We start from the raw sequence: 60,948 nt of genomic DNA, 5'->3' as shown, positions 1-60,948 counted from the left end.
TTGTAAGAAAGTCTAAACCAGAACAATAGAACAATAGGTGGGTACAAAATACAGTAAATGATGCGTTATGTACAGTATATTGTGGGCAAAGACAAAATTCTAGCTGAAGTTTACATAATATTGTAATACTACAAAGGCATTTTCACTGCAATATTCAATGCTGAGATCTCAGAGGAAAACAAGAACACGTTTTCCCGTCTGTTTTTACTGTTTCAGTAGCATACAACCGTTTTACGCTGAAAGGCGTCCGATAAGCAACTGAATGCGTCGCGCTGTGCTTGATCGGTTTTCCCCAAAGGGGTTTCCGATGTCTGTGTGTCTGGACTAGGGCGTTCAGACTGCAGCGTTCTGCTGAACTGCTAGCCGCATTGTGAGATCAGTTTCACTCTTTTGTCAAATCTTCTCTCTGTGGGGGCGGAGGAAACAAGCCCATTAGGAGCCTATAAAAAGAAAGTCTCTGAGATCATAAAATACTGTACTAGTCTGCCTCACTTGACACTCAAACACTGCTGGGGACAATCTGCCTGGCATCGGGCACAAGTTGCTTTGCAGACTGTCTATTCAACGCATCAAGACCAACAGAAACGATTCTCTGTTATGCATATTATGATTTTTCAGTTCTTATTATTTGTTGTTGCTGATTTTAAAAGGTTGTGATCCATTGTGTGTTGTGCTAGTTACCACTGGACAAGATTTAGATAAAACTTTAGAAGGTTATCGCATTCGTCTTTTTTCAGTTCTTCTGAGATCGTGAGCTACACTCATTTACCTTTGTCCGCAGCACATAGTTTTCAATTTCATTTGTATACACTTACATTTGAGGTATAATTTTCAATTGGACATTTTTAAAGAATACACTGGTGTTCAAAAATGGGGCTGCTTGCGTGGACTAGGTGTTGGTGTGGTATCATTCTGCTGGCTGCAGTTTTCATATTGGGAAGTTCGCACAGGGCAGAAGGCTCCGGATCCAAGGTGAACTCCATCAAATCGTCTCTGCTGGGAGAGAGCCCAACTCCATCCACCAACCACTCCGCCAGTCTCAAGCCAGCCGTGGTCAGCAAGAAGAGCAATAACCCGGGACAGGTAGGCTTGGTCTCTTAATTCACCTGCAAGCTCGATATAACCAAGTATTGGAACTAGTACTGTAAGTGAAGTAAAGCCGTTCAAGTGTGATTTTATTAAGCGCTGAATGTGTCAGATTTTGTAGTTAAGCTTTGTATTTAAAATAACACTAGACTGCTTGTGTGGTTGCTCTTGCAAAGTAAACGTTTTAGCAGAACCCTTCACAACCGACAGAAATTATATAACTTTTTTCGATAACGCTAATTAGGTGACGTAGCACGCTAAGCATTATATTATGAAGACATTCGTGGTTTAGATCACCTAAGGCTGTGGTGCCTTGTTCAGGTCAGATTTTTCCAATATGTTGTTTTAGACGTTTTTAGATAACAGAGTAGCTTTTAACTATCTTAAACAGGTTGACCTATTCCACATCCCTTGAGAATCGTTTGCTGTATTTTCTTTAAATTTATGCTGTGTGAAAAAAGGCTGTCAGGAGGACGATATATTCCCATTAAAGTCCCGATTATTTTGAAGTTTGATTTCCAAATGAAATCTATGAAGTTAACCCAATAAGCTAAATGTTTCTTTGTAAAACATTCAGACAGCGGCAATTAAAATAATTTATATCTCCAGAAAATATTCATTTCGTAAACCGTAAACGTGTTTGCCGAAGCAGTCCATAGGCGGATTAAATGTAATTAGAAAATACGTTTTATATGTGGTACAGAGGAGTTTATAACTTACTTCCAAAATTAAATTTAATTACTACGCTTTTCTTTGAAAATAACCACATGTAGTTGAGAGAGGGGATGAATGAATTTCCGGGTAGTTACTAAAATAGTCTTCTTATCTCCATGTATTATACACAATTATACTGAGATGTGACTGTATTTTAGACATAATTATTGCCCCTTTTCTAAAAATGATTATTTTGGTGCGAAAACACCCTTTTCACCGTTATGAACGATCAACAAAAGTACTATTTTGTTACACCTTACAGATTCGAACCACTGTGAACCGATAACTCCGTGTTAAGCTAAATAACGGCGGTTGTACCTGGTGGCGCCAGAGGACAAAACCTGATACTTTTTCAGTTTTATGTCCTAAGTGGTGTCAACCACATAGTATCAAGAAAGAAAACGTTCCAACGCAACTTTATTTTCAAATGTTACCTCTTAAATGTAACAGCAGAGACAGTAGTTCGTGTATCAGATTCTTTAGCCTTTGATTATGGAGTGATTTTCTTTTTGGGGGGCTATACAGTATCTGAACATCGTTGAATCTCTTGACACTGTTTCCTGATAGCAGCTACAAGTGCAGGAGCGAGAGTGTTGGCTCTTACGTATTAACTACATAAGAATTAAAACACAGTAAAAAAAATAAACTAGCAACAGAACAACAGCTGTTCCAGGTCTTCCACAACTAAATCGCCTAATTAAACGCTCCTTGCGAAACCTTGGATAAAAAACAGAAGTACGAGCTCGGAATATTTCAGTGAGTTAATAATTAGAGTTTTAAATTTAAAACGGTTACAACTTCACTTTCCTGTTTACAACCTTGGGCTCTCTTTAAATCAACCTGTCATCAGGTGAGCCCAGTAGGGCGAGTGCTGGAGTGATGAGATTTAAATAGTGGTAATTAGAAGGCGCACCTATAATTTTTTTGTGTTTAATTGTGATCGAAGCGTTACCTCCTGCTGTTTTAGCTCTGCATAGATTTAAGAAAGCTCGGAAAAATTCGTTACCACATCTTCAGCTGAATGTTTTCTGTTAATGTCTTCTGTTTTGTAATAACCTATAGTATAAGCCGTACCAGTGTGTTTTTCCTCTAGAGTCGTAAAATGTATGTTTTATACCATATTCATGGCATTACAGTCTTGGTGTGAAGGGCTAGAGAATACACAATCATACCTCAAGCTCTACAGTGGGCATATTATTTTACGAAATACAAACTGTAATCAATCTATAATCACAACTTTAGGGCAGCAAAGTAGACAAACCTTTTTTTTCCAAATTCGCATTTGGATGTATTATCATCCCTTCCTCCAGCATTCGTTGTAAAGGTGCTTGTACAGTAGCTTTATTTGTTAAGTCTAGTATTTGCAATTTGAAAACGAAATAAAGGATATGTAATGCAGTTCTTGAGGTAAAAAAAAAGGTGGATTTTACACTCTGTACAAAACAGTAAACATCATTAGGAAAAGAAGCCAATGTGTAAGATATGTCTTCATTAATGAGTATTGATGGGTACTTTCTGGGGAACCAATGTTTAACAATTTGAAAGATTACAAAAAGGAAGCAAGGCAAGAACAAAACAATATAACATTTCCTCCCAATCCACCAGCCCTATCCTCCCTCACCATACCCCCGTTTCCGACCACTGCCATCAGTGGTTAAAAAAACACACGTTTTCTAAGTTTCTTCCAAATGAGCCCCAAATTAAAGTCAGACACCTACTGTACACTGTACCGTGCAATAAGGGTTTCACCACATCAGCAGTAGCACTGAAAAGCCTCCACTGCCCAAAAATCATCCACCCATCTGTTCGTCTTCCAACAATTTTTATCCGGTTCAGTGTCATGAGGGGGCCAGAGCCTATCCCTGACAAGCATGTAGCATAAGGCAGGATACACCCTGGATGGGATACCAGTCCATTGCAGGGCACACACAGACACAAACACGCCCACACTCACACCAGGGCCAATTTCCCCAAGAGGCCAATTAACCTACTAGTATGTCATTGGACTGTGGGATGAAACCCCTGCAAACATAAGCAGAACATGTTACCTCCAGACAGGTAGTACTCCAGGAATTGATCTCAGTGTTGCACGGCAACAACGCTAACCACTGCACCACTGTGCCCCCCCCCAAATTATTTTTGTTAAATTAATGTTTTATTCAGGCACTCACCAAGGAAGAAACTGACAACATGTCACAGGATGAGCAAATACTAAGTTCTGTTTTAAATATTATGAGTGTAGAAAAAGCAGATATATTACTGGAAGTAGAAAAACAGATCTGAAGGTCTCAGAAGTCTTGTACCAATTGTGCTTCACAGAATGTTCACAAAACTTTTCCAGCACTCTCTTAAGATGGGTGTAGTATCCATGGAGTGGTTAAATTACTGATGGAGAAGAGAGTACAGATAATGTTTCAAAGTACCAATTGGGGTGATGTATAGTGGAGTACCACAGGGCCATGTATTAGTTCCACTCTTCTTTTTAATTTATGCCACTTTGCTAACAATGCTAGGATGATTAGGAAACACTGCAGAAGCAGCAAATTTTGATTGAGGTCAAGATGTTACAAATGAGTAGGAAAAACAAATGATAGATGCCATGTGGGAAATGCAGAGCTTGAACATGCTACTTACAGAAATGCCTTATGTATTTACAGTACATTGACATATTATTGACATCTAGAGAATGTGCAGATGCCAAAAAAGGGCAAACAATGTACATATTTACAGTTAAAAAATGTAGCATTTATGGCAAGAGACGCTATATTTTATCTGTATAAGACTTCATAAGTTTGTATTGTGAAATAGTCAAATTCGTAACTAATACTGTACTTCAATCTTTGGAAGTGGGATTAGGAAAACATGATAGAAGCTGGAAAGAGAATTCGAAATGACAGTGTAGCAAGTAACATGCATGAACATGAAATACAAACTTTAAGGTGAGAAACACTGAGCCTGAGAAGCTAAGAAAAGCTGTCTATGTTAACATATTATTTTCATCTTGCAGACAATGAGTGGAAACAATAAAACAGATTGTTGGAATATACAGTACTTAAAAGTTTAGACTTTAAATCGATAGATTTCATGTAAAAGCTCTACAATACAATGGCGAATCCTCATTTGGGTTATTATGCACAATTTTGGTAACCACATAACTGCACAAGCCCATTTTTTTTAGACAACGTTGTGGGGAATCTGAAACAAGTTACCCATCGTTGTTGATGCGACTCTGGCTTCTTTTAAGAAACATCTGTATGAGATCCTCCGATAAATTAGCTACTACCAACACAAAATAAGCTATTGGATCGAGTGTAGTAATAAATACAGTAAGTGAAACAAATGTCTTTCTTTAATTGCCACATCTTGGAAAGTAAGTACCACTGTTGCAAAATTTCTTAGCCTACAGTATATGTTTCCACTTACCACTTACTGTATGCTTTCACTTATGACTTCGCCTGCAATTTGCTTACAGCAGCAGTGTAGCTTGTAGCTTCAGATCTCAGAACATAAACAAGAGTAGGGAGATAGGAGACCTCCAAGGTCAACCAGGTTATTGCTTTAAGTGGTCTCAGTGGACCAGTAGGTGTCACTCTTCCCTTCTGTACCAGAACTTGCAAAGCAACGCCTCTGGGACTATGCTGTAGGACATGCTGTCATTGGTATTAGTAGTTAAACCTATATTTTGACTACTCGACTTTAAAATATCCTGTTAAGCCTGTTGTCCTTTTTAAATTCCACTCTGACTTGTACAATCTGACTTTGATTCAGTTGCTGAAGCAATGTCTCATGGCTTTACTTACAGTAAGTACATAAAACAACATAACAAGCGCTTTGAAGTCATCATTCTGGCTACACTAGTATAACATTGCTTGCAAGAAGTACGCATTTAAAATTGTTAAACCGTCTCGGTGTCAATAAAAAAGATTTGTTTCGAACAATTTTTGTTTCTAAATGATTATTCTAACAAATGTGGTCTGTAACAAGATTTATTTGATTTCTTATTCCTGAACACTAAGAAAGCAGTTTACATGTATAAACGTTTTGTAGGCCTGTTTTTGACTGTGCCCTGTTAGTTAACTAAGATCAGCAGCAACATACTGTAGGAAGCCATAAAAATTCTGCTTCTTTGATGTCTGGCAGCATGGGTGCGCTATAATACTTCACCAATGACCAAGACAAGATAATGAAATCTGATCACTCAAAGTGGGTTTAATATGGCTTAACTGATCCACTAAAGGGAGGGGTCTCATCTGGCTTTGGGTGACTCGCAGTCGGGAGAATTCCATGCCGAAAAGTGAATCAGACAAGGAAAATACGCAGCGTCTCGGTAGTGGAGCCCTCCTCAGGTGCAGAGCACAATAAGGGCACGCAAAAGAAAAAACGCAAGAAGCAAATGATGAGAATGGCAGAAAGGTCCTGTGAATGGTGAAATGACATCCAAGGCGAAGCGTCAAAAGTGTCAGTGTGCAATATAAAAGGATTTAATAAAGATGAGCGATCGTTGTGTGCTAGAGGGATATGTGAGCGCATGGCCTGGTGAACTAATGTAGCTCAGATAGGGGGAACTGCAAAAGGTATAAAACAGAGAAAAAAAGTTACTGTATATATTAAAAATGTTAGTCTGTTATGGCGGTAATATGTTGTGAAAATGTTCTTTTAGGGACTCAACAAAAGAGTGTAGCTCCCGTCCATACAGTGGCATCAGGTAGCTGGTCAATTTTGTGATACAGAGAGTTACCACAATGTTGTGGAAAAACGTGGTGCACTCCACTTGATTTTGTTGAGGCATAAATATAACGCACCCCCTCCTTTATTAAAAACAATTGTGTTTGGTAGGAAGATCATTCTAGTAGTTATCATTTAGCTACGGTACGTGTTCTAGTTTATAAATATATTACACGGTACTGCGTGCAGTATGTGTAATTGTGGTCCACCTTTCACCTACTCTCCAGTCCATCTGGGCATTTTAATATGTGGCGACTGTGGGTTTCCTCATTAGCCCAAAGGTAAGAACTGACATTCCAGTACAATACAGAGATGTCTGTTGACTTTTCAGCAGTGACACAACAAATAACATGGCAGAACTATTTGTACTGTTTGTCTCTCTTGTGTTGACAAAAACTAAAATAATAGAATAATGATGTAGAGTCACTCAACCTTTCTTTCTGAAGCCATTCAGACACAACATATTGTGTTCAGCGCTTAGCTTTACCCACACCAATGAACTGTGCCCGGACGTAATACACAAGTGTCGGAAGAGTTTCCCTCCTTATGTCATGCCAGACCTCTCTTAAGTGAGGGCAAGCAGCTCGGCCACACTAATAAAGCCTGTGGGCTTGATAAATGGACCACAAGGGACTGGGATGTAGGCCAATACATTGTTATGGGGTTGAAATGCCAAGTCCTATTCATCCAAAAGTCCAGATGATGGGTTGCACTATTAATTACCATGGGCAAGTGATGTGCTAGTATTGTGCTCATACTATGAGAATGGTTTCAATGGCTGGGTTGATGTTATTTTAGAGAAATTCTAAAATAAGCAAAGATTTCTTCTTCCAAAGAGCATCTTCCCTAAATGCTCCTTGTATGTATGTACTTTTCATTACATTTATTTTGTTTTTCATAAAATAACACATTTCCGTAACATTAAATCACAGGGCAGCTGTCCTGTCTATGGCCAAATGGAAAAGGCTCTTTTATTGTTATGGATTTTCCTAGAAACTGCAGCTCATGAAATGCAGGGGTTTTGCTTCATTCACTTCACAACATCAACAGGAAAGAAAAAAGCCAGCCACAGAAGGACCAGAAAAATCTCTCAATGTTGTGGACCCCAGATGCATTCACCAAAACAGCTTTAAAAGTCTAATTAATCTCCAGATTTTACAAAAATGTTATATATATATATAGGGTCAAATTTGATTTCTTGCCTGATCTCCACTAATTGATGTACATCAGACAGCTTGTAAACAGGGACAAACTGTCAGGGAATGATGAATGTTTATAGTAAGAGAGCTGGAGTTATTAGTTCAGCTTCAATAATTCAGAAACAGACTATTATATTCAATTTTCCCTACCAAATGTATTTTACAAATTCTATTTACATGCCTAGGGATCTTTAAAAAGTGGTATGAAGACAGAAAAATCTGTCTGAATCAACATTTACTGTAACAAATCACATAAATGTTGAAACCTGCATAATAAACTGTTTAAATGCATTTTCCTGTGTAAATATAGCACATTTTGCAAGTATGGACTAGCAAAGCAAACATTTAGATGAAAAAACAGGCTGCTCTGTACATCTCTGAAAACAAAGTGAATCTGAATTCTAGATTGTTTGCATCTTTTCCAAAAATTATATAGTTGCAATTTATATTTACTCACAAGCATGTAGCAGCACTTAAAGCCTCCTTTTTTAATACTCAGTATTTAGGAAATGCCCAAAGCCTATTGATATAAAGATCCATCCATTTTCTAACTGCTTCATCCAATTCAGGGAGCCTATATGAGCAAGCTCTGGGAGCAAGGAATCCCAGGGCACACACAAATACACACACTCACACCACGGCCAGTTTTCCCAGAAGCCAATTAACCTACCAGTATGGCTTGGGACTGGGAGGAAGCGAGAACACCTGGAGGAAATCCATGCAAACTTCGGAAGAACATACAAACTCCACACAGATAGCTCCCTAGGTCCATAATTGAACCCATAATTGAAATGCTAACAACCGTGCCACCATGCACCCATTGATGTAACGGTTGTTCAGAACATTACAAAGTAATTGTACACAGCTACACTCAAAACAGAACTCATTTATTCTTATTACTGGTCATATGGATAGTATGTGTATTATTGCTCTTTGGCACTTCAGGATAAAAGCAAGATTCCCACAGATTTACCACTTAATTCATTTCTTTTTATTTTCATTCATTTTTTATGGTTTCTAACCAGCCTTTACAAGAATGTAACCCATTTTTCATGTTTTATTAGACAACTGCTGAAATGTGTCTCCAGAGGCGTTTGCTCTTCTCTAACATTAAAGCAGCAGATTACAGCAGTGTATGTGTAGTAGACATACATTATAAGTTGCAACAACTGGCCTGGTTTCAAGTGTGCCACATTGAAAAGGCAAAACAAAAAGAATGGCTAGGCCACCCAGTGAAATGCTAGCTCATACTGAAGGAGCATGCTGTTTTCAGAATAAACTGTACCCTTGCCAACCGTGAAGAACGCCCAGTTGCAGCCACGCAGTTGTCAAATGACAAATTATGGGACTTTGCCAGAGTTTGATGAGCTTTCAATGTGGTTAAGCTCTGCCATAAAAGCATAAAATTGCTGTTCTCTTTTAAAACTACGTAGATTTGAAATTTATTGCAAGAGCTGACAAAATAAAAGGCTTCATTTTTCCAGAGTACTTCTGTATGAAAATAACTTGATTCATTTTGAATGCCAATGTATTGGCTTTAACGCAATTGGTACTCTCTATTGCGTGACTGTGGTTCCCCGTTACATGCGGGATATTCGAACTATTTGAACTTCTTCAGGCTTAGTGCAAGAGGCATGTTAAACATGATTACATTTGATTTGAAACCTGCAGGGTGATCAGATTTTAAACCAGAAGGGATTTTAAACCAACAGTTTCACTTCATGATCAGAAGTGTTGAAATGGTTTTTAGATTTTAACATGATATATCTTAACATGAGTTAGTTTGAAGAATTATGAGTTACGCATGTAATTGCAATTGTATATGTAATAAGTTATCTGCATTATACAGTATATGGAACTTGTAATAAGTTAATATGAGTTATGCATGCAAGACATACATGTAGAGAAACCTTACCATATCAGGAAACGGAGTGTCCACCAGGGGCCTTTGCAATACTTTATAGTTTAGTTTGAGTAGACAGTAAATTCTTAAGATAAGATCACTTTATCGGCCATATACAATTTCTTGTATTAGGAATTTTTTTTTCCACATACCCCAACTTGCTCTCCATGAGACACACAGACAGGGAGAGAAGCTTGGGGTCAGAGCGCAGGGTCAGCCATTTATACAGCACCCCTGGAGCAGTTGGGGTGAAGGGCCTTGTTCTGGGCCCAACAGAGTAGGATTCCTCTGCCGGCTGCAGGATACAAACCAGCAACCTTCCAGCCAAAGGCGCAGAACCTTAGCCACAGAACCACTGCACCACCTGCACAGAGATTATAGAAGAATAATCATAGAAGAAAGAATTAATCATAGAAGAAAGTTAGTAATGGAACAATACACAGAGCTTAAAAGCTGTCTCTAGTTCTGTATTAGAGCAACTGTTTTTATCTTATCTTAAACAAATAATATTTTTTATTGTTTTACAAATTTTTGCTGTTTACTGTATGTACCTTTCTATTGTTGTCTACTAAAAGTAGAAATCTAATATTTTCCCTCTCATTTGGTGTATTATGGACAGCTCAGAAACATTCTTAGTGTCCTCGTACCCATAAGGAAAGTGGCTTGCGATGGGGTTAGTACTGTGGCTGTTTTGTATCAGTCATGGTCAGATATTTTAACAAGTGGGTTTGTTTAGTTTGATGGAGAATGCATTAAACATGCAGGACTCAATTGCTTTCATTTCCTCATAAAGTCAGGATTATTATTTTTTTATTTTTAGGTTCCATAACATAACTGTTTTAGTGTGACTAATGCACGCTGAGGTGTGACTCCTCATTATCACTCTAGCCTTCCTGTCCTCACTGGAGCACTCCAAGTAAATTAACCTGGGAGAGTAGTAGATCATTTGGAGGTTAGACACAATCAAATCAGGGAGCTATTTAACTGATCTGGCTGTAGACCAACAGTACAGTGCATCCTGGAGTTGTTAACATTTACAGTACATACATCGTTAATTGAATGTTATTAGAGGATGGCCAAGAAGTTCAGGCTTTATTATATTTAAATATACTGTATAGAATAAATATTTAAAGAGTAATTAATTGTACCAAGCCAGTGTGCAAAGCTGATAGAGCCTAACCCAAAAAGACTTGTGGATAGAATTGCTTCATAAGGTGCTTCCACTAAAGTTGAGTTCATTGGTCTGAATACGTATGCAACCAATATGTTTTCTTATCTTTATTTTTTTTTACAAATGTGTACTGTAATTTCTTATCCCTAGAACTTTTGAACATTTAGTATGAGAATTTAAATAACAATGCCTGTGCATTTTAACTTCACAAAAAGGTCTGCTTACAGTGCACTGTACCGTATATATGCAAAAAATCCCACCTTGATCTTAACTACTAGAAAACATTTTGCCTTTAATAGATTGTGTATTATAATTTCGGTTTAAACAACAAAACATTGAAAAGGCAAAATATTTTTAAGGCTGTTTTAGCTGTTTTCTCATTCCACTGGGTATCACTGACATGTAATGTATACAGTATAATGGCTTTACTATTACAGTACTGTATATGATTTAGAATGTAGAAGACGATACAAAAGTCTAACAATTGTTTATCAATATATATCTCAAAATATATGCCTTTTTGCAAAATTAGGTTACAGTTCTTGTTGACTATTATCAAAGCTCTGTTCCTACTTTAGTTTTACAAGAAAGAAGCTCTAGTCTAAGACATCTGAGACGGTGAGCATGAAATCCTTTTTGCAAAAAAGGAAGAGCCTGAACTCTTTTATTGTAGTCGTGGAGATCGGTAAGGCTCATCCAAACAAAACATCAAACATGACAAGATAAAACCTTCTTATCGCTCAAGATTTGGTTTTGTATCGTTGGTTTTCAAAGGGAAGCTTGTGAAACACTAGAGCCTCAGTTGTGGTTCGAATGTACCTGTACTTGTCAGTGATGTAATCATTCCTAGACTTGAGTCAGCAACCCCTGATAGGAATCACATTGACTATACTATCTGTACAGTGGCTTTTCTCTGTCTTTTTGAGATAACAGGGTTTTTGTTCCCTTTTGATGCAAAGCAGCCATCAATGGTGTTAAAGCGATGTGGAGTGATACAGCTAAAATTACTAAGACATGACTACAGACTTCCATAGAACATTATTATTTTCATAATTAATTACATTCTTATTAATATTATTTATTACAACTTTTTAGGTTTGTAGCCTATTGTACACGACAAATGTACGTGCATTACTGATGTTTTAAATCTAAAACATTTTACAAAAAATGTAGCTGCATGAAGTAGACCAAAATCTCAATACTTATAATTCAACTTTAATATAAACTTACGTAATTTTACGTTAAGGTGTGAAATAACATTAAGTTTTTTTTCTTATCAGGATAGTAAGAATAGTTTCCTTTTAACAAAATTTTAGTGCTTTGGACCTTTCTGCCTTTTTCCTGAAATTATTTAAACGTGTGGTAAAGGTAAAGCACAGGTCTTTTATTTAGTGCATCCATGTAAAGCAGAAATCATCGCAGTAATTATCTCTGGATAAGCTTTTCTTTTTCCAGCATTTCTAGAAACTGGCTATAATGATCCTCTGGGTCCCAAATGCTGTCTTTTAGGAGTCTGGAGTTTATAGGATCTGGTCCACCTTCTTGTTCTTTTAGGTGGAGCTGTTAAGGGAGTGTGGTTTTTGATCTTCGCAGTTTGATTGTGGGTTGAAAGTGTACCTTGATTGCCGGATAAGGTCGTTAGAGCCTGATTTGAGGGTGTCATCACTCTTCAAAGCTGCAGACGGGGTGAATTGCCATGCCAGAAAGTGTGGGAAGTCAAGTGAAGTGTGTGAGACTTTGAATTGATGTTGTCTGCAGGATCCTGCCCTTTGTATTGCTGTATTGCAGAGTTTGGGATGCAAAGTTTTTGTTCATGCAATCGCAATATATTTTTAGCTTTGTCCTGACTTTGGTATCCCATTATGCTTTGTTTAAAGGTTCTGCAGGTTTTCTCTATGTTTATACTATAATCTCTTAAACCTGCTGTTTTCATTCTGTTCTTCATTTGGATTTGTAGCATATAGGTTGAATTTTGTTGTGTTTGAGGTCATTTTCATGTTTGAAACATGATCCTTTCATGTAAATGTTATGTTCCTGAAGAGACTGCCAGACACTGAAGTATGGATTTATATTTTTTCTGTGCTGATATACCATACATTATGTTTAATTTCTTGCTGTGTGTCTGTGCAACAGCTCATAATCTGCTAATCACATCTTCTATTACAGTACATCATCTCAGACTTGTTAGCATATTTGTGTTTAACTCTGGGACTACTGCATTTTGTCTCTCTCCTCATTGTTTTCAAATGTACTTCTGTTTCTAAAGGAAAATTAATGTTTTAAAAGTTTCCTTTCCCAGAACTCCGTGGCTGGGTTTCCATTGCAATTGTACTGAAAGTTTCTTTATTGAGCAAAACATTTTCAACACACAACCTTGTACATCACACTAGCTTTTAAAAGATATCTCCACTTTTTTTTCTTTTATATTGAAGTGAGCTGATATAAATTTGAAATCAAGCTTTGTGCTGATTGAAAAGAAATAACTCCCTTTTTGCCCAAACGATCTTTCTACATGTATTTTTCTTCTGCTTTGGACATTCTTTTTGGAGTAAGCACAAGCCTTTTAATTCTGATTATTTCAGTCTGCATTCATTTCTAGAAATCTTTGACTGTATTTCCTTATGAAGCATAATTAAAGAGTAGATGCAGTACATAGTCATAACACTTGGACTCTTTTACGGTACACTCCTTTTCAGTGTCATGAGAAAATAACGTCAAAAATCTATTGACTAATATATTTTCTTTTCAAATGATTATGATTTTTGTGTGATGCAACTGTTCAGATGTATAATTTTCGTTTTTAGGTAGTATTTCAGTAAGATTTTCCAATATATCTGTGAATACAGTAGACATTTCCTGGATAGTTCCTGAATACACTGTAGCTGTAAAGTATATTATACATTCTTTAAAGAACTTTTCTGGCAAACGTTTTTACTGATCTTCTTATTCTGTTGTTTTTAATACATTACACGAGGAAAATAAAATATTCATGTATCTCAAGGATTGCATAAAAATAATGGTGGCTAGGTTAGACAAATAGTGCATTTTCTTTACAGATATTATCATAAAAAAGAATTCCATATACAGTGCACACTTATACTGGTAGTGTAGTCAAAATCTTACTGAAATACTGCTACAGTGCTTCCCTGGAATTTGACCTCAGATGGTTTCATGACTGTTGTTTTTTGAAATATGTATGTTTCCCACACAGTCACAACAAGGCTGAAAAGATCTATCAGCATATAGTGAGACAGGAGCCTTGAGGATATGAAACAAGTGAATAGCTTTTGGAGAAAGATATTAGAAAGAAGTTTACAATTAATGAAGAAGTAAAGTACTCACCATGTACTTGAGTAATTGCAACATGATCTGCCTATACTGAAAATTATATTTATTATATTTTCAAATGTATTTTTCTTGTTGATTTTTAAAACTAAATCCAAAATATGTTTTGTAGAAATGCCTATTTGTGTGCATTTGGAGTTTTGGAAAGTATTTCTAAATCCATGATAAGAAATGCTACATCACAATATTTAATAATTGTCCATTTTGTGTTACTGTATGCAATGTACTGTAGTAAATAGTAGTTTAATCATGGGAGATCTTTCCTTTTATCAAGTAAATATTGTTGTTGATATTTCTGTAGCATGGTTATTGAAAATAGAAAAATATACATATTTCGGTAGTCATTGTCCTGAGCAGTGCTTACTGATACTATACTCATTAAAGTACCCATGTCCTGTGACATTTCTCAGAATATTTTTTTTGAATTATTGGATCAGGAAGTTATCTAGGAATGGCTCTGTTTTTTCTGCCTTTTTTCCATAGAGACAAGTTGCCATCATGTCTTTGTTAGAGCAAGCTCTTTGCCTTGAGCACTGTTTTATTTTTAATGAAAATGACAGAGCTTTTGTGTTAAAACCAGATCATCCCATTTAATTAACAAGTTACTGTTCTCAATCTGCCAATTTATCTTCAAGGTACATTATGGTTTGGCAAAATTCCTGTGTTATCTTGCTTTGTAACTTTGGCTTTTTTACTTTTTCATTCTTGAGATGTAGCTCAAGTTAATAACCGGTGCCTACAGTATCAGCCTGTCAGCTTGTAATTGAAATAAACTGTAAATAAAAAGAAAAAAATGTAATTTAGTGTTTCATTATATTTTGTTATATGACCGTATACTGTACATATACAATAGACTTTTAGGAGATGTAATCATATCTTTATTTTGCACCTTGAGATGTTTCCTGAGTTGTAGATAATGAGTTTTGAATTGTTGTACTGTATTTACATTTAACATTTAAGTTGTCAAGGTTCAGAATGATCAGTTACTGGATATCCTTTGGAAGCAAAGGCATGCTAATCTGGAATTTGGTACAGTATCTGTAGATTAAGTTGTTCATTTTGTGAAAATTGTCAACACCTTAATAGCAGAATGCCACAGTTTAAACCATGATATACTGTAGTATGAAGACAACTGACAACTAAAACTGCTATTTGAATTATTTATGTAGCGTGTTATTTTTGTTATTTTATGTTGGTGCCTTTTTGGAGGGGGCAGGGGAATTGACAAGTGAAGGGACTGAATCAAAAAGTGGAGGCTAAGGGCCGGGACGCATGGTGGCTCAGGGGTTAGCATTGCTGCTTCACACCGCAGGAGACCTGGGCTCAATTCTGGACCTGCGGTGCTATTTGTGTGAAGTTTCTATGTTCTCCATGTGTTCCTGTGGGTTTCCTCCCACAGTGCAAAGACACACTGGCAGGTTAATTGGCTTCTTGGAAAATGGAGCCTGGAATGGGTGTGTGTAACATATATGTGTTTGTGTCTGTGTGACTGCCCTGCACTTATCTGCTGTCCTGTCCAGCTGCCTTGCACCTGTTGCTTGCTGGGATAGCACCAACTCCCCTGTGATCCTGAATTGGAAGAAGCTGTTAGAAAATGGATGGATTATTAGTATTTCTGCCTTTTCTCACGCTTGGACTGAGCTACATAGTGCTTAACAGCGTTATTTTGAATTGTTTTGAAACAATACAAAAGAGGCAAATAGATGCAACATGTAAAAATGCCATTTCTAGCTGAGATAACTATTTCTGTAACTCCACTGGCTACGCAAGCATGATTTTGGGGAAAATCAGTTCAGTTGTCATCACTTTTTCTTCAACGCTGTTGATTTTAGTTGCTATGTGTGCAGAGTTTGTATCTGTCAGCCTAATGAATAAGCTCTGGAGCCTAATAACTAAAACATCCAACTGGAATCTTACTCATTTTGTCTGTTTACTAGTGTGCATGGGGAATAGTTTTGTAGCTGAGTAGTGCCAAACCTGCTTTGAATCTCTTATATTTAGCTGTTACCGTAAACTGTGGCAACTGGAAGAAGACATAAATTAAAAATTGAAGCAAAACCCTCACATTGTTGAAGCAAAATAAGAAGAAAGGGTCTCCTTCTACCTTGACTTAATTGCTTCCATAACAGAACTAATCTCATAAAAAAAGCCACAGGCGCCCCAAATAAAACAGTGGGTAACATAACCAGCATTAAAAGCAATTACCTCTTAATTCAGTAACTGTGCTTATAAAGGAAGGCTTGCTCATAAGTAACTTTGACCCTAAACCATACTTTTCTGCTGGGAAATGGAAAGCGCTCTATTGTTCATATCTTTAAAATCAGCTTGGCAGGCAGCTCAGAACTACGGTACAAAGTGCTCCGCAATGCAATGTTTGTTTATAATGAGCTTCAAACAGAAAGACGGATACAACAGATGTGCTACCTTTTAAAATGAATATTTATAGTGTTCCCAAATTTCCATAATTCTAAACTAATTTGAGGGGATTTATTATAATTATCACTATAATGAGTTTTACTGGCGTCTTTATGCGACTTTCACAACATTAAATAAATGAAATATGTAATCATTGGTAACTGCAATTAAGTTGCTAAACTAAGCTGAATCATTTATCAGACTCCAGGATAGCATATGTCAAATAACAACTTCAGTTATTCACTACAGTGAAGCAAAAGTTGTAGTACAAGTAGTAAACACAAGAAGAGTAACCAGACCAATTAAGGTGCATAATAACAATAACTACATTGTAAGAATTAATTATACTGCAATACTTCTTGCTATAACAAACTTTAACAGCGCTCATGCAACAGACCAGACAGATAGATAAATAGGTGGCTTTTACTAGTCTGTTTAGCTTGGTACAGAGATTACTTGGGGACTTCAGTCAGATGTTCAGAATTGGGCACTGACTAAATCAAACCTTTTAACACTGTCAAGATCAGCAATAATATAAAGATCTGGAAGACATGTGGAATTCAACTTCAGGGATCTAAGGGACAGAGATGTGCCGTTCAGTGGGTACCACTAGGCAATATCATAAGGATGTACAATATAAACTGACTTTTTGTTTCTGTGTCATTGACAATGAACTACAGTAGGTGTTATTTCCAGGCCAAACTGACATGACAGTTTCTATCCTCACAGACTGTTTAACTGTCTGTTATTAGTAACCAAAAATGACTACCAGCAGACTGGCCCTAAACTCAGTTTATTAAAATTATTTTTTTTTTCTAGGGTAATTTTGACAACAGTTTTTCTGTCTTCAAGGTTCAAGAACAGACAATTTTCTGGATCCTGAGATTTCTTGTGACTGATGTGTTAGATTTTTTAATTATTTTTTTAGCATTTGAGAAATTGTGCTAATGTAAAATTGTGCCAGATAAGAAGGATTTGGAGATGCTGGTTTATGCCTTCATAGGTTCACGACTTGACGTCTGCTGTAACTCTTTATTTGTTGATGAGCCAGACTGCAAAGCCAGCGGGCTCCTGCTTGCTCACATTGCTGCTGCTAGGCTGCTGACGGGCACTGGCTTTTCTCATCAAGTCACTGCAGTGCTGGAGTTTTGCATTGGTTACCTGTACGTTTTCAAGTAGATGTAATGGAGTTAATTAAAATACATACAGTCCTTCATGGGTCAGGACCCATCTACCTTCAAGAGCTCCTTACCGACCAGGTCCCAGATGACTCATCGAGAAGAGAATGTGGGTTTACGGACTGTGCCCTGGCAGTGTTTAAAGTAATTTCTTTAAGCCTTTCAGCTGCTATGCCCTCTCTTTATGGAGTACCTTCCCAATTCACATCAGAAATGATCTAATAACTATATAACCTCACTATTCATTCAATATTCAATATCATCTAGGACACTAGATTGTTTTAAAAGCCAATTGAAGAAATTCCCTTTTAAATGTGGATTAAACTGATTTATTCTTGCACTGCCTTGCCTTTACTCTTGTTAAAGCACTGTGGGATGCCTATTTATGAAAAGGGCTACAGTACCTAAGAATAGATTTGCTTTTTGTTTTTGGCTGTAAAGCAAGAGATATTTATTTAAACAACGGATTATAAGTCTGGAGCTCTTCAGCCACAATTTTGAAGCTCAGCCTGAAATGGCTTGATGTCAGTGTAACGAACAGTTCTTTCCGGACCCTATGCGGACGACACAATCTGAAGAAGTGGGGGAACACTGGGGAAACGTCATGCAGGAATACGGGGCTGAAGACAGGGGGGCGTGTCCAAGGTGCGCTGGTGCACGGGGAAGGTGTGGCCGAGGCGAACAATCCGAGAGAGTAGTCCTTAGGGATAATCCAAAACGCAAGGGTAAGTCCAAAACCAGGAGATCCATCAGAAGAAGTTAAAAACCACGAAGGCCGGGTCGGAACCGGCGGACGGGGAACAGGAACGGGAACAGAGGTTAAAACCTTAACGGGACCAGGCGCTTCCAGGTCCCGGACTCGCACGATATGGAAATCAGATGCAGAGCCCGGATGAGCGTCAGCGCCTGGCTTTTAAGGTGGGCTGGGAATAGGGAACAGGTGCAGAGAATAAAGTCTTAGTGAAAGGGCTGGAGCACCCTTAAGGAGGGGGGACTATAGTCGTGACAGTCAGCATAAGATTCTTAAGCTATTAGAGACCAAAAGACCAAATTGTCTCCTCTAGTTTGTAATCTTTTGAATGTTGCTCTTTGGTGTCATGTCAAGAACTGCAGTGCAGGTAATATCACTTTGTTGATCCTATGGCAGAAAGACAGTACAGTATGAAAAGCTGACTTCTCTGTGGGTACCAGAAGGTGCTGTATGGTTCAGTATTACTATGTAGGCAGCTAGTTCAGCCATGTGGGGTTAAGAAAGTAGAATGAATGGACATGTCGGTAGAAGACCAAGGAAAGGTAAAACCGGACTGCCAGCTGAAGTTGGGTTAACAGGAGGCAGAGGGTCAGACAAGGGACTGGACAGAGTGGGGTGCCTAAGTGATTAAGACAGCAGTCATGTTACTCATGCAGATACTGAAGTTGGGCTGTCACAATGGAGACATGAGGTGTAGGTAAGACTTGAACTTTATTGCCATATGTAACCGGTACACGTACTGGTACAATGGAATTCTTGCTTACAGAAAGTCTCTCGATTGTAAAAACACAAAGTGCAGACAGTGCATCAAGACAATATACAAACAAACAGTAGACAATATAACAGTAGACAATATACACATAAACAAGTAAACAGTTTGAATGTAAACAATGCAGGCCTGTAAACAATGACTGGAGATGTGCAATAAATAAGAAATCATAATGAGGTAGATGGTACAGGTGTGGTCAGAGGGGCATGGCTAAATGTGTTCGCCAATCGCACTGCTTGTGGATAGAAGCTATTGAGGAATCTGGTGGTACTGTAAGTGTCCGTATGCTCTTGTATCTCTTGCCTGAGGGCAGTGGGGTGAAGAGCTCATGCCCGGGGTGGTGACTGTCCTCTGTGATGGCCAGAATTCTACCACGGCAGCGGTCCTCATAGAGCTGTTTAATCTCAGTGAGACCGCAGCCGATGATCTTCTGGGCCACATTCACCATTCTCTGCAGTGAATGGAGACTAGGTGATTTGTAGAGTATATCACACAAATTGTGGCAAAAGTGGTGTTTTAGGTTATTTAATTATTTAGCAAAATTATTTAAAATATATTTAAATTGTTAGTAAATATTAAAAAGATGAAATAACTAACATTTTCATGAAGTTAGTGATAGTAATGCTGTTGTGGCCAAATAAAACCCTTTGTACAGGTTAAAAGAAAAGTTATGTTTCATCGGAAATGAATGCATGAATGTAACGGGAATTGATGTATCTTGACTCTCTTCAGCGATAGAATTTAGCTACTTCTAAAGCTAAATAATGCTGATACAGTGATGGAAACATAATGAGGACTGATGTCCGTGTCTATCTACAGAACTACTGTACAGTGGCCATCAGTGTACAATTATGATCTGAGTAGTTTTTGTTAGCCTCGAGAGCTTTCTACAGTATGCGTACTCAATAGTTAACATATAACTTACTCCCACAGTCTCAGGTAAAACATTGATGTGTATTTTAACACATTGTAATTTTAAAAGATATGAAACAAATTGTAAAGAAAACTGTTTAGTATGCTAATCAATTCCAGTTTAACCTGTTTTTTTAACAACACTTGTACATCCTGATTTTCTCTACATGTGTATTAATCTTTTAGTACACTATCCTTTTTATAGCTTAATAAATTGGCCATATATCAGTTTTCACTTTTAATAGAACCAGCACAAAATGCTTCCATGGTTGCTAAAATTTTATTTTAGATTTAGATCAGCAGATCCATGAAGCCCTACATTGCAAACAGAATGCAAAACTTGTCAATGTTTCCTGTGCCCATGAGAGAAATCCACAGTCCTAAATTGTATTCTATGTGGTGGAGAAATTGGGTTCTCTAAAACAGAACTTTTTCCTAATTTTTGTCTGTTCTTTCAGAAGGCACCAGTCAAACAACAGTAAAACATTACTTGTTCAATATCCTCTGTTTCTTTTATCTATATGCCTTATTACCCAAAGGCTGGTGGGAGTAGGGTGCTGGCTATCCAGCCATGTAGCTGAAGCCAAGACGCTGTTGATGTTTTTTTTTAAAGAAACAACCGATTGATATGTTTGGATCAGCGAACTACTAACTACCAAATGCGCTAGCTGGCCTGAATGACTTGCTCTTGTTTTTAACCTTTCTTGTGTCCTTATATTCATATTGTTCTTTGATCATTTGGACACTTTTGTGACAATAGCAGTTAAAGTTTGTAAAGAAAAGAGTCAGGGAAACAGCCCTTGTGAAAATGTCAAAAGGTGTTACGGCCACAAGAAAATACAAGAAGCTATAAAGTGTTCTGGGACATTTTACCACAAGAGTTACCTTAGTACTCCTGTGGAATGCTGTAAAAGTTCCTGTGGTAAACAGTTCCAATATGCCACATGGCATTTCCTATTACATCAGCCCTGTAGTACTTTTCCTGTTGTATAACATTCCTGGAGTAGTTCTCCTGTGATAATACGAACCCATTTAAATCTGACAGGATTGTAACCTACATCTATAATTAACAAGGTGGTACATCCAGATTCGACCGGTCAATTGTTATTGTTGAGATTGGTTCAAGAAAAAATATTATATCTGCCCATCATACAGCATGTACTATATTCCTTGATTGCTTGGGAATAGTTAGAGAATAGCTGTATTCTACACATCTGATTCATATGAAATGAAGATGATATTTATCAACTGGCATCACAGAATATTCTGATCATATCCAGTGGCTGTAGTAACATATTACAAAATGATACTAAGGGATTCCTGTAATATTATAATACTGTAAAATTGATTTTGTGTGATAATTTTCAACATGAATGGATTGCTGCCATGCTCCCTGAAAATGCTATATAGTAATTTCTGTTATATTTAAAGGTTGCTCCAGAAGTATAACTACCATACCTTATTTTCACATGTATTTTATAGTTTTGTAGCCTTTTATTCGCAGACAGAAACGTTGAGACGAAATAGTGAAGCATGACTGACAGCTTCTGATAGCTACTGAGATGAGAATCTCTTCACTTAAATACTGTAGTTTAGTATGAAACATATGAAGCACTTGGCAAAAATGCTGATAGCAAGCACACCTCTGCCAGGGGTGAGGGGAGAATGCCATAGAAGATGTACTTGGAGCAGAGATGAAAAAGCGATCTCGGTGTGAAAATGTCAGCAAGGCTAGAATGCAGACGGGCCCTCAGGAATGAGGGATTACAGAGAGCAGAGCCAAGTTTTTTTTTCAAAACAAGGTCTGTTGTGAGCTATTGGCCAGCAACATAAAGCACATTCAGTTGTGTTTTTACCTTAGTTTGTCCACTTAATTTTCTTTTGAATTTGAGTGTCCTGGGCAAGTTAACTTATCGTCAATACCCATGCTTGAGGATATCCACAAGTGTGCTATTTCACACAATCATTTTGTCCATAAGTTGTTTTGTATGGCTGGCCCCAGACAGGACCCCAGCACCAAGCCCCTGGGGCAAAAAAATGCAAAACAGTGCAGTTTGTCTCATTACCATTCCTTAGCATGTGTGACTCATATTTTCTGTCCCTTTCTTTTTCCAATTCTAGGTTTATCTTTGCAGCAGCGATAAGGAATGTGACATCGGGAGCTACTGCCACAGTCCTCAACATGCTCCCTCCAGATGCCTGGCTTGCAGAAGAAAGAAGAAACGCTGCCACAGAGATAACATGTGCTGCCCAGGCAATCACTGCAGTAATTGTACGTCCATATTGCTTTTAGTTACCAGAACGCAAAAAGGAAACACTCCTCCGTCTGATGATGGAAAAGAGTTTATGCCTCACACAACTCATGTATTAGTCTTTAATGATTGTTTACATACTTGTCACTGGAAATACCATATTGTTTACTGGATGTAATTCAGCAGTGACAGATTCTGTCTTCCTATTTTCTCACTTACCATTTTATTTTTGCATAAAATGGCTGAGTAAATGATTTCTCAAAGCTGAAAGTGAAGGACTGACATGGAAAAGAAAGAGAAATTCAGAACCAAAAACCACTTGACACTAAGTATCCGTCTCTGTATGATGAAACACCAGGCAAAATAATGAATATTTCTGATGCACTTTATGAAAGAATGCCATGGCATACCACGATCAAAAGCATTTAAAATGTAGGACTACACTTTATAGATTTTGTAAGTGTAAAGTAAATATAAACAAGGAAAACAACATGATCATGGGCATAAATAGCATTTTTAATACTGCTTTAACTTTCTTAAAATGCATCTGGCAATACAAATTGGGAACTGTCTTATAGACCAGCCAATTATAACCTAAGATGTTACATCACGTACTGTAAATGATCAGAAATCGTGTGACCTCACTATTTGGCAAGAATCTGGTCTGGGCTGAGGGAAAGGAGTTCTAAAAGCAATGTTTTCTGTTTGTTTTCTATATTTGTCTTTTGGGAGGCATCTTTTTGCACCACAATATTGAGTTTTCACGGTAAGGATTTGTGTCCTCAAAACATTTATTTCTCGTCAGCTTCAAGAAGTAATTTCTGAGGACAGACATCTCATGTGACAAAAATAAGCTGAAAAGCAAACGCAGAAGGTGATCTACAGAACATACAGACATAAATCGCAGTCAGTGTATAAAACGAGCAAAAAATATTCTGCCCCTGTCATTTTGTATTATTTCTGTTCTGGAGCAAAATCTGACCTAACATGATGCTAGGCAATAAAATAAACAAAACACATTTTTAGTGAAAAATGATCTATTTGAGACAGCTGTGAGCCATCAAAAAATTGTATTTTTCCAGGATGCTCTTGTTTTTTCATGTGGATTATCTCATGTGTATGACGAATGATAGACTTCAGTATTTTTATCTTAAATGTACTGTAGTAAACCCTTCACTTACTGTACCAGTAGGGTGAAAATCCAATCTAGGATATAGTAGTGAAGACACACAAAACCAATAATTTGGCAATACATCTTGGTAAGAATGCCTTTAATTAAATCCAAAGTATTTATTTTTGCTTTAATTAAAAATGTGCTGCAAACTGCACAGTAACTACACTACCAAAGGTTTTGTCAGATGTTACCAATGAATGCTGTTAAAAGAATCATCAGTTTCTAATCATCCTTCTCTCTAAAGTTAATCACTTTCCATTTCTCTCTCTCAATTTGTTAGACTGATGACATTTAAACAGTTCACTGTTTCCACATTTCACTGAATGCTCTAGTGCCAAGCTCCCTCAGTTTGATCTCTGAACATATTCCTGAGATATCTTGCTCCACGTAAACCAGTCTGTGTGAATGTCTGTCATATTCACCCCATAGAAACAGTATCAAATTCCTGTATGACAAACGTCTGTTGGAAGTTTATGCTTTGCATAATGAACCCGGTTATGGCATCTCTTAGTTTTTCAGACAGTTAGAGTATCTCCGAAAGTACATTACGTGTATAGTAGCGGAACACATACCAGTCTGAGGAATGACTGGTTTCCTCTGCAAATGCAGCTGAAAAATATTTCAAATCAACATTTGTTCATATTTAGAGTCTGAACACCTTTGACAAAACAGCAGGCTTAGAATGCAGCTCACAAAAACACTTTAGATCTCTATGAGTGCTCAGTGTGTAGAGTTCCAGAAAGAGAGATGGACAGCGGAGAGAATTCAGACCAATGTTTTTCTTTTCATCTTTTTGATTGCAGACATTTGCATTCCTATCACCGAAACTGTCCTTGCACCACATATCACCACAGTAGAGGGGCACAACAAGAAGACTGGACAGCTTTCCACTAAGGAAAAGGGCTGGCCAAAGACTGGGAAGGCACAGTCCAAGTTACCGCATGTGAAAGGTTGGTGTCAGATGCTCTGTCTTCCACTCTCCCTTGTGACCGTATCGGAAACCAAGTGCTATTGTTGAAATGTTGCTGATTCCCGAAATAGTAGGAGCTGAGAGCGGATTTACTTTTTTTTAAATGCAAAAGTGTCTGCCTATTTTTGAGACGTGTTGAAATGCAAGTGTAGTAGATGTTCAAGAGAACATTTTTCAAGAGACTCTGTTCGCTCCTGAAATAGATTTAAGCATTAATATCTCTCTCCACCTCCCCCGTCAGGACCCAGTGGTCTGGAGATGTAAGTTAGTCTTCACTTGTCAGATCTTTTCCAGATAGATACAGTAAGTGATTAATTTCTGTAATATCCCTTAGTAGTATCCCCAGTATACTATAGTGTACTGTATGTCACTCAATTTGTTAGAACACTAAATAATTGTACAATGTGTACAAAAGGAGCAATGATATAAATATTGTGGGTAGAATGTTTTCTTTTTAGATGTTTATACATGGCTGTGTTCATACAGTATGTCGGGGACATACAATGGGGACAGATTGTCTTATGCCCTTGATTTCCCACACAGAAAGAATGACTAAACTGAATGTAGTTCCTAATGTAATAATGAGATAATACTGGTTGTACAGAAAACAGTTTGTCAAAGTGTGTCTTAGACACACCACATCATATGATCCTGACTTATCCCTCCTCACTGATAGCTGGTGTGTGGTGAGTGTTCTGGCGCACTATGGCTGCCGTCGCATCATCCAGGTGGGGCTGCACACTGGTGGTGGTGGAGGGGAGTCTCCATTACCTGTAAAGCTCTTTGAGTGGAGTGTCCAGAAAAGCGCTATAAGCAATTATTATTATATCAACTATCGGCTAAACGTCATATAGGTGTTTAAGCCTATCTTTAAAATGAATAAAACTGCACACCTATGAAAAATCCAGATAACCACTGGTAAAATCACCACAGAGGAGCTTCTCTGCTTTTCTCCTTTTCCAGTGACCCTTTTACACATGACCCTAGCTGAATCATTATCTCCTGTTAGTCATGGTTATTAACAACATATTGTGAAGGTGGCGCCAGTCCCCAACTATTTTAGTAATTATCTACTGCCGTTATGTCATCGGACCCTTGAGCTGTTAACACGGCATGGGGTGCAGACATAACCACATTACAATGTTGTTTCTGCACCCCATATAAAAGTCATGTACACTTACTAGCAGCAAATGGCATCCTGTATCATATATAATCAAAAACTGATGCATCTCTTTTTTTAAAAAAAATAAATAAATAAGCAGTTCTAATGATTTCTTTTTAAGCATGACATAACAAATGAAATATGCAATACAGAGTGAAAAAACGGTAGGAAATACTGTAGTATATAGATGATGGCAGGTTGAAAATGATGAAGGACCTCAAGGAGCAGGGGTGTTTCTTTCTTATTGTGAAATTGAGTGTAATGCTGAAACCCTTTGAAAATTACACCGGAATGCAGTCAGGTAGAAGGACAATCTTCAATTTACACGTTGTATTGGTAATTATCTCCAACATAAGAACATAAGAAAGATTACAAATGAGAGGGGTACATTTGGCCCATCTAGCTGTTTGGTTTCTTATTGCTACTTGACCCAAGGATTGCAACCAGTTATTTCTTAAAAGAAAAGCCAGGTTTTTGGTTTCATCAGCATGGTTGGGTAACTTGTTCCATATTCCTTTCTAATACACAGTTTACTCTTGTGTCTTCTGGTTCATGTTTCATTGTTGATTTGGTAGAAGTCCATAGGACTGACTTTATAAATACCCCTGAGCATTTTGAATACTTGAATCAGGTACCCCTGTAGTATTCTTTGTTCAAAGTTGTTTTTTTTTCCATGCTGTTTAAGCATGTTATTGCAAAACATCCCTTTAAGGAGTCTAATTGGAAAACTGAGCCCATCCTACTCAAAACATCTTTTAAGAAGTAAAATATATTAATTATAAGCAAATAAGCTTCTTTAGAGATGTTTATTAGCTGGTGGTGCCATATAATGAAAGCTTATATAGCATTCTGATGAAATACTGACAACTATTTCTGGCAATTTTGTTTTATCCTTTTCCTCATAAAAATGCAACAGTTATCTAATTTGAATTTTCAACCAAATGGTTTATACTATATGTCATCTAAGTCATTATTTTCATGAGTACTGGAAATGTGCTACAATCTTTGCTTACTGGTGATTAAATTTTGACAATTTTGTTGAAGAAATTAGAATTTAAAGTTGATTTCACTCCCAGAATCTGTCAGTTACAGTATATGACTTTTCATTAAAGTAATACCGCAACATTTCAAGGGATACATCCAATATATAACATGCCATGAGTCGCAGCAAAACAAGAAAATTTAAAACGAATAGATGGATGTATTTTTTTTTGTGAAAAATGTTACATTCTTTATTATTAATTTATTTGGCTTATACTTTAAATAACTTATACCTGTTTTTACAGATGGGCACCATTGTCTCAATCTGAGTGAATTACCCCAGCATGTGAAATTTGAACCCATAACCTTCCACTTGTATGTCCTGAGCCATGACCACTGCTCCTTTTATATTCATACAGTACGTCACATTCACCACAGATATCCTTTCCAAAAGTATGTCAGATCTGATTATTCTATATAGGAAAAAAAAACATCTTTAAAATCCATACTCAAATTAGAAAATATAAGAAAAATGGAACTTGACTGGGGCGTACAGTAGCATAGTAGTCAGTATTGGGACTGCCTTGCAATGCTGAGGCCCCCTTGTTCAATTCCAGACCTGGGGTTCTGTCTCCATGGAGTTTAAATGTCCTCTCCATGTTTGTGTGAGTTTTTTCCTGGGTGCTCTGATTTCATCCCACTGTCCAAAAACATACTGGTAGATTAACTGGCTTCTGGGAAAAGTGATAATGGTGTGAGTGTGTGTCTGCGGTTGCCTTGTGTTGGGGTGACATTCTGACCAGGGTGTACTCTGCCTTGCACCTGTTGCCTGCTGGGATAGACTCCAGCTCCCCTGCATCCCTGAATTGGAAGAAGTGGTTAGAACATGGGTGGATGGAATTTGACTAAGAATGGTATGTTTACCAGTTAAACACACAGAGGTACACCTTGTCTTATGGAGTAATTAGCACTCAGAAGGAATTAAATTCTACAGGAGGGGGAAGCATTGGCAAGATAAGAGGATAGTTTCTGCTTGGAATTAGGCAGCAGTCTGGGCCAGTTAATAGAAAAGCTAGGAGGGAAAGGGTTTCTGTCTACATCAGGAGACTAGGCTATCCTAACAGCTTACAGACCTGAAAGAATCCGCATTTTAGGAATCCTCAAGAAAATGCAGCTTAGGTTTGTGCTAAGGGATGTCATAAGTGCTGAACAGGTGGCCATTGTGTTGGCCAGGCTCAATGAGGGTTAGGTGTGCTGTGGAGGAACAGGGTGGACTGACCAAGCTAGGGTGATGGGAGGCACTGGGATTTGAAAGAGCCGGATATAATTTTTCAGTGTACTGTAGCAGCAGAATATTGAGAAAAAAATCTAGAGTGGTGTCCCTGGCCAAACAGGATCAACCAGAAATAAAATTGTGGTTGCTAGTGAAGATGAAGAAATCAGCATGAAGGGTGATGTTGAGTTCAATGCCCCAGTGGCTCGTAAACTGATTAATGATTAGTGAAGTAAAGATTGAAAACTATGCATTGGGTTTTAAGACAAGTTCAATGCTGCAGTGTCTCCAGAGGTGAAGGAATTATTTTTGTGAATATTGCAAATGGGCGACATGGACTTGAATTATCCAATGTCAACTGATTTTAAGAGTTAAGATGAAGAGAATAAGAAATGGGGTACACCTTAGTTTATTTTAAAGCACTAGTGTTGACTGTGTGTCAGTGGAAGGTGGAACAATAATCACCGAAAAAGGAGAGTGACCTTGCAGTTTTCTCTGAGAGGTGACCCATATGTGAGATCTAGAATTGCAGAGGAGTTCCAAAAGATAAAGACAGCCCACATAAAACATGACAAACAGAAGTAAAATGTTGACATGCTATTACAGTATTATGTGTCATGGCTTTGTCATAATTAACTGTCTTTTAAAATGTGAGCCAATAAATGTGTTTATTATATAATTGCTTGAGATAAAAATACTGGGATCAATTCATGTAATTTCATGAATATGTAAGGTGCTTAGTGTTCGGTTTTTGAATTAAGTTACAGTTGTCATATTGAGTTGATTAAGAATGTACTGTACATAAATAGCTGTTCTTAAAGTTAAGATTCTTCTTCAACATTCAGTAGACTAGCCCAGACAAAGCAGGACACCATCTCTGTGAAGACAGATAGTTACGGCATTGGGCTGGGACCCTCATATCTATTTGATCCATCTGTGTAATTGTTTTCAGACTGCAGTGGCTGCAGCATGAGACATTCCAAGAGGAAATAACCTGTGCATCAGCAGGAAGACTATAGCACTGTTTGCATACAAATGATCCACAGTACATGTTTGGAGGCTATTTTGGGGTTACATGCTGACAGATAAGAGATGAAACTGCCATCTTCTGTGGGCCAGAGAACACATGAGTTGGCAGGAGAAATAGAAGTAGTGTGTTTCATTCAGCGATGAGTGACATTTTTGTGCTTTGAAGAACTGATGCATGTAGACGGTCATGAATGCGATTCAAGCCAGCTGGTGAGGCAGTGGATCTACAGTATACCAAAAAGAAGAGGAATCTTTGGTAACAGGAAGCTTTGATGTAGACTTAGGGCAACATTACTGCTCTGTACAGGGTCAAAGCAGGGAAGAACAGAATTGATTGTGCAGAAATCATAACTGCATGAATATATGAAAAATTGTATAAAATCCATCTTTAATTGAAGCCCCTGTTTAGAAAGACGCTCAGGGCTGATACTAATCTCTTTAATGTGGTATTGATTCTTGTTTTATTTAAGCAAGCTGGACAGGAAAGCATGTGTTTCTCAAGGATGTTGGAGCCTCTTGTCGCGTGTGAAATAGCCTTTGGCAGGAGAAAAAAATACCATATAATTTCATGGAAAAGATGCATGACTGATTAACATCTTTAATAAATATTTTCTTTACTAATTATGACCTTTGAAACAACCATGTAAACTGGCTAAAAGGAATATCATGTTCTGCTTAACTGAGAATTAATTAGAAAACAATTGAGGAAAATTTGCTTTATTTAAACAGTTATGTGTTAAAGATCCATCAAGGAATTTGGTTTTAATGTTGAGGCAGAGCTGTTTTCATGAGTGCACAAGAATATGCAAGGAATATAGGTTTGATAAGAGGCTGAAATTGAACACATAACTTAGGGCAGGATTTATAAGATCTCAATTTACTTTGCTCATTCATGTACAGTACATTGCTGATCTGTCTTAGACTTAGACATTATTCTTTGCTTTTTCCTCAGAATTTTTCATTCTTTATGCAGAAACATTCTTTGGTGATCACCAAATGTAATTCAGTTATCCTGACAGATGTGTATTTTATAATACAAAAAGTAATATTTTAACTTCACGGCTGTGCACAGGGGAACAAATAACGTTATTAGCAAGACAAAACTGGCAATAAGTGAATTATATTTTTTTTCATATGTACTGTATGATAGGCATTGGCTACTACAATCTCATGTTTGCTTCTCATGAATAGAGGTGTTTTGGTTATGTTTTATTGATGTTTTTGTTAATAACAAAGATGTTATAATATATCTAGTACTGTACAGTATATGGTACTAGGGGAGGCTAAAACTTAGGCTAGAACTGTAATCTATAATGGTGTTAAATAATTAATGAAGACTTAATTAGATTTATTTAAAAAGATAAAACCTTAAAAACCTTGTTATAATTTTAATTATGATGTTCTTAACAAGATATCAAAAGATGACTGTCCTTTTCCATGAATAAATGCAATTCTTTTTTGTGTGAAAGCTGCTATTTTTACCTCTATAGATTTAGAGTATTTATATCCTTGTAGATTTAGTATCCTGTGATGTATCCTGGTGTGTTGTCTCATTTTTACTTTATGATTCACTTTTGACTCTCCATATTTCACAAAACTTAAAAAGAATGAATTCTCATTTTTCATTTTAATTGTCATCTGTCTGGAGTGAAGCAAACTCTGCATCATTTGACAAATTGAAAATTACAAAACCAGAACTTGATGGCAGGATTCCACTTGGTAGAATCAAGAGGCCTCTGGCAAATGAGAAAGTCATGGGTCTGTAGATTTGCCACTGGTAGGTGGGTTGAGGTTTTTGACCTTATCTGGGCAATCAACCTCATTCCATTTTATATTGATATGACAGTTGATAATTCATGGTTGGGGGAGGGAGTGTATTTGTTTCATATTTGGACATAGCCACGAACCCAGAAGTTTTGAAAATCAGTTTGAAAATAAGCTATTTACATTACCTTGGCCACCATTCCCTTTTAACTTGTACTGATATTAGGGATTTGGAAACTCAGGAGATACGTATGTAATAGAGAAATAAATGATGTTTTTAAGCAGAAATTTGGGAGAAGGTCAAATTTTGAATTTTGCCCACTTTCACTCACCAATGCATCTGCACCCTTGAAGCAGCACCCTGGCTTATTCCTTGTGGGAGGAGTAGTGCTTTCAGGTTTGTCCTCATTGGCAGGCTGCTGTTCCCTCAGCTGCACCACAGAAACTTTTTAATATGTTTTGACTCTACATCATGATAAATAGGTTTTGGCTGAGTTACTGAACCAACAATAATTAAGCAATTAATTAAGCAATTAGTGATACTGTATGCAGCCTGAGATGTATTAAATAAAAATGTTCTCTGAACTTCTAAAAGCTTCCTTTTCAATGTATTCGGTTCAAAAAATGTTTTGGGTATTTTTGTACTGTATCTGAAAAAAGTCTCATCTACATTTTTGTTTTAACAAGAAATTCCTCTCAGTTTAAACAAGGTTAATTGAAGTAGTTTGTTAGTTTTACTGTGAGCAGCAACCCTTATGAATGCTAATTGGAAACTTCTGTCATTTCAGAGTTAAAGTACATGGCACATTACAAAAAAATAGCATATGTGTATTGTACAAATGCAAGTAAACCTTTTATATTTACTGTATAAATATTTATACATTTTTGTATATGTACTATATGCCTGTAATTTAAAGTATTAATTAGGGTCATTAGTCTTCCATTCATGTTTTATCATAATTATAATATTCAAGCCAGATTTGTTTTTTTTCATCTTGTCTTTGTCAGCCGTGCTCCTTCACAGCTGCAATGTGCCCTGAGTAAGTGTATGACCTTTAGGAAGGCTTCACTTCCAATAACAGTAGCAAGAACCATCCTCATGCAAGACTGCCATTGTAATCCTGTAGTTTTTCCTCGTTTTATCCCATTTTTATACATTTGTTCCACTTAACCAGGTTGTTTTATTGTATGAAACCTGCTTTATCATAAGTCTGTAAATTATACCCTTTCATTTTCAGCTGTTACGCCTCACAGTAAGCCATTTTGAAGGCAAACTTTTTATCTACAGTATTTGCAGTCCGTCATTTGGTTGTCCTCCTTTAACCTGGTGCACTTGTTACACAAATTCTAATACATGTATTTCTTTTTTCCCCTCTGACAGGTCACGAGGGAGATCGATGTCTCCGTTCCTCTGACTGTGTGGAGGGTTACTGCTGTGCCCGCCATTTCTGGACCAAAATTTGCAAGCCGGTCCTGCAGCTGGGCGAGGTGTGTACCAGACATCGCAAGAAGGGCACCCATGGGCTGGAGATCTTCCAGCGCTGCGAATGCGCGAAGGGCCTTTCCTGCAAGATCTGGAAAGACGCCACTTCCTCGTCCAAATCGAGACTCCACATGTGTCAAAAGGTGTAGAGGGACCTTTGGCCCATTCTTTTCTAACTGTGAAAAAAAAACCCTCATATTTAAGACGAGAGAGACGCAGTGAATAGGGACACGGAAGGGAACTTTGCGGACAGCGGTACAGGTGTGGAACATACGAACTATGGTATTCGGGATGCAGTAGCGTTGGCGAATAAAGTAGTCTACTGCGTGGCTTCCATGTGTAAATAACATTATCTGCTATAAGTGCCATTCTGCCCTGCAAGGAAGATATTTAACCATGTAAAGCCAAGCTTTTACTTTGACTGTCACCAGGCAAGGGTGTTAAACTGCACTCCTCAAAAGTCACACTCGCGCAGGCTTTTTCAGGGCTTATTAAGGACATTGGCTGCTTAAAATAGGCAAAAATGGAAAATATATTCATGCAGTCCTACAGTCAATTAAGACAATTAAGTCGAGTCAACTATCACATTTTGTACTGAAGTGGAATAAAAGCCGTGCAAACGTGCCTATTTTTGTGCTGTAGAGTTTGATACCCTTGGATTTTGCGTTGTGATGTTTCATGTTTTTCTTATGGGAACATAAATATATACATACTGTATATTTTTTTCTTTCATTTTTCACAAAGTGAATTCAGCCTGAAATACTGCACCTTGGCTCTAGCAATAGCTCAGCTGGGATGTTAAATGATTTCAGAGCAACACGCAAAGTTGTTTGGGATTCTAACTTGTTTGGGAGTGTTTTCTCCTCCAGTACCAGGGCTGCACCAATTACAATTGTATTAATTTCAGTTTGTGTGCAGACACGTCCAGAAAAGCTAACTTTTCTCAACACAGCAGAACATCTTGTGCTAACAGCTTTAGGTTTCATAGCAGCAAGATCGATGAGATGCTAATTTGTGCCTGTGTGCGTGATGAGTGCAGCTCTTTCTTTCCCTGCCAGGTTGTTATTCTGGTGACTTTTGGCCTCCACCATTGCATAGTGCCACTTCTAAACAGCAGGCTGGGTCCCCTATCAAGGCAGTATTTTATACTGTTTAGATTTCAGAGAGGGGTGACATCAGTTCTGTTACTCGCTCAGGACAATAAGATCTGTTACATGTGTACTCTGCGACAGTCTGGTGTCGGGTTACTAAGGATGGCCATACCCTTTAATAACAATAAGTGGCTTTCTGATGATGGACGGATGTAGATTTGTGTTGTTTTTTTTCCATAAGGGAAAGTGTGCCTGTCCAGTCACATTATTACAGATGGCTAGAGCAGAATGCAATTACAAATCAGACAGAGCCACTCAGCGAAATGACATCCATATGAGCAGAGTGAGATTTTGCAAGCAAGTGGAAGAATTGTGGAAGTAATTCCAAGCATGCAAAACAAATTATCGCCTTTTTTTAAAAAAAGAGAAAACATCAAATACATAGAAAAAAATAGAATTATGTCATTTTGAAATTATTTAAAAATTGTAACCCATGTACCAATTACACATCATCATTATTATTATTTTTAGCATGGACTTTTGCCACATGTTGTTTGTTTAGCCTGGTAACATTTGGAATAATACGTTTGAACATTATTTCATATTATTTAGACTTTTACTAATATCCGACAACGGTAAGGAATCCATTTTTTCAGAATTAATGTTGCTGCCAAAACTATTTCCCTGCTTTCTGAAAAGAGTAATTTCCTGTACAGCTACACTCCTTAAGACTGTATTTGCGCTTCAGATTTATGAATATCCTGTACGTGCCTTTAAATCGGGGCCTTTCAGAAAATACTGTTCTGTTCTCAAAACCTGAAGACCATGTGCTTACACAAAATGCTGCATGAGCTGAGAAAGGAAAGTCAATGCCGTTTCATCTCAGCTGTTTTTTTTTTTCTTTGCCTCCACATGGCAAAATCTTCTACTCACACTGACCTCTGGCATGGGTAGTGTGCTGAATAATACAGTATATGCTTTAGGACTGTTACATTGCCATTCTGTCTTCAGTTATTGAATACATATCCGACATGTATTGCAATAGTCCAGACAAGCCCCCCCTCAAGTTAATGTGATCATAGTCTCACTGGCTTTAACTTGTCTGGCCATACAGAGAAGTCTATACAAGAGTAACAGAACAGCGATGAAAGGGGAGGAAAGTCCAATCTGTATTTATAGTGATGAGGGAACAGAAAAGGGGGCTTGTCTATCTCCCAAACGTTAACCCCATTGACAACAAATCTGTCTATACATTGCTATAATGTACATGCAAGTTTTGTAAATCTGTTTTTCTGATGTGGAGCAGGTCATCAAAAAAGGTTAATACCATCTGCCATGATTATTAATGAACCAATTATTAGAAAAGCTTTGGTTGCTTCCAAAAATTACTGTTCCACATACAGCTATTTTCCTGTTTGATGGTCAATTTTAAGTTCAAAATGATGAGGGTTACAGTCTGACATTGTTATATCTATAACCAAAGAAATGCAAGATTACTTTTTTTCCAAAAATGAAATGCCGGAAGTACACAGTAGTCGTGCAACTGCCCAAAATAAGAAGTAACGTCATTTTAGTCCTCAAATGTTCTTACAGTCTCTGTAAGAAGTTTAAACATTTCTATATGAATTTGTTTAAGAGTGTCTTCTTAGAATACAGTTCAAGAGGGGAACTGAATCAGCATGTGTAGGCTTGAAAGGAACAAGTAAAGGTTTATTCCAAGCTGAAAAGAGAAGAAAGGAAACACAACGTTTCGGCTGTGGAGCCTTCTTCGGAGCCTCACACCTGAAGAAGGCTCCACAACCAAAATGTGTTTTCTTTCTTCTCTTTTCAACATAAAATAAACCTTTACTTGCTTCTTAGAATATTGACCAACAGTGCAGTCCAAACTATTACAAATGGGCAAGAAAACACAGTTTTCAGATATTTAATACTGTATGGTATATCATGTCTTGATGAAAATGAATTGGATGGAAAGTTAACTACAGTATATATGACAATAAACCTTCACTGTTGATTCTATGTGTGATGAGAGGAGGATGTTTTTGTGCTTGTCACCCTCTAATTAAAAATCTGTAGAGCTCAAATCCCAGACGTGAGATCAGTAACACACATTTACTGTAGTTTGCATCTAATGAAAAATTACTTTTTTTTAAATTCAAGCTATTAAGTTTGTGGAAAAGAATAATTTGTATAAAAGAGTTCATATTGTGTGTTACTAGTTAAGAGGGCACAATCTTGTCAAAATGAGTTATATCCCACTAATAAAATTTATCTTTATAAATGTAATAATAGTTTTACCATCTGCACTGTTTTCCTATTCTTTCTGTTCCTAATATTAACCTATTTTTAGAGGATATTGGGCATTATTTTTATTTTTCCCAGAAGTTTAGGTGTCTTTAATTTAGAAACAACCATATTAGTTTTCTAAAGGCATTTATGTTACAGTACTATACAGGACACACACTATCCTTGTCTTCATTCTCGTATGCACTCAATTTCTTCTGTTTAAAAAAAAAAGCAAAAAGCTTTTATATTGTAAATAAAATGTCCATTATTCAAAGTGTATTTATAAACCAAGAATATATCATGTACAGTTTTGCATTACCTTGTATAATAACAAAGAATCTGTTGCTGGTGAGGAGAATGTATTCATGTGGGCTAGTGTCTTAAGTTATGAAGTTCAGTACTATGTGGTCATACAGTAGAAGCAGTACAGATAGGCATCAGTACTTGGATTAACTTGCAGTTTGCTACCATAGTGCGTATATGACATAGTTCTAAAATGTATAGTACTAATGCTATAAGAGATGCAAGATTCACATATGGTATCACTTAAAATGATGTGTAAATCCCTTTCTCATGCTTCAAGATGTGTAAACTGATTAAAAGACACCGATTTGTGCATGACGACAGATGTGAAAGCCACATCAAATGTGTGCTCATGGCACTTCAACACTAAAGATCTAATCAATATTGAAACACATCGTTATCTCTCTGCCATTATGATGTACAGTATCAGTGCTGAGAACGCAGCAGGATTGAATGCCAAACCAGACCTATAACTGTGCTTGTTTCAAACTGGTATGAACCTAGGTGATCGATTTTTACAAGTCACCCAAATCTGTAATGGGAAAAACACATGTAACCCTGAACTGCTGAAGGGTGTGAGAAACACACTACAATCCTGGAAAACTCATGTCATTATTTTTCTTTTAGCATGAAAGCCAAGCCAATGAATATTGAATGAATGCCTAGAGCCTTTCAATGAATATATTACCATATTCCAGAAAGCTACGGTAGTTAACAATGCAAACTGATTCTTTCTGTATATTAAGAGTTAAGAGAAATCAACTGAGAATGGTCTTCTTATTTACATTGAGAGAACTGAGTACAGTGGAAAAAAAAAGTGTATTTCATGTTTAAAAAATGATGTAAATAGAACTAAAAACGTGTACATTCTTTTAGAAAGCTGTTGCTGGTGCATTTTGACTGCAGATGTTTAATCAGGAATCTGCAATTTTGTAGAGCTGTTAATATTTTATAACTTTTTATTGTTGTGTATTTACTTTTCAAAATGAATAAAAATGTATTTTGTATTATGACTTTTTTTATTCAGCACCTCCTTCAGTTCTTCACCGGGACTTTTCGTTGCTGTGTCTTTGGCAAAGTTGAAAATAATTGGGTTTAACAAACTTGAACCCTCTTTATTACAGTATTAGAGAATTAGAGCAAAACATTGACATATGAACATTTTCCATTGACCTATGGAAAATTCTGGAAACTTATCCATGTAATACTTATTTTGTACAAAGTATACACATTTTTTCAGTATATCATATTCTTGCAAAGAGGTGACTGTCTATTTGGTAAATTACAGATTAAGTAATTATGCAATATATACAATAACAGTCTACTTTGACACCAGCTTGAGTGCATGTAATTTATAAAAAATAACACCACCCAACCGGTCAGAGAATGTAGAGCAAGATCAACAATTTTGTGGCAGAACAATAAACAGACAACTGTTTAAAAGAGAAAAAAATATTAAATACATTGACACACACAAAACACAGAAACTAGTATTTAAAGGTTAATATTTCCAACTGATAGACTTCTCATGGCCCAGCATCTTATATCCAACCTCCTCCACCAGGTGCCTAGTACTGCAGCCCCAGTGTTTTCAGAAGACAGAATTTTATAAGGTTCGGCAAGACTGATTTCATAAAATAACAAATTCTCTGCAGGACAGCCTGCATTCTAAACAGATGCTAAAAAGGAGACAAAACTGTAAAACTGACAAAAATGTATCCAAATGTACAACCATCACAAACTTTGCCTGTTTGATTTAAAAAAAGGAAAATGAAGCTACTGTAAACTTGCATCATTATGAACATGCAACTCCTTCCCCTAACTCTCCGATGTCTTGTGACTTCCATCCTCCAATATTCTTAATAGGTATGCTGTCTCTTTTGAGTAAAGCACATGAACACATGAGCTGTTGGTCTTGTTCTGGAAATATCCAATGCAGTTACACTGAAGTCTTTGCAAAACAATATCCACTAATAAAATATATTAAGCTTTTAAGACATTTTTCTGCTAACTACTACTTTATTTGGCCTTTATATTTTTATTGAAAGGAACTTGTAATTGGATTTATTTATGCAGCAGGGTATTTTACTAGAATAGTTTGGGTGAAGTTCCTTGTGCAAAGGTGCAACAGTAGTGAATTTCTGGGGGGCAAGGAAATTTCTAAAATAAGCTCTTAATTCAGTTACTAGATTTTGGGCACAGATCTCATCACGCAGCATAAACGCCCCCTCCAGCAATCTATGCCCAAAGTAGGCAGGGCTTATATCTAAGGTGACCTTATGGAAACGGGTCTGCCGTGAGGATGCAAGGGACAAACAAAATGAAATGAGAAGGAAATAGACTTCAGAAGCTTCAGTGCCTTTTATTTCTCCAAATGGTTTGGATGCACCAAACTTTTTAAGCTGAAAGTTGTGAAAATGCACATGGGATTTTAAGGATCCGTGTAAAATATCTGACACACATTTTTACAAGTCTGTCCAGATTGGGTACAGTAGATGTTATGCTTATGGTTCAAGTGGCTGAACACCTAAACCTTCTTTATTAGCAAATTTTGTGTTTCACTACTCGCTGCCATCTATGACTAAATGGAGTTTAAAACAAAAGTTCTGAGGCCAGACCCTGATCTCCGCCCCTTTCATCCTACGGTGGCACTACACGAGGGGCGTGATCAGTGTGGAGGTGGAGCCCTGGATGAAGGGCGACGCGCTGCCTTTGTAATAACAGTACTACCGGCTGATCAGGGACGAGCCACAGTTTAGAGGGCTCTTTAAAGACACACTGAATACCCCCCCTCCGAAGGGACGAGCAGGGCACCCCCGGAAAGGGAGGAACTTCCATCATCAGTCCCGGAGGGAATTGTGCCTGAACGTAAGGCTGCCGTTTAGGGTAAGTCCAGGCTGGGCGCCACTTTACACAGCGACACATTTTTTTCTTTTTCTTTTTTGTTTTGTTTCCCCTTTTTGTGTGTTTTCTTCTCGATTTTCACTAACCTCACACTGGTGCCTCCGCCCCCTCAGATGGGGCGTCGACTTTTAACCGGTGCTTGGCGTGGCTCCTCCCACTCCCGGATTGCTGGATTGCTACATTACCTATAGCAGTTCTAGCTTGCGAGTTTTATTATCTGTTCCAACCTATTTTAGCCCTTGCAGAACCTATTTTAGCCCTTACAGAGTTCTGCATTCACCCTGTTCAATCAGCTCCCCTAAAGATTTTTCATGGGATGAAAGTCCTGGAGCTAAAATTCCAAATGATTTTGAAGAACAGAGTGCAAGCAGATCTTTGTGAATATAAAACTCCTCTTTCATAAGTATACGATCTACTGCATGATTTACGTTTTCCTGGGATACAGGCACAAATAGCAATTGGAATGTAACATGGGTGTAAGTTAAGAAAGAACTATTGCACAGATACCTAGTGAGTGATACAAAAAGACATGTAAATATGCAATAAGAGTACTTAATAAGAGCAGCAGCATAAAATCTAATTCATTACCCGATAGGGTAATGACCAATAGCTAATGAATTTCCAATTAGGAAACATGCTTCAGTTTTTAGGGCTGACTCAGTGGGCTGAGTTCTGGTATGTTTTTGTAAGAGCTTACATTTGTATGTTGAGTTCCCAAAATTCAAACCTGAGACTTTATAATAATTTTATATTTTACATAGCTGATATTCAAGTGATGTAGAAGTGCAAGGAATGCAGTTGACATCTGCAGATCTACTGTACTATAGTAGAACACAGAAAATCTGCACAGCTGTCTGATATTAAACTGAATGGACAAGATGAAGCCAAACTGCAAGGGAGCCTGATTGGGAAGAAGACTGCGCTGTTTGTTGTTGTTGAGTTTGGTACAGCACGCTGGCGCTATTCTCCGGCACAGTTTGATGTGTGGAAATTATGAGTCAGACTCATTGAGTGAGAGATAATTTTATTTTTGTGGAAAGAGAGATGTTAATTTCAAAGTCAGTCATGAATTAGTAGCAAAACATGAGATCCTGAGATAAGTCGGAAAGAAATGCAGTGTAAATCCCCTTGATATGCAATGCAGTGCAGTTGCCAGCACTGTTTATGCAAGTCCAGGAAGCAGTGATTGAGAAGTGAAAGCCGCACGTTTAATTGAATGCAGCTTTTGTTTCATGTTTCTGAAAGGTGAGTCAAAGTGGGATGCCCATCAAAGGGTTCCTTTCTTCTGGATCAGAAGACCCGTCCACATTCAGCTCCCAAAGATGTTTCCAATAGCTGAATTTTCTGCTAATGTGCTCTCAAGTAAGCGTGGCAGCTCAGGAGCCGAAGTGCTGGGAAGGACAAAAGTGAGCAATTAATTACAAAGTTCCGCTGACGGGCTGAGATCATCTTACTCAAAGGTACTAAATAAATAGATCCTGAGCAGCACCATTGAAAATGACCAGGATATGACTTTATTATATCAAAATACCACAATCCAGAGTTACAGTTCCTCAGTAAAAGCAAGCTTATTTAACTCCTTTGTGAATTGAGTTTCAAAAGGCATCACAGGAAAAAAAAAACATCTGTTTGTGTGTGATCCAAATGATATTATTGCAAATACTAACCATATTTAACCCTAAAAAACATTTCTTAACCAGATATCACCTAAATCAGTAAAAGAACCTGTTAAAATCTGATTGCAGGATGACATTTAGTGGCTGTGCCATTATTTTCAGTCTGTAATGCCTGTTCAGCACCTGTCGGCAAAGGAAAATGTTCTCTCTGATTACCTTCTGAAAAAGAAGGGTACTGCATTAATTTGTGTATGAACTGGTTCTGTTTTATGCTACATATAATGTACCTGTAATAAACAGCTTTCATCCACAGTAGCATTGTGAGAGTGTTAGACAGACTACCACATCTAAACATCAGTTGTGAAATTAAGCTGTGAAGGGGCCATGTACTAGGAATCAGAATGTCCTAAGACTCTTATTCGATCATCAATGATGGAATGTGCCATGACAGATCTTCCAACTTCCAAGTTTTTAACAGACACTTCATGATTTTAATTGACATCTCACATGTTAAAGAAAGAGAAAGTAATTTTATTTTAATGGTATCAAACCATTAAAATAATGCCTGTGTCAGCTTGTGAGTCCTGACGATCAGAGAGGCACAGAAAGAAAGTGGAATTCTTGCCTGCTCCCTGCAATTTAATGTTGCTTCCTCTCTTCGTACATGGACAATCTTAGGCCACAGACTGTGGTTCTACCATTTGGTTACTTTAAAAAAAAATTGGGTATGTATCTTCTGCTGTTACATGACAATGCATTAGGTCAGTGGCTACACCTTGAATAGGCATTATTTTAAATCTATGCAACAATCCTTTCTTAAAATAATGAAAATGCACTATCTGTGCCAAGCCAGGAGTGGCTCTCATAGTGGATGAATTCATGGAAAAAGATATCTTTGTTAAAATGTCTCATCTTTTTGTCAATGGGGATTACTGAAACACTGGTGAATTTTCTATTACAACCGCATGAAAGCCTTTTGGTGTTCAATGCTCCTTAGACTCTTTGAGCTGAAACAAGCATACAAAGAGGCCAGACCAGAGCTACAGAGTCTCTCAGGCCAGAGCTCATCCTGGTTTCTGCAGCTGAGCACACTAGAGAGCTTGTAACTTTCCCCCATGTACAGTACACCAGTCCATCACAGGAAATAATCCCCAGCAATGTTTGTCCTCACTTGTGGAATGTGTAATACGGACCCTCACAGTCCACAGATGGGTGGTCTGGGATCAGGTACCTTGTTCAAGCATACAATAGCATTGTCTGTAGAGGGGACTTGAACCTACAACATAAGGCCAAAGTCTTTCCTACTACCCTACAGTATTTCACACCTTTTCTACTATGAAATATATAATGATCTTATTATGAACTGTATATATACAATAATATAATGTCAGCATTATCTTATTACAAGAGATTACAGAAGTTAGATTAATTAGAGATTGCGGGAGATCTCATGTGACTTTATGACTACCACTTCAGCTGGTTTCAGTTTGCTAAAATACTGTTATAATTACTGTAGGTGTGGATTCTCAACATAGCTTTTAGAAAGATTTTGTAAAATAGTCTGCAAGTATTCCTCAGTGGCCAAAATACTTTCAGAAAATAGTGCCCAAATGTTCTTCAAAGACATGTTACACGAACAGAAAGACATAAATATGACATTTATATTAAAATAGAAGCAGTTAAGAAAAACACATTTAATATGAAATGTGACTATGTATTTTATTACTTGACATTTTTTTCTGGGGGTGATTAACTTGAAAAGGGTCTACTTTTGATTTGTGAAGGTTTCAGCCAAGATTCCTGGATGGGACTATACCATTGGAAAAACCACTAACTGGTCTGTAACTATTTACAGTAAATGCAAAGGAAATGTGTGCTATTTAAGAACAAGCTTTATTTATGTACTGTGGAAGGGGTTGGAGAATTAAACAGAACGTAATTACATTTCTTTTGAAGCAATTTCACACCACAGGCTTGCTATCGTTAAAACACTTCACTGATAGGTTTGAAAATTTTATTAGCTGAGACTGTGGAAACTTTGTACATAAACATTAAATAGGTAGGACTGATTATTACAGTCATAGAATTCATTCCATCTGGCCAACACAACAATACCAGCATTATGGCCTCAGGGCTATTATTTCAAGGGTTGCATTGCTTATTCCACAGTTCAGATTTTCCTCTCACACCAGGCCAAATCTGATCCCTTTCCTAATATTTAAAAATTATGTTCAACAGCAACCCCCCCCCCAAAAAAAAAAGACAGCACATCTGCTTGAAATTATAATTCATACACCCTTTCTAAACAACAAGACAGTGCAATCATCATGTTCATGTCACAATACCTTTTTTCTGTTTCCCGAGAAAAAGTGTGAAAAAGATTGTACCGCGATGACTACAAACCTTTACAACCTGCAGCAAACTTGAATTTTGTGTGAACAGCCAATAATATATTTTTTTGTTCTGCAATGTAAGGAGACAAGCAAGAATAATAAAAAGTGATAGGATTCTCATTCTGGCCAGCCTTGGTTTAGACCATTCACATAGATGGATTATCATAGCTTCCACACAGAGTTCATTAGAGCTTATCAGTTTGGCCAGACATGAAACTATGCACAAGACTGCCAGAACACATTGTTTGAGTAAATTTGAGACATTTTCTGAAACATCATACACTACTGATATGATGTCTTTCATCCTAGATGAGAGCCTAGGATTTTACAATCAAATATACTTTACCTTCATGTATGAGAAAAGGGAGATTAGATATTTGCATTCTGTTGTCTTCTATGGAATATAAAATGTGTATACAATTCAGATACTTTATGGTTATTTGTACAGTATTTTCTAATAATACTGCTTGATGGATATTCATCTATCCATTTTATAACCACTGTATCTAATACCAGGTTACTGGGGAGCTGGAGCCTATCCCTCCAAGCAGTGGGCGCAAAGCAGGGTACACCCTGGACAGGACACCAGTCCACCACAGGGCAGACACACAAACACAAACATGTACACACACCAGGGCCAATTATCCCAGAGGCCAATTTACCTACAAGTATGCTTGTGGATGGTAGGAGGAAACCTCTGGAGCATCTGGAGGAAACCCAACACAAACTAGGGAGAACATGCAAACTCCACACAGATAGCACCCCGGAAATTAAACCCAAGACCCTGGCACTGTGAGACAGCAATGTTAACCACTGCAACGCCGTGCTACCCTATATTAAGATAGTATGAGATACAAGATATAAGAAGTATAAGATTGCTCACATATTAGAAGAATCCCTCTTCCTGATTTGAGAATAAGAACATAAAAATGTTAGAAGGATTACAAACAAGAGGGGGGTCATTCCACCTAACTAGCTCTTTTGGTAGTTTCTTTAAATAAGCCTGGGTATCGCTTGCATATGTTTGTCTCGTACTCCTACAAACCCTTGAGTAATACAAGCATAAGAAAAGAAATACAAAAAGTGTATGTTGAGAGCATATAGTAACAATGAACTATGAGTATGAATATTCAGTAGCTTTAATTCAGTCACATTGCTAACTGAGACAAAACTATTTGGAATGTACTGTACCTATATACATAGCAGTAATTCATAAATTAGAATAACAGTAATGGTTCCATGAAAAGTTTACCAGGATATTTTTAAAAACATTTGAAACATTTTTGGCAGTACATGTGATGCAGTGGTTAGGATTACTACCCTGCGGTGCTGAGGCCCTGGGTTCAACTTTGGACCTGGGGTGCTGTCTCTGCGTGGACTTTGTATGTTCTCCCCTTGTTCACATTGGTATCCTCCAGGTGCTCTGGTTTCCTCCCACAATCTACCAGTATGTTTTGGGACTAATTGGCTTCTGGGAAAATGAAGTAGGTATGAGTGTGTGTCTGTCTGTCCTGCAACAGACTGGCGTCCCATCCAGTGTGTACCCTGCACTGAGCCTATTGCTTGCCAGGCTCCAGCTCCCAGTTATCCTAAATAGGAAAAAGAGGTTCAAAAATGGATGGATGAAAAATATTTCATGAATGGTGTGTGGTTTGATATGCATTGTCAACCAATATACTGTACATGATTTTGGTTGAACTATAGATACGGTATATGATACAATGCAGTACTCTTTATTAATATTTAAAAAATCAGATTTATTTCCTCATTATCATGAAGCTGACCTTTCTGAATGCTCTTTTGATTTGCAAAATGTCCATTCATACTTGGATACGATAAGTGTTAGTTTGTGAGATGAACAAAGTGTCCAGTACCACAAAGGAGCTGCTTGTGGCACTGTGGTTTCTATCTATCCAGCTTTTGTCCCAAACACCCTGAAACAAACGATTTGTTAATGTGCACAACTAAAAAAGTTTTCTTTCTATCATGAAACATGGTCTGAGAAGAGTACTTTATGTTTCACTTCTTTCGAAGCTTAAAAAACTAGAAATCCGAATCTGTCAGCAGATATTGTCTCATTTAAAACAGTACAATTGTTGATTGGAACAGAAGCAAAATGTTTAATCCATGAGTGCTGCATAATTTTAGATTGCTCTCCTGCCGTAAATGTAAACACATTTGATTTGATTAGATCTGAGCTAACTTAAAGCTTTTCAGTCTTTTCCCTTTTCATGCAAGGGATCCCTTTACAAAATTATATCCAATAAAATGCCTGAATGTTGTACTTTTTTCCAAATAAAAAAAAAATGTAGCACACATCTTTGAAGATCTAGTTTGCTTTTAATCACAAATTTAATTCATCAGTAAGCCATAAAAGCCATCCGTGGACGAAGTCTTTGAAGTGTCATTGTTTCCCTCCAGCTATAAGATATTTGGGAAACTTTGTAAACTGTGTTGCGTCTCTGGAGTAATCTCCCCGCCTCAGTAAAATTAAATTATACTAATTCATGAAAGCATTGTTTTTGGTGGTCCACTACATTGCAGAAGCCCACAACATGGAAAAACAATTGTTTTTCGGTAAAAGCAAATACTCTGTTTTCAACTGCACATAGATACCGTACTGATTGGGGGGAAAAAAATGACGAGTCGAATTAATGTTTCCTTATGAAATCACATTGCTTCTTAGTATTTGTCAACAGAATCTTCCATAGAAATAAAGTTACTTCTAGACATATTTTAAAAAGGAGCTGAGAAAAGGATCTAAAATTCTATAAAAAAAATATAAAAAGAGACAGTATATAGAAACCAGAACTGAAAAGGTAATCATAAAAAAAAACTTCTAATTGACCGGGACAAAACAGGTTCTTGACCATGTTTGGTATTCTCAGTATAACTGCACATTTGAAAGAAGTTTTGAGAACTGATTTCAAAGTAGATTGCTGGATCAGCAAAGTTACTTAAGAAGTTCCTCCAAGTTCTATTATTTAGGACTGCAAATGTCGGCCAAAACAGTCATTTACAATATATATGATATGATACAGCCAATAGAAAAAAAATCTACATTAATTTAAAGGTAAACTGGCAAGCAACACAGATATTTTTGCACAACTGCAACAGAAAGTAAAATTCTGACTGCTGTTTTGTTTTTTTGTTTTTAGAATTCACTCAATCATTTAATAAAGAATGCTATTCTGTACCTTAGTATTCTTGTTTTGTTGGTCTCTGCAAAGGCGGTTCCACAAGGGAACATGGAACAACAGTTTGTCCCTGTGTTCCTCACTGAGCATTTTGCTTAGAATAATGCATTGACTTCGCAACGTCTGACACCAAGAAAGAACATGTAATTGTGATAATATACTAAGCATATGTGAAAGCTTCATGATGCACGAAACGTTCGTTGTTTCAGCAATCGGAATGCAAATTATTGAATCCAACTTACAGCTGCAAATAAATATTTTATGCTGTCATTAAGAATATTGAATTTGTCTTGCACCATTTGAAAAACTAGCCTGGGGGAAAAAAACAGACAGGCTCAACCACATGAGTGGTGTAAGTTTTTGGAAATGTGTTTCTAGATGTAATCAAAGGATTTGTTCTGTTTCAACAGTACAATGAAATTACAGTACATTAATTTCACTGTGAGCATATCTGATATTCGAAAACGTATCCCGACGCTCGTAATTAAACGGCATACTGTAATTGTTTTGTTCCACATAGTTTATAAGTAATCATTTGAAAATGTAACTAACACTTGATTGAATCCCAGTTGATTTACAAAATGACAGCAATCGAAATAACTATGCTAACACCTACTGTACTTACCTTTTCCGATTTTTATTTCATCTTGAGCCAATAACTTTGCAGATGAAAGGTCTCAATGACAATAATGTAGTCTAAACCAAAATTATTAAAGTAATGGATGATTGAAAAATATTGTAATATGAACAATACTGGCTTTATTCGAGGAATAGTGATTGATTTGTCAAAACTTTTTAAAAAAAGGGGGTTCCAAAGATTATTTTAGCATTCATTTAACTAATTGCTCAATTATTTTTTTAAGTTGAATGGGTTTACATTACATTAGCATTTACAATATCAACTGTATTCTCTAGTTTATTAAGGTAAGACTTGCATAACATGACTGTTACATGTAAAGTGGCAGCCAACCTAGAAAAAGCATTGATCTAGTAATACATTTTTTCTTTTGTCTCACAAAATTGAGAAAAAAACAAAACTTTTCTTTTACATTTGTTTTTTCAGTTTTCTTTTTTTTCAAATTACTTTTTCCCTTCTTATGTTTATCTGTTCTGCAGTCGGAAAAACTGCACACATCTCATGCACTTTCCCAGTATTACTGATACTTTTTTTAAGGGTCACAACATTTTCTCTGATTTATCTGATGGTTTTAAATGTATTGAAAAAGAAAAAAAAAACTATCCGATATGAGTCACTGTTTCCTTTCTTTTAATAAAGAATTTATTTGACTAGATGATTATTATGGTACTTGTAAAGGCGCAAAGGTGTACTGACTACATTTTTATGTAAAAATAATACATGTACCATGGTTCTTTTTTTTCTTACCACACAACATTTGATATTACATATAATAAAGGCATTTAAAGTAATGGTTGTGTGTAACAAATGTGTGTCTGTCTTAATGTACTGTAAGCGAAGATACTGTACATTTACATGGCTGTGATTCATGGTGATTCTAATAACACCTGTATCACAAACAAATGTATCTGTGGGTAGTTTTGTAAATATACTCTTCTTTAAAAGAAATGGGTAATGATAATATTCTCTATAGCTACTTTATATAATGTATGCATCACCTTAAATTGTTATTTATTAAGTCACTCCAAGTCATATCTGAAGAAAGCTTGAGAACCAAAATGTTGAGTTTTTCTTCCTTCTTTCTCTCTCCGTATAGAATTATCCTCTATTTATTCTTTTTGATTCTAGTTTTATTGTCATTTTAGCAATTTGTTTTCCTGTCATACATAGACGTTCTAGCTATTCTGCTTACACTTAATGTTAATTTTGTATACATTGTAAGTCAGCCTAGATAAGGGTACCTGCTAATTACTGTAAACAACACTAGAAATCATATTAATTATCATCATTATCAACCTTTCTTGTACCATACACTTGCCTGCTAGAGCTCTTTCAGCTATGCTTCTTGTTGAGCTGTAATTCAATACTTTCTGCTTCACATGAATTAAAAAAAAATAACTCGGTATAATTATTTCGTTTTCTTTGAACGTAACCTCGAGGGGAAGATTTGAGAACAAAGATGGAGGAATAAAATTATTATTAATTAATTTCGACATGTTACCCTTGACTTGGAGAGAAGCTGGAAAACCTGAGCCCTCTGTTTACATTTGTCTTCCACTTCAAAGACGTTGAAGGTAGTCAGAATGGGTAGGCTTTGTTTCCAAAAGAATTTAATCACGCTCCCAGAGAATCAGCAGTTATTGCCTGGATTTGGGTTCTGTCTGTTCAAAGAGGTTGAAGGAAAAGATGATTTAAAAAGATCAATAATAAAGATACTGTGGAATGCTTGTATGCTTCCGTTCTACAGAGTCAACATTTAAAAAAGAAAAATGTTCTAAGTTAACCCTTTCTTCATGATAAAGTTTGAGTCTATCATGGCGTGGGTTTAAGAAGCATCCTGCCGCAAATTTGAACGAATCCGAGCGTTAGTATTGTTCTATGAAATAAAAGCTAAGTGCAGATGAAAATATGTTCCAGCTGGCAGTCAGACTTTTCAGGACATTTAAAGACGTTGAGAGAAAAGAAGTGACAGTTTTTAAAACGCTTTATGCCCGTAGTTTCAGTCTGTTATTATGTAACACGCATGATAAAAATCAATCTACTTTTGTTAAAAATATATGTTTTTAATGAAAAGCCTATAAGCATATTTTTTCATTTTATAGATTATTGACATTAATATACAAAAAGGATACAATTAATTTAAACATGTGGGGACTTTCTGAAATTAATATTGTTGTCACTAGTTATACTATTGTTAAAATAATAATATAACTATTATACTTATTTACTATACTTATATATATGTTATAATAGTTATGTGTACTATGGTTACTAGTATACATGTGTAACACATACATGTACTCTGTATATATGTGTATACATGTATACTGTGGTGCAGTGGTTAGCATTGCTGCCAGCATTGCTAGCATTGAACCCCTAGGTTCTATTCCTGGGGTGCCATCTGCATGGAGTTTGTATGTTTTCCCTGGGTTCACATGTATTCCATAGTCCAAAGTCTTACTGGTACTGTAGGTTAATTGGTTTCTGGGATTATTGGCCCTAGTGTGAGAGTGTGAGTGTTTGTATTTGTGCCCTGTGATATACTGGTAACCCGTACAGGACGTATCCTCAAGTGTGCCTATTGCTTGCTGGGAAAGGCTGCCCCACAACACTGTAATGGATAAAGAGGTTAGACAATGGATGGATGGAAAATGGAGTAAAAAAAAAATAGCAAGGAAAGATAGCCACACTAAGATAAGAACAGAAATGCTCCCTGCACACATTTGAAATTTTGACAGGCTACTGGAAAATATCCTTGGATGTATATGTAATACACTTGCATCATGAGTAATATTGTGGCAAGTGATATTTGTTGACCACTTATTTCCCACTTTCCAACATGTGGCACTAGTACTTAAGAAGACAAGAACATAAGAAAGTTTGCCCCATCTAGTTTTGTTGGGATTTCAGTAACTAATTGATCTGAAGATCACATCCAGGCATTTCGTAAAGGAAATTCTCACAATATTTTTCCTAAAGAAGTGCTTCCCGCCTTCAGTTTTAAGTGTTCTTCCCTGTAGTTTCCATTTGTGACCTATGGTTTATATTTCATGGGTAATGTTGGAAAACCTTGGTCAATGTCTTTGAGGACTTTGAATTCTTAAATTGGGTTCTGTTCAAAAGTTTTAGTTATTTTAACCTGGCAGAATAAGACATTCCTTGTAGATGGGGACTGTACAAGGTTACTCTTCTCTGGCCTGATTCCAGGTAATAGATCCTAGACTAGTCTTTCCAGACTTGGAAACCTTTTTCTTCATGGCTCTGCCTATTGCACCTGCCGGCCTACATGCTAATGAAAGCACTACCAGTGCTCCTCATTTCAGGCGCCCAGGTAACAATTTAAGCATGTTCTCTTTTGTTTCTTTACTATATGTCTTCATACAGTATGTCCTTCGGCTTCAGTTCAAACTATTGTTTCTATAACCTTGCATGTATTTGAAGAAAGACTTATTATATTATAGAATTATACTGTCTGTATCGAGTGACTTTTAGAAACGTTTTGTTAATAGTGTGTGAATAACATCCAAAATATTCTGTCAATTTATCTTGGGTGCTTCTAGTTACAGTACCTGTAACATTTTTGCCTGTTCTATCCTAATTTAATATCCTAAATATTCTATATTTAATACAGATCTTTGACTTTTCCAAAAATGTTGTCCATTTCATCTTTGATTAAAAAAAAAATCAGTGAAATTGTAATTTAACTTTCTTTTTTTCCCACACTTTCATAATCTAAGGGGTTACCACTTACAGTATTGTTGGAGACACTTCAATTAATTCTTTACAAAACTTTAACTGTTGTAGGACTGATTATTTTAGCCTCAGTTTCAATATTCCTTCTACTGTATGTGCCTTTTGGCCTTTGTAACATACACTACCTTTCTAAAAGGCATTGACAGAGTTTGAAAACTTCAGACTCAACAATGAAATGTGAACCAAGGGACACAATGTACGGCACAGTACATTTAAAACTAACTCACTAAAGTTAAATCCCTGGCTTCTATCGAGAAACAGCTGGATGAAAACTTAATATCGGTTAGTTATCCGCAACCAAACGATCTCATATGACAGAAAGGGATGAATGCTTCTTTTTATTTGTAATCTTTATGTTTTTATGTATACCTACCACTCCTGAAATACCAAAGACTTGTCAATTCCGGAATATTTTTTTTTCTCCAAAGAATAGAAATATCCTATAGAAAAGAATTAAAAGCAATTGGCCTCAGGCTTTATGTGTTGGTATTTAATTATCATTGAATTAAAAACAATAAACTCCTAGTCCACAATAAAGAAAAGAAAATGTAACAAATTGAATTAGTCTCGGGTTTTTTCACCCTGGTTTCAAAGATTTGGAAATTGAGAATGGCTCCTGTTAGAAACCCATACTTGTAATATAATACACCATTGTTGCTTTGTTGTAAAATAGAAACCTTCCAATTTGTTAAACATTCTGAATTTTCCCTGTGAAAATCTTTCAGCCCTCTCAGAAAAAAATAGGTAAGTAGTGTGCTGGTAATGGAGAGAACAGTTGCTGAAAGGTGCTGGCTGAACTTCTGTCTTGAAAATCTGTGTTTGTAGAGACTCTGCAGTACAGTAGCTTCTGAAACAAAGATGAAATTTCAAATGCAGATTTTACTCCCCTAAGATCAGTAAAAGTTTCCATTAAGGTTCATCTGCTTTGCATCCAGGTGTCATGGGAGCTGTGATGGGATGCTCTGCGTACATTTAAAGTGATGGCGAGTTATAGTTGTCAAACAATTGCAAAACCACAATTATGTCTCCAATGGATTTGATGATCCCTTGAATGATCTTCCATATGCTGAGGTCTGTTGTTTTTTTCATGTCTGCGGCAGATATTTAAATCATCATTATTTGTATGCTCCTTCCCTTTTTCCCTGCTTTTCCTTCACCACTCATAAATAATGTTGTGATACCAGCATCCTCAAACTACATTTTCTGCTAGAAAATTAAGGTTTATTAAAAATATGTTTATAAACAATAGTGTAACATATGATGGAAAATAGATCACAGTGTATGTTTTTGGCAGTTTTTCATATGTATATAATTGTGGAGCTAAATCATTTGATTTCATCTTGATTTTATTTCACAGTGCAGAAAGTCTTCTGTGCATTGTGTTATTATAGAGCCATATATGTGTAGTACAACAGTTTGTAAATAGCTTGACAAAGAACAGCTTTGGTTGTCAGAATACTTATTTTTTACTGTGCCGTACCAACAACTTATGTGGGTTTGTCAGGCAAGACACACACTTTAGACCTGTGTTCTTCAACATCTGGTCCTCATAATCCACTTCACTGCAGGCAATTAATTCATCTAGCACCTTCATCATTAAATGGATCCTGCTAATTATCAATTAACCTATTCAACAGCTAATAGGAAAATTATGCAAAAGAAAACAATAGCTTTTTTAGCTATTAGTAACTTTGAGAAGGAATGGAAACCATTATGGTACTGAATTCACTAGCTAAAAATAGTTTTGTAAAGTATCTTCTCATTCTTGTCTCAGAAACAGACAAGAAACTTCTCTTTCAAAAAGAGAAAACTGATGTCTATAGGATTTATAAGGCTGTCAGTCTAGTGCGGAAAAGGTTCTTTAGTATTTTCCTGCAAATACTGTAACTACTCTGAGGAATTATTATTCCAATTGAAATGTGTACTACAGTATATATGTTTTTAAAGAAGATTCATTCTTAAGTCTTGACAGGTAAGAAAGAACATATGTCATACCGGTAAGGCTCTGATGCTCCCCTGAATATATATATATCATAAGCAGTTGTTATGTATGAAAATATCAATGTGCCCTCAAGAGGTATCTTTGCTGCCAGGATGTATCTGGTTCCGGTATCCAGCTTTGCAAAGTTCTCTATAATAATAACATCACTTTATTAACCCTTTACAATTTCTTGCATTAGGACATATCTTTTCATATACCCCAGCTTGAGACACACAGGCAGGGAGAGAAGCTTGGGGTCAGAGCACAGGGTCTACCATTGTACAGCACCCCTGGAGCAGTTGGGGTTAAGGGTCTTGCTCAGGAGCCCAACAGAGTAGGATTCCTCTGCCAGCTGCAGGATTTGAGCCAGCAACCTTCCAGCCACAGGCGCAGATCCTTAGACACAGAGCCACCGCTCTGTCTATAGTTCTGTATGTATCTGAAAATACCTCTACAGAAATCTCTTCAGAGGAGATAAAATACTTACTGCATCAGGTAACACAGCTGTGATCTTTTTTGTTTACTTGATATTAATGAGACCGACTCTCCTAAAATGTCTTGGCCTGTATTTGGAAACCCAGTTTCTGTGATTTGGTGGATTAAATGTAATTAGGTTCCATATGCTGGAGTTTGTATTTGTACTTGCAAAGCAATTCATGGAATTTGTTGCTGTTTGTTTTTAATTTTAATCATTGATCATGATGTCTAATATCCTTAGACTTTGCCAAAAGAATGCCATTTGTTTCTCCTAAGGGCAGAATTCCCAAAATCCTTTACAGGAACTGCTCCAACACATAGTATTCTGGTCACCTGAGGCATAAAAAGGCGCACCACTGTTACTGTAAATGAATGTGATTTTATAGCAGTTCACAAAAAACTACTGCTGTGGCCTCCAGCCAGGTCAAAGGAAACTTTGTTTCATTAGAATTTATTTCTATTTTAACTGAACTCAACATTTGGGTGATTGTTCTCATTGCAAATTGTTCTGAAAGAGAGAAAAGTTCATACAGTATCTACGGTATGTACATACAGTATGTATGCTTTTTGATGGTCAGGTGTCACTTGCAAGGGCATAGCCCTACCATATACCCCTTGATTGTGGGGAAGATGGGGCAGTGGGAGGGTATTAAGTTATCAATCCATATTCTATAGAAAATATTGGTTTAAAGTTCTTTTGTAAGAGTTTTTTTCTGAGACAATGCTGTGTTGGTGACAATAAAGCTGAAAAAAGCCTTTTGAAATATATTGTTGTGGAAGTAAAGCTTTAGATACCAATTATTAAGTTAATAACTGTTGGGGAAAAAACAAACCCTGATAGCTTGACAGCAGAAGCTTGAAAAACACTGCATTATGCAGAAAATACAGGTAGTAGCTGCAGTACTGAACCCGGGTGCAGATATATAGGAATGTGGGACTTCTGAAAAACTAAACTCAGTAAGGAAATGGGACGTTGACTCTCAGTCAATCTGAAATATACAGTAACTACATCATTTTTCCGTCATCTAAATACTTTGGCCACTCAATTACTCTTCACATGCAAAAGCAGAATAAGCACAATCAAGAAAATGGGCGAATGCAGCAGAACAACAGAAAGGATTTTGTGATGTAATTGTGTTAAGTAGTGCAGTGATCTTGATAACAGAGATAAGAGTCATGTACTGTATAATATTGGCCAAGTAATGGATAAAATAAAAATGTTTGATGTAATGTGTATTTTTTCACCTGGAATAATCCGTGGAATCCAGTGCGCTTTGAATCTTCACCATTTAACGTTCTTTTTATTTTGTTATGATTTTTGAGCTATGTAAGATATTTATAATTGCTTTATGGTCCTGTCAGTTTCTTCACAAACCAGGATCTTACAGATGTCATACTAAATTTTGCAGGACTACATGCACCTCTGGAAAGTAGTAAGATTTTATTCTGTTTTCATTCAAAAATGTTTTGCCTGTTTTTAGTGTTTAATTCACATTAAGACTCTGCATGCTTTCTCATTTAGTTCTAAAACTACCATCTGCAATTCCATTGCAGAAATTCCAATTAACTAAAGTCAGATGGGCACCCTTTTTCCGCTATAAAAAGTGAATTGAGTTACTTAAATGTCAGCACAGTGTGATGTTAGACTTAAAAGATTTAAAACTGGAAACTAATGTCAGTGTTTTTTTATATTTAGAAATGTTACAAAGTATCATGGGAAGGCACGGTGGTGCGAGGGGGTCCTGGGTTCAATTCTAGACTTGAGGTGCTGCCTGTGTATTTGGGTGTTCTCTAGGTGCTCCAGTGTCTTCCCACAGTCCAAAAACAGGTTGGCAGGTTAATTTTCTTCCAGGAAAATTGTGTCTTTGTCCGTGTATGCTCTGCAATGAACTGGCATCTTGTCCAGGGTGTACTCGCCTTGTGTCCATTGCTTGCCCACTCCCCCATGATCTTGTATTAGATGAAAAGGTTAGAAAATGGATGTATGGATAAAGTAGTACTGTATAAAGGTAGTTTAAAATATCGAAGACCGAAAGTATATTTGGTTTATTTCTATTGCTTTTTATTCTGTTTCTTACCATTAAAGACAACACCTTGCCATAAATTATCAGCAACACATTTCAGAAAGCCACTTATTTTTTCCAGTCTGTACAGCAAATTAGTCAAGTACAACTTATATTCTTCATTTCATACTCATTAATAAATATTATTTGCATTTTTATTACACTTTCCGTCCCAAAGGATAGCAAACCCAATTCATGAACTACTTTGTACTATACTGGGTGACATATGGCAACGATTACACACCAGCAGCCCCACTACACAGCATTGTTTCATCTATTGAATTGAAAGGGAAATTTAGGGAGGGCAGTTTGTGGAAGACCAGAGCAGAATTCAGACAGAATTCTGTGGTTAACACCTCACGCTTTTGAAAAGTGTCATGGATTCTTCAATGACCAAGTTGTCAGAACCTTGGTTTCAAGGAAGAACAATACCTCCTACAAAGAGGCCCTGGCTACCATAATTTATCACATTCCCACAGAGGAAAGAGTGTGACTTTCTGGCCCACCAAGACCCCTTTAACATCTGGCCTCATCTTACTCGGAGGTCTCCCATTCAAAATGACCAGGCCGAGTCTTCGTATCTGAGATCTGATGATATCACACCGCAAGATGGCAATACTGTTGTCAAACATACACATTGAACATTGAAAAGTAAATACTACTCAATAAATATTTATGACCTACCTTTTGGATCTGCTTGAGCATATACAGTAGTCAGGCCTTTTACTATTTTTCTATGGATGAAGTAAAGTTCAGGCTGTACCATCAAAATGCTCCTCTATTTTACATGACGTTCATTTCTCATTGGGGTTTCTGTGTGATCTGGCTGAAATATGGGTGTGTGTCAAAGACTTACAAATGATGTTATTCATCAGATGAATCAAATTCGCCAAACAGAACCGAACACTATGCTGCATTAGGCATAGTGTGATTTTTGCCAGAATCAGAGACATGTACAGGACACTGTGGAACAACAGAATGTTGTGCGGCACAGACAAAGACATTCCAAAGACACAATAAAAAGGAACTGTGGGGTCCCAAGAGACTCCACAGGCTTGGCTAGATGCCACATATACATTCAGTTCATGTAGAAATAGTAAAAGAATAAAGAAGTACAGAAATGATTAAATATAGCATAAAATGTATAAAATAGCAGTGCCAAAGTAGTAGTAGTAATAATATAATAGAAAAGTATGATCAAGGAAAAACAGCATAATATGATGAAGAAAAGCAGTAAGCAAAAAGAAGAAAATACAAATAATGGTAAAAATATTAAAACAGACAATAATATACAAGTTAAAATATCTGACATGGGTTACCTTGTCAGTCTTCCAACTAGTTCACTCAGGTCATTAAGATCCAAGGTGAAAAGAAAACCCTGTGGGGCATGAGCACCCACATGAGAGTAACAGATTGATTTCTAGTACTAATGGCTAAATGAGCATAACTCATTTTGGACAATTAATAAGATAACAATAAAATTAAAAGGCACAACCCAGTCTGCAGTGATGAATGTTTACGTGAGGAACCCTTGATTAATAAATTCCCCTTATGGGACAGACCCCTACCCTTCCAGAGTAGTACTAAGAACTCTCAACAACACCATCAGACCTGATTTGATCATGGGTGCTGACAATGTTACTGATGTCCACATCTCTTATATTTTTTTAATGTACTGGAATGACATTTAGGACTCATTTGTTTTCATTCATTTCAAGTCGGTTTCTTTGTATTTACACTGTAGCTATCATGTCACAGGATGATTGTTAGGTAATTAACACACTATGATCATGTGATTATGCAATTCCTCTTTGTTTCCAGTTATTTCCACTACATCCTTATCCTGCACTGTTTTTAGGGCATAGACTTAAGACACAGAAAAGCTTATGGCTGACTAATTACATCCCACAAAAAGTCTTCATATGTTGATACTGTTAACATACTGTACATTTAACATAAATAAGCCATATACAGGGTATACTGTCTGTGAATTACATCCTGTAAACATTGGGCAGAAATGTCAAGAATCTCTAAGGTGTGATCAGTAACAGATCATCTTACACAGCTTTCAGTGTTTAGATTTTCTGCTTTACTGTTGTCATTACTGTTGTCATTGTACAAAGCTGATATCGTCAACTAATCCTTTAACCATCATCTTTCATGGCAAATCCCAAAAAATACTGACCGGAGAACAATCAATTTGCATTTAATATTCTGAATAAATGCAAGAAACATCATAATGTGGTCTTCTTGCTCCCAAAACTGTATTGTACAATACACTTTTCATTACATTCATTTGTTGCTGAACTCCTTTTTGAATCTACTGTACAATCCAAAGCAGGTGAAGTATTTTCGTGATGCGAGTTAGAATTTTACTTTTGGTTTGGTTGTTTGTAAGTCAAATTTCCCATGTATCAGACTGCTAAATATTGTGGGCCTTTTTGTAAATAATCACTAAAAACTATATTCAGACTGCAAATGAAATGTAAGGATCACAATAATTCACAACTACTGGACTTAACATTTATTTAAGCAATAAAGGCATCACAACTTATTTCAGTACATAGGCAGTGCCCTACGTTTTTTACACCACCTCACCTACTGCATAAATTTGTATCATACTTGTGAATTATCTGTACGTAATCCAGATAAGTATTACATTATCTGTACAGTACATTACAATACAGTAGTATTATATAACATAATTCAAAACAACTTTAAAATGCAATAATTAATAAACGGCAGAAGCCACCTAAGGTGTCCTGCTTAACAATGCGATCGTAAACAGAAGTGTTTCCCAGTTAAAAAATGTATAATTACCAAATGAAATTGACTTGTTTAGTCAGACCTGGTGTTCATAGGCTCAGTGGCCCACCCCAACTGAAGTAACAGAATACACCTTTTGGATTGCTTCTCCTGCGGACCAGAGCTGGCAACCCAAGATGAAAAGAAATTTAAGAATATACCCTTTGGAAAAGAGTTGGGTGGCCACATCCTAATCCACCATGGACATTGTTTTGCATTACAAAGTCATCGTGCAAAAGTTAATTCTCCAGCAGCAACATCTGAAGGCCTCACATGGAGACTGAACCACCCTCTCACCTCCTTAACGGGTGGTCCCTCTAGGGCATAGTTGAAACAAGAGCAGGGTGAAGTAGATTTCATTACAAATGTCGGTTTTGTTAAATTAACTGTTTGCACCAGCGCTCAAAGAAGTAAGTTTTATAAGTGCACCGCACTAGGTCTGTAATGAAGATGGAAAACATACAGTACTCACAAAGTTCTTCAGTCTTGAAACGTTCAACAAGCATAGGAAAACCTGACTGGTAATGATGGTTTCACATTTCTTCTATATTGTCTTAAATCTCTTTTCTCTATCAGCGATGCCTCTAACCTGGGTTTCACTCCATATGAGCTCTGAAATGGTTAACTGAGCGAAATATCCACTTAACTGAACCAATTCAATCCATTTTGAAGATTATTTTAAAAACCCTATAAGAACCTCCAAGAACACCTGTGGCGCTTCAGCTTAGCGAACGGTATAAGAATTAAGAGTTTTATCTTAGAGACAATTTACCACTTTTAAAAAATGCTCCAATTTGAGTGACTTTCATTATGACCTTTGATACAGAATGTGAGTGAGTCAGTGTCAATGTTACCTCTAGGTTTTTCCACACTGAGCAAATTGAAGTGTCTCATGGGTTCAAATGTCAATGCTCTGAGAAACTAGTAGCTTAAGGTTTTAAACTTGGGCATGCCCAGGAACTATCTAAAAAACAGTCACAGGAAAGATGTATTAATTTGTAACCTACTTTCATTTAATTTACAATAGCAGCACCTATTCTTAATCATCTCGTTATATTTCTAGGAACTAACCATTTAAATTCAATTACTGCAGAAATATTTGTTTGGATCCTACAGTACATTGATCAAGCGCTGGACTTGTAGAACAAGATGCTACTTTAGTTCCCCTGTAGCAGATTTAGGATACCAAAACATTTGTAACCTCTGTGAAAACTGAGTTCTGACCCTGGAATCCACTTTGATTGGTCAGCTGCCCCGGTGTTGGTCATTGTGCAGCATCAGAAAAAAGATGACGAAAAAGTAACCTTTAACTAACTATACAGATTGACTGTTTAATGAAAGTGCCAGAGATGTCAGTAAGTGTTGCTAGCTCTTCAGTGTTCAGGGTCCAGGTTCAACAAATGCTGAATTTGTTTATTTATATACAGTATGTAGAGTTCCTTCACATTATTTTTTTTTCAACAAGTCATTAACTGACAAAGTTTTGCAGCTTTAGCCCAGAAGTATCCATTTCAAAACCGTTAAAAAAAAAAGAAAACTCAGAGTAATTGTTAAATGCAACCACATTATTTACATATACATACACAGAACATTTATAGGGAGATTCAATAAAAAAGCCTAGAGGAAAATACATTCTTAGTATTAATTTATTCATATAAACAAACCACACTTTTGACTCAAGGATTTGGAAACCTTTCTGATGTTTTAGAAGAAAAGCCTACTGAATTCTTTTCTTGAAGCAGGATGTAAAAAGCTATATAAAGTTCCCTTATTAAAAGAAGTAGATTTTGTTTCCTACTTATTTTTAACTTAAACTTATAGCATTAATTTAAATGAACATTACTCAAGAACAATCTACTGACTTTTTATGAAGCATGATGGAAAAAAAAAGCTATGTAGAAGTGCTCATTTTAAAAAAAGTTACTAATTATTTAACTTTAAGCCAACATGAGTTTATTATTTTTAACTCAGTTCAGAGGTGTCTTCAACAATGCAATGTGGCGATCCTAGAATGATGGAATAAAACTTGCAAGGTAAAGGTTCTTTGTTCTTAAAATTAAAAAAAGGATCACTGGACAATTTGAAAATGTGATTAAAAAGCAAGAAAAAAAATAACAGAACAAAAACTCTTTTTTTTCTTTTGGCCTTAAAGATCTTGTCGGAACTCAACCTCTTTAAAATAGGGTGTCTGCCACTGGTGGCTTATTTATTGATTGCTTGCTCATTAACACAATTTGAATTCCAGAATTATGTTATAATGCTTCAAGAGGAGGCAGTTATGGGAAAGGTCTGCTGTCACCTGTTACTAGAGCATTTGGCAATTGCATGCATCTTTTCTGAAAATATGGGCTTTATTCAAAATGTAGGGCTAATAAGGACAAAACCTTTTAGCTACGCTATTTCCAGTGGTTAGCATATTTATAGATAAGACATACTGAGAAATGACAAAAATGTCAATCTTGGAGCGAGACCATTTTATAACTCTGTGAAGGTTCATGGTGGCAGATGCAATTCTTGGGTCAGTTTAAATTTAACTGACGAAAAAAAATCAATTTCGTAGAAATTGTTGTGATACAACAGATGTCATGAAAAGATGTACAGTAGGCATCAGCCTTATGCTTTTAAATATGCTCTGATGACCGTTTATGCATGTGAGAGATATTCAATGATGCAACAACTCTTCAGTGGTCTGCACCTGAGGATTCTGCTGTTGAACACAACAGCACAACAAGCACTCAAACGGATTCAAACTGAACAATTGTGAGTCCAATACTTAATCACTGTATGCAAATCAATGCCTGTGTAACCCAGGCTTTGTAAAAGTGGATTTTGTTAAGAGAGAGACTGTATGGAGAATGGCCTGCCTATATGCACCTGGCTCTGCTAATAGAGGATGGAGGACTGGTCACAAGATTTTGTCCACACAGCTTTTTAAAGTACAGTAAGACTACCATGTAACCTGTTGTTAACTAGTAATTTGCTCATTATGTTAAGTCATGTAAAAGACTTTAAACACTGTTCAGCTTCTTTTACAATTAGGTTTAAATAAGAATGTTTTCTTCTGGTGTAAAAAGCTTGTACAATTACCCTTTTATTGGCAGATGATGCATTCTTTTTTGCTGAGGAAGATCTGAATCAGATAAATAAATGGAATGCAGGGCTAACCAAGTCTGGTGATTTACAGGC

At 36.8% G+C, this 60,948-nt stretch overlaps 1 protein-coding gene across 1 annotated transcript; it reads left to right on the top strand.

The window, feature by feature from the left end:
- Nucleotides 1–696: 696 nt before the first annotated feature.
- On the top strand, nt 697–32,504 carry dkk2 (dickkopf WNT signaling pathway inhibitor 2). The gene is made up of 4 exons (XM_088921798.1): nt 697–1,083; nt 22,290–22,440; nt 24,398–24,544; nt 32,155–32,504. Exons 1-4 carry the CDS (start codon nt 871–873, stop codon nt 32,403–32,405), a joined length of 762 nt encoding a protein of 253 aa, XP_088777924.1. The 5' UTR covers nt 697–870; the 3' UTR covers nt 32,406–32,504.
- The last annotated feature ends 28,444 nt before the right edge of the window (nt 32,505–60,948 follow it).

Source organism: Atractosteus spatula, chromosome 1 (genome assembly GCF_055471065.1).
Source record: "Atractosteus spatula isolate fAtrSpa1 chromosome 1, fAtrSpa1.hap1, whole genome shotgun sequence".
Lineage (NCBI taxonomy): Eukaryota > Metazoa > Chordata > Actinopteri > Semionotiformes > Lepisosteidae > Atractosteus > Atractosteus spatula.
This window is presented reverse-complemented; position numbering and strand designations above follow the sequence as displayed.

What these genes read in the sequence shown, in the direction of transcription:
- dkk2 (XM_088921798.1), top strand. Translation starts at nt 871, where the DNA reads ATGGGGCTGCTTGCGTGGACTAGGTGTTGGTGTGGTATCATTCTGCTG. An exon ending in AGAGCAATAACCCGGGACAG is followed by an intron (nt 1,084 to 22,289) that starts GTAGGCTTGGTC and finishes TTCCAATTCTAG; the next exon opens with GTTTATCTTTGCAGCAGCGA. An exon ending in AGGCAATCACTGCAGTAATT is followed by an intron (nt 22,441 to 24,397) that starts GTACGTCCATAT and finishes TTTTGATTGCAG; the next exon opens with ACATTTGCATTCCTATCACC.